A 55,744-nucleotide genomic window follows, 5' to 3' on the forward strand; every position below is an offset into this window, starting at 1 on the left:
CAGGTAATTTCAATAAAGCATGCATTGTGGAACCCCTGGAGGGGCATGGTGGTGAACTACTTTGCCCATGAGTCAATCTGCTCAGATCATCCAGACTGTCTTCAGTTTTTGTTTCAGGACAGGATTTCCTGTCTGACTCTCTGCAGGTCCCAGTCCTGAGGGCTGATCACTGGGACGAGGTCTGGACAGCTGTGTGTTTGAATTGGTTACTGTGGTTTCTGTTTCCGGCCTTCATTGTTTAAGGCCAGCAGGAAGGATGAGCCATCACACAACCATCCAGGCTTTTCTACCCTTTTGACACTTTATTGTCATGAAGCACTAAAAACACACTGTAAATATGAGAGCTTGTCTCAATACTCAAAGAGATGGGGGCTACATTTTCTGATTGTTTGTGTTATTTTGTACTTAATCAGGTTTAATTAATAAAAACATTTGAAATCCACTTGCTAAGAAAGTTTGAGAACTAGTTTTGGTGTAAATCTTCTAACCAGCAGTGACTTTTTATTACTCCTCCTGCTGACTCCTCTGCTGCCATGTGAGTGATGCTTCCTGGAAAGTAAAAATTCCTTGACATATTTTTTGCTCTCCATCTCTGGTTTGTTGCATAAAAAAAAAAAAACAGCGTCGTTCCACTCAACACTTGAAGGAACAGTTTTGCTGAACATATTTTACTTTCAACCATAAGACACAAACTATAGAAACTAAATAAATGTTTATTAAAAGAAAACCAAAATCACTGCAGAGGCAGAAATTTTAAAACTGGATCCAGAAGAGGAACAAGAAACAGGTAACAAAACTGATTTAGACTCCAACCAGCAAAAGACATCAAGGAAGACTTCCTCCCTAAAGGAAAACCCTTATCACTTAAAAACCTTAAAATATGAAGTTCAGACTCCACTGATCTATTGAATAATGGGATATAGAGAGCTGGCTGGCATGATGCAGAGAAGGAAGGTAAACGATTTATATGTCCAAAAGACAAAGTGGAAGGGCAGCAAGGTTTGCAGCATTGGAGCAGGGTTGTTAAAACTGTTTTACCATGGTGTGGATAGAAAGAGAAATGGGGCAGTGGTGGTCCTGAAGGAGGAGTTGGCAAAGAATGTAGTAAAGTGTCAGATAGATGTGTGTTAAGGTAGAAGTAGAAGATCTGATGCCAAATGTTGTCAGTGGTTATGCTCCACAGTTTGGTTGTGATGGGGAGGAGAAAGATACATTTTGGAAGTCAAAGTCAAATTTATGTAAAGACACAACAGGTTGTTATCAAAGTGCTGAACAATAAAAGATTAGAGCAGAGATTAAAAGAGAAAACAATGGACAAATTAGTTTAAAAGCATCAGAAGAAATTCAAAACATAGAACACAGAGGGACGTCGCAAAGTGATTTAAAAACAGGAAGTGAAGAGGCCTGTCTAATGTTGGGGGCAGATTTTTAAAAGTTTAGGCATCACGACTGAAAAAGCCCGATCTCCTCTGAGCTTCAGCCAAAAGTAGCCGATCAGATGATCTCAGCGCCTGAAAAGGAACATATGGTTGAAGTAGGTCGGAGAGATACGAGGGTGCAAGCAAGGCTATTTAGGCACGTCATAGATCAACAGGAGCATTAAAAAAATCTATTCTGTGACCCACAGGGAGCCAGTGAAGGGAGGATAAAACCAGTGAGATATGCTCCAACCTACGAGTTCCTGTTCAGAGGCGAGCTGCAGCATTCTGGACAAGCTGGAGACGTGAAAGGGAAGCTGTGACATAAAGTGCATTACAGTTGTCAAGTCAGGTTTTAATTAAGGCATGGACTACCTGTTGAACAGGTTGAACAGCTGGGAGATAAAGTTAGAGAGGTCAGACTGAGATGGTTTGGACATGTCCCGAGGAGGGACAGTGGGTATACTGGTAGAAGGATGTTAGAAATGCAGCTGCCAGGAAAAAGACAAAGAGGAGATGTATGGATGCAGTTAGAGAGGACATGGAGGTAGTTGGAGTGAGGACAGAGGATGCAGAGGACAGAGTGAGATGGAGGACTCCCTGCGGAGACCCCTGAAGAGGGAAAAGTAGAACCAAGAAGAAGATTGTGTCCAGAGTGGTGTAGATAATAAACCCTGCTGTGGTTTTCAGTTTTTGCTTTTATGGATTAAATTCAGAAATATAACAAATATTTGGATGAAAAGAGCCTTTTGAATTGTGGTCCAGTTTATTTTTGGAGTTACTGGAACAAAAGTATTCTGAAGACCCTTAAATGTGATTTCTTCTCTTGGTTGATGTTTGGATATTTTTGTTGTTTTGTGGGTCAGAACCTCAAAGGTCTGAGAACCACTGCTTCAGACATGAGTCGTCCCTCTAAGCTACGGTAAAATCCTCAAAACTTAAACTGCGACTGAGTAAAACGATGTTAGAAAGTTCAAAATGTAATTTCAGTCGTGTTAAAATGAGTAAATCTACAGTTCCTGTTGAGCCGTTCTGTCGTTTCTTACATCGCTGCTGAGCTCAGACCTAAAACAAGCTTCTGAGACTTATTTTAAATCAAATAAAACCAGACAGATACCGGATGAGTGTCAAAGAAAAGTCGAATGTCGTCTCCGCAGCTGAACTGGGAACCCGATAAACTGGACCAGAACAAACCTCAGTCTGTGAGGTTAACCAGTCAGAGTTATTCCTGACTCCCAGCAGTAAATCACGCTCGCCTCCTGTAACTCCTCTGCATCCAGACGACCAAAATTACAACTCCAGGACACAATAAGTTCTGCAAACAAAAGAACTCAGTGGAAGGTTCAGTGTAAACAGGTGGTGCTGCTGTTTTTGATCCAGCTGTGAAGGAGTCTTTACAGAACTTTTCAAAAAAGAAGGGAGTCATTTATAGAAACGTGTTTTCTGCATAGAACAGCAGTGTTTAGTCCAACAGCTTCAGACTGATCCAGGAAGACTGAACTGCAGTCCAGTTTCACTCTGGTCAAGATTCAGCAGTACGTTTCCCCACCTGCTTCCAGAGAGCTTCTCCAAGGCGCGTGGTGTCAAAGGAGAGCCAGAGGAAAGTCCTCCAGAGGTCACATGAAGGTCCTTTACTTCATGTGAGAATCCCTCACCTGTCAGGACTGAAGCACCACCTCCCTGATGCTAGTTTTAGCCACGCAGCTCCTCTTTGAGCAGCTGCACTGAACCAGGTTTATGTGTTTAAGGTACTCATTGCCTCGTCATGAAGACCCGTAAAAAAAAAAAAATACAAGCCCAATTTAGAAATCAATGGGATGTTGTGTAAATACAAACAGAATGCAACGAATTGCAAATCTCATAAGTTGTGTTTCCCCCCGCAAACATGTATTTACTTTTCTGCGTGTATATGGAGCCTTTCCAGATGTGTACGCTGCCCATGCCAGAGGCACTAATGCATCCCCATACCATCTGAGAGGCAGGCTTTTGAAATATTCATCTCCATCTTCTACTGTTTATCCATAGTCAGGTAGAAACCCAGACATCCCTCTCCCCAGCGACACTTTCCAGCTCGTCCTGGGGGACACCACAACATTCTCAGGCCAATCCTTCTAGCGACTTCTGGGTCTTCCCAGGGGGTTCCAACCATTGGGACGTGCCTGGAAAACCTCTATAATGAGGCATTTCGGAAGCATCCTAATCAAATGCCCGAACCACCTCAACTGACTACTTTCGATGCGAAGGAGCAGCGGCTCTACTCGGAGCTCCTCACCCCCCTAAGCCCGGGCACCCCTGTGAAGGAAGCCCATTTCGGCTGACGAGGGACAGCCCTGGTGGAGTCCAATCTGCATGGAGAATGAGCTCAGCTTTGTGTCAAGGATGCAGACACAGCTTCTGCTTTGGTCATACAGGGAATGGATACTCTTAAAAGCGACCAAGACACCTCATACTCCTGCAGTGCCCCCCACAGAATGTCTTGAGGAACACAGTCATAATCCTTCTTCAGATCCACAAAACACATGTAGACTGGAGAGGCAAATTCCCATGATCCCATTAGCAACTCTGCAAAAGATGAAGATATGGTCCACTATTCCATGACCAGGATGGGCCACACTGCTCCTCCTGAATCCAAGATTTGACAATCGGTTGGAGTCTTCCTTCCCTGGAGTAAACCTTCTCAGGGAGGGTGAGAAGTGTGATCTCACAATAGTTGGAACACACTCTCCGTTCCCCCTTTTTAAAAATGGGAAGCACTCCACAGGCGTCGTCCCAGTCCTTCCTTCGACATTGAAGAGATGTTTCAACAGTGACAACATTCAGAGCCTTCAGCATCTTGGGGTGAATCTTGACCACCCCTGGCACCCTGCCACCGAGGTACTTTTTCACTACCTGTATCTCGGTGACCTCTACCATGGTAATGGATTCTGCCTCCTCAAAGGTGGACATGGTGGGTAGATTATGGAGATCCTCAAAGTGCTCCTTCCACCGCTCAACAATATCCTCAGCATAGGTCACCACCCAAACCAAGCACAGACTGGGACAGGGTCCGCCTTCTTTTTCTTTCAACTATGACAGCTTTTGAAATGTGCTCTGATAACAGGCTGTTTTGTGTTTTCCCTCTTTAGGATGAAGGATGTGGCATCTATGGTTTTCAAAATAAAACTGAAACTAGGATGTGTCTGACCTCAGAACGGTTCTCCACTTCACCTCAGTCCATTTTCATGAGCTCTGGTCCTGAGAAGACGGCAGCGGTTCTGGATGTTCACACCTGGCTTCTTCTTTGCCTGATAGAGCTTTAAGCAGCATCTGTGGATGAACTGTGTTCACAGATGATGATCTGTGGAAGTGTTCCTGAGCCCAGAACAGAACCAGACCTGTTTATAATGAAGTGAGCCGGAGGATCACAAGCATCTAATACTTTCAGCTTCATCCTTTGAGCTCAGAGATTTCTACACATTCTTCAAATCTTCTCACATTATGAACTTTAGACGATGAGGTATTCAGTCTTCCAAACCTTTTAATGAGGAACATTTCTGAACATCTTCCATTTTTAAACACACATTTTCATCACTCGGGTGAACCTTTGCTCACCTTTACTTTTGATTATCTCCAAAACTGTCTGGTCCTTTTATTGTTACAAAGAGCTCCTTCAGCTGTTTCCTATGTGTAACACTTTTCCAGCCTTTTGTTATCCCATGGCTATTTTATGAGCTCCGTTGCAGCAATCAAATTCAAAATTACCTGATAAAAATTAAAAGGCCCAATTTTTTAGTTTCTAAATATGTTTCACTGGAATAAAATAAAGATTTGCAGTTAATTACATTTTATTTTTATTTACATATTACACAGCATCCCAACTTATAAGGAATTGGTGTTTAGGATAACCTTTTTAATTCTGATTTATTGCTTTGCAATTTGTACCTTTATCTGACCCTCATCTTTATTGCTCTGATAAATGCCTTGATGCCTTAAATTATTACATTCCTGTTTTTGAACACTACAAAGATCATTTGAAGCCTAAACACGGAGAAGTAATCAATCAGCAATGTTTAAAGGTAAATTCAAAGGTCTTAAAGGGGGATGGAAGTTTCACTTTCTAAACTCAGGGATGTAAATCAAGTCAGTGGGTTGTACCGCCATAAAGCAGCGTTTTAACTTGGGGCCTCGGGTGGGGGTGGGGGTGGATGGAGGCTGAACTGTGCCATGCTGGAGCCGGTGAAAAGTGCTGGGATCATGGAAACCACAGGACACACCCTGCAGCTCCACCCAGACCCTGCTGCTGTTCCTGCTCACAAACACACACAGTGACGGCTTTCAAAGACAAAATAACATTTATTTATTTCAAAAAAATACTGCACAATATAAATATTACAAAAGAAGAATACTTTGTGTGAACGTTAACACTGTTTACACAGAAACAGACTCCCAATATGTATAAGCTGCTCAGGAGCTAAAACCAGTTTTATTAACAGAGCAGCTTTCTTTCATTCCACCTGCTACACATTAGTGTCACGTCAACATGTGAGAGCCCAAGACTCATTTGTGCACTAGAATATATTCAAACTAACAACTTGATACAATTCTTATAAAGGAGTTTTTTTTGCCAATACAAGGTTGGAAAAGTTTAAATTTGTAGACTGATTGTTTTGGCAGCAGAAGGGTTTCATCTTGAGACCATTTGAGTAAATTTCAGCAGAAATAACCAATAAAAGACGTTTTATGCGCTTATATTGCTGTCGCGTTGTTGGAAATCATTTAGACTGCTTTCCAAGAGGTAAATTAAAGAAAACAACAAACGTCGGGGGAAATAAACGTCAGTCATTTCACTGAACTCCTGCAGAAACGACTGATGTAACCATTGGGATTCTGAAGACCAACAACGAGCTTCTGGAAGGTTTTTAAAACGATAAACGTCTTTTTGTGGTATTTCCTGTCAGCCGATGTCTGACGTGCTGCCGTGCGACGTCCCTCTGCAGGTTTAGAGACGTTACACAGAAAACAAACACAGTTCTACGAATTCAAAAGGATTTTTGCAATGTATCACAAACATTTTGAAATTGGTAATGTATTGGTGTTCCTAATGAAAATTATTTTTGGTGTCACTTTTTGAAAATTATACAATTAACAGAAACAGATTAAATAATGCCCCCTCCATACTCACTTGGCAAATATACATATTTTTACCTTTCTAATAAACTAAAGAACTGGATAAAGTAAAAAAAATAAAATAAAAACTTTGGTAAAATGTAGTGTCACATTTGAAGTAGACATAAGTTAACAGAAAGTGTCAAAATGCTTCCAGTTAAAGCCGGAGACGACAGATCCAGGAGCAGCTCAGTGATCCTCAGACAGATGAGATCAAATCCTTCAAATCAGCAGACGCCTGTTTTCTGCTCACGCTGTACAAGCAGTTTGCTTTTAGTCCAGAGGTGGAGACAGCAGAAAGGAGCTTTTAAAGATGATGTTCTCCGCCAGGCAGCCGGTGGTTGGTGTGAGATCACAGATCAGACGGTGCTTTAGTTGATCGTTTCGGTGCTTTCACACAAGAAACATTCAAGGAACAGGAAATGAACTGACAGAGTTAAAATGGAGGCAGAGGAAACAGGTTGGAGAGTCCATCCCGTTAAAAATGGACTGTTTTGTCACCAGAGCTCTGCCTTCAGCATTTAGTTGTAACTGAAGTCTTGCTGCTTGTTTCTGCGTCAATCTTTGCAACCAGCAGCCTGAGAGAGTCTCCTGATGATCGAATCAACTCTCTGCCGCTGGAAGGAGAAGATGAAACAAGATGTGAGATCCGAGACCGAGTCATAATAATTAATGAAGATAAAACGTTTCCTCTGACATGTCAATGTTAGAGAAAGCAGCACTTTTTTAAACACGTTGTTTGTAAATGCATCCAAGTCACCTCTGCTTTAATTCCTAAAACTCTGTGATGACTCAGGTCGGTCTCCTTTAAGGAACCACACATGGACCAACTGTCCCTGTTCGGTTGTCTCTTTCCTGTCCCTGTTCAGTTGTCTCTTTCCTGTCCTCTCAAACCCCAGCTGATCGAGGCAGCTGGCCGCTCGTACTGAGCCTGGTTCTGGTTCTGATGGAGGGTTCTTCCTGTTTAAAAGGAGTCATTCCTTTACGCTGTCACCTACGCGCTGCTCAGGATGGGGAATAAACGTAAAATTCAATCCAACCTGCTGAGTTCCTTATAGACAACTTTAAATACAGAATTTTTCTGCCTATAAGTCACGTTTTTTGCATAATTTACATGCCCTGCGACTTATACGCCGAAGCAACGTATATATGGATTTTTTCCCATATTTATAAACCAATTTTTGGCTGAGACACAACCGTTTTCATTCATTCTGACTGAAAATATTGAACACTACCATTTTCAGCCGCTAGATGGCACTTGAGTAATATGGCATGCCATTCCAAACAAGTTCAATCTGGTCCTCTGGACATTCAAAAAAAAAAAAAAAACAAAGCAAAAAAAATCTAGAAACGTTTCGTCTCTCATCCAAGAGACTTCCTCAGTCTGAGGTGCTGTTTTCAGCTCAGTCTCTTAAATAACTCCTTATCAGAGTGGATCAATTGAGCATGCATCAGGATATGGCATGCCATTGTGTCATGTAATAGGTAAAGGTGGCTATTAATGATACATTCAATTTTTTTTTTTTTACCCTTTTATTTATCCAGGTAGTCTCATTGAGCTATGAGAACTCATTTTCAAGAGAGACCTGTTTAGGGAGCAGATTATTGCTCAAGGGCCCAGAGTGGGGCAAATGAGGGTGGGGGCAGGTGTGGGTGCTTCACCTACCCCACCCACATTTTTTATGTTGTCGGTACCGGGGCTTGAACCGGCAATCTTCCCATCACAGGCCCACCTTCTCTAACCTCTGCGCCACCACTCCCCCCATTCGGCTTGCCATAGCCTGCCACCGTCGTCTGTCTGGAGCAAACGTCAAATCAGCTTTATTTTGCTGCACCGCCCCGGCAAAATGCAGCTAATTTGACCATTAAAGTGCATTTATTATGTAAAAGTTCAACTGAGACACACCTTTGCTATAATGTCGAGCAAACAAATAATTGTTTTAGGTGCTTATCTTGTTAAATTTCGAAGAATTGCACAGAGAGTTCTCCCTCTGCACGCTCCCGCTTCCACGTATCGGCTTTTGAAATGCAGCTGATTTGACGTCAAAGTGCATTTATTAAGCATAAGTTAAACTGAGACTCACCTTTACTATATTTTCGAGCAAACAAATTATTTTAGGTGTTAATCTTGTTAAATTTGTTAAAATCTTCCCATGCACGGTAATTGATATTTCATCTTGAACTGTATGTGAATGTATTTCATGATCTGGATCAGTATTTGGACTTGTTTTAATCACAGAGTACCCTGGGATGACTTTGGTTGTAAACGGGTTTAAATAAACTGAAGTGATTTATTGTGTTTTTCATTTCAGATATAAAGTTGTGAACTTACACGTTGTATTCCATCCCGACCAGGCTGACGCCGTTTACAGCCAGGATCCGGTCCCCCGTCTTCAGTTTCTGACACCGATCAGCTGGAGAGTCAGGAACAACCGACTTCACATAAATGCCACTCATCCTCAGAGGCGTTCTCTAAATGAAGATATAAACATGATAAAAACATTATGTAACAAGAATATACTGACTAACAGAATGCACTCAAGTCCAAAATCTTTTCCCATTAAATCTTAGCGGCTAAACCATGTTTTTGTTTTTATTTAGGTGCTTTGTTGCTTTTAATTTGCTAAAAACTTTTTTTTTTTTCCACAAGTGAATTGATACTGAAAGATTTCCAACACTGGTTGATTGCTTGAGTTGATGAAGACAATTCTTTTGACCTGATCAGGTACTGAACACAAAACAAGAAATAAAGAAAAGCTTCCAATAACCTTCAGAATCCCTTAAGAATTTAGCCTTTTGCTAAGAACCGCAGATCAAACCTTAGAGTCAGTTTGTTCAGCTCTGTTCTGACTCAGATTAGCTGTAAAACATTGAGCCAGAGCTGTGAGGTGAAAATACTTGAACGTTTTCACACCGTTCCATCTACGAGCGCCAGTCCCAAACCATGTGGCCCTCTGTGGATCTCCACTGTGAACACTTCCTCTTTGTCCTCCGCTGCTTCCCCGTTTCCTGTCGCAGAGTTTCCACCGACTGAACAAACAGAAAACACATCAGATCAAAACTCTGTTTGGATCTGCTCCTGCTGGGGTTGGCTTTAAAAACGTTCACTTTTATAAAACTGATGCCTTATGTTTTATTGACGGATGTTTTGTTATAAATATTTTAATTTTTCTGTTCTTAAGTCTGTGTTGCTGTATTTGCAGATTGCCCAGGACTTTCTTGTAAAAGAGATTAATAATCTCAGTGGATTTTTTCCTGGTCAAATAAAGTTTTTTTTTTTTTTTTTAAAAAGAACAGTCGCCGACAATGGTGAAGGTACAGCTATAATGGTTTTGCCCATGTTCATTATCTGTATTGTTAGTAAAATATCTCATGGACTACTGGATGAATTTTACAACTGTAATTATAACTTTGCCAAATTTAAAGATATTAAGCTAAAATGTGGTGTGGTAGTAGCTGATGGTCATTCCCAACACCTGCTCCACGCTCTAAACATTACATTTGCCTAAAACTTTCATTTTAACTCTTGGTGTCAGACCTGATTGTTAGCAAAACATCTCTTGAACCAATGAAACTCAGAAGTAATCAGTGGTTATACACCTGCAGCTGTAGCTGACACTGCATCTTTAGCACATACTTATAATGCATCTTACATGTGGCTGTGGCGGCCATCTTGAACTAAAGCTGTCGCAAAGGCAGCAGGCGATATGCATTCCTTCAATGAATGCCAGATGTTTATTCTAAAATTGTATTCCAACTTATTTTAAGGGAAAAAAAACTTTAAAACTCTGGGTTTTATTGATGAAATTCTTGATTCTATTGTAATTTTTTTTTTTTCCTGGTGTTTTGATGGTTAGATCTTAAAAACCATTTCTAAAGTTGCTACATTTGCCTAAATGAGGACCCTCATCAGTATGCATACCGCGAGAACCGATCAACAGAGGATGCCATCTCCTCTGTGGACCACACTGCTCTCACCCAACTGGAGCAGAAAGACTCTTACGTATGCTCTTTGTGGACTTCACATCCGCCTTCAACACCATGATCCCACAAACCCTGATGGACAAACTATCCACACTAGGACTAAGCTCCTCCATTTGCAACTGGGTACTAGACTTTTTAACAAACAGACCACAGTCAGTGAGGATCCACAACTTCTCCTCCTCCACCATAACCCTCAGCACTGGCTCTCCTCAGGGATGTGTGTTGAGCCCCCTCCTGTTTACTCTGCTCATGTATGATTGTGCAGCTACCCATCCAGGCTGTCACAGTGTAAAGTTTGCAGATGATACAGCGGTGGTGGGATGCATCACAAACAATGATAAGTCCAGCTACAGGCAAGAGGTGGAACACCTGGAGAGCTGGTGCAGAGAGAATAACCTTCACATCAATGTGAAGAAGACAAAGGAGATGATTGTGGACTTCAGAAGGAACAAACACACCTACACCCCCCTGAACCAAAGAGCCTCTGCAATGGAAGTGGTCTCCAGCTACAAGTACTTGGGTGTACACATGAACAACAACCTCAGCTGGAGCAACAACACCACCAGCCTGATCAAGAAAGCTCATCAGAGACTCTACTTCCTCAGACGGCTGAGACGAGCTGGTCTGGGAAGCTCAGTCCTCACCTCCTTCTACAGGTGTGCAGTGGAGATCATCCTGTGCTCCAACATCAACGTGTGGCATGGAGGCTGCACAGCTGCAGAAAGAAAAGCTTTGCAGACAGTGGTGAAGGCTGCACAGAAGATTGATGGAATCAGTCTCCCCACCATCACAGACATCCACACCTCCAGATGCAGGAAGAGAGCCACCTGCATCATGAAGGACCCCACTCACCCAGCACACACACTTTTTGCCCCGCTCCCCTCAGGCAGGAGGTTGAGGAGCATTAAGTGTAGAACCACTAGACTGAGGAACAGCTTCTACCATGAGGCTGTTAGACTCATGAATCTCTAACCAGAATAATCACATCATGTTGCTGCTGATCTGTTTCATGTTGCTGCTGATCTGTTTCAATGTTGATGTGTCCATGCAAGCTCACCTGCTCACACAGACTCATGTTCGTGCTGCTGTTCGACGTAATGTTTTTACGCTATTAGTGCTTAGTGTATTTTTAGTTGATGTTTTTCTTAGTTCATATCTTAGATCTTATCATTGTTTTTCATTTACATTTTTATTGTTGGATGTAACTGGGACCCTGTGTACATAATATCGTTCGCACCACATGTACCACATGTGGTGCGAACGACAATAAAGAATATGTGACTCTCTAAATCTTTACTCATATTTAAGGGCGTGCATGTTTAAAACAGCTTTAGTTATTATTATTACTTTAGTCACAACAGTTGGATGTCAACCCTGCAACTTTAAGTAAAACCTGTCGGTCAGAAAGTTTCTGTTCTGAATAAATAAATCTGAAATCAGAAGCGACAGCCGGGTGGTTCTGTGGTGATTAACAGGACTGGTTCTTCTACACCCCGCCACCCAAAACAAAAAAAAAACTGTTCCCACCCATGCGGTTCCTCTCCCCTCCTTTCCCCGTCCTGCCTTTTCCCAACATGCGGCCCGTCTGCCCCCCACGCAGGACCTGTCCTGAACAATGCTGCCGCCGATTAAGATTCCACGCACCAACCCAGCTGTAAATTCCCATGACAGATCGGCCACTACTCTTTTCTCTCCTGACATCACCACCTCTCTGTAGCTCCTCTGCTCAGATTAAAGGATTACCAAACTTTGAAAATAACATTTGTCCGTTCATCACAACCACAGAGGTAGATGTGGTGGAGGCTGAGGCACAGCTCTGTGTGCAGACGAGGATGAAGGGGATCGAAAGCTTTCTTACGTCAGCTGCAGAATTAATATTTACTTTAAATAAAACTTAGCCTGTTTTAAAACTACTGGTTTGTAGCGAGAAAACGAGTTGTGTGTAACTCGAGCCGTCTTCAGCTTGTTAATAAAACATGTTTATTTTGAAGGAAAAGCTTCTTAATCCTCCTATAAGTGGTTGAACAGTGGGAAAACTTCTACATTAGAAACAAAACAAATAAAAAGATAAAACTAGCATTCCTTAAGGAATGCATATTTCCCATTGCCTTGCAAAAAACTTTCACCCAATCGACATGACATCATCTGTCAATCAATCCAGCAGGCTCGTCAGCAACTGACCAATCAGCGATCGCAATTTGTCCGAAAGTGAAACGCCCCTTTCCTGCAGGAGCTGCACTCTTTTATCCCCCAACAACATTGTTGGGGTTTTGCATTACGTACGCTTTGCAGTCAGAGGGATTTAATGAAAAAAATTCTGAAATAAAATGGTTAAATGTCAGTGGGGAACTCTGAGTCCTCGTGACTCAATGAGACTAACCTATATCAATAAAGGTTGAATGAATGCAATTCAGATGTGTTACCCTGAATGTTAAGAAGGTGGACTATTCCATTTGCAAAACCTAAACGGAGTCTGAAAAAATGTAAACGATGATGAAGCTGGCATTCAACCTAATGATCAGCTGAATACAACAGTGATAAACAGGAAGTACCACGTTCATTTGTACGAAGGTAACTGCAGGTAAATCCTCCATTTTCTGTCATTACATTGCATGCTTAACGGTTAAATTAAAGATTAAAGCTTAAAGCTAGCGGTGCTTTGTTTTGTGTGTTGTGTATGTAGATATATGTTGTAACTTCTGGTTGAATCAGTTTAGTTTTTGTAACACTAAACTGATTTTGTACAAAGTGTTTAATAGGTTGCGTTATGTAAAGTTTACACTCTTACATTCTGAATTTCACTGTAAATTCTCGCCTTGTGTCACTCTGCGGCATAAAAACATTTACTGCAGTAACTATTTTAAGTTATTATCTTAAATAGTTTTTTTCTTTCCTGTCTTATTTGCCTTAACGTTGGTGGATAAGACAGAAATGCCTCAATAAATGCTTCAGGTAACACCATCAGCTTCACTACCTCCACCACTAGTTTGCTTGCTGGAGGTTAGCTCACCCTGGGTTACATTTCTGCTTGTGGAACGATCTGACCGTTCGCTTCATGTCACTCTGTCAGTGTTTAGAGGATGTGTAGGAATGACTCTCACCTACTACCACACCAAAACTGATTTAATGATTCCAGAGCAGTTTGTGGAAAACACTCAATAAAACCTTCTACAGAAAAAAGAGACTCTTTAGAACTTTAGTCTATCAAACAAAGAAAAAAGCAGGCGAGTGTTCCTTCATGCTAAAAGCATAATTAACAGATTATCTAAAGTTTTATTTTTTTTAAATCATTAGCTAATTAAGTTGAAACATTTGGGTGAATCAATTAGTTTAATTGAATAATTGTTCAGTTGATCAACAGTTGTTTCCTCCCAGCAGACAGGTTAAGGAATTACCTGTCGTTAAGGCCCTGCAGGCAGATGGTTTGGTTTCAGCGTAATCCTCAGTGTTTTTAACAAAAGCACTGAGGGAAAAAAAAAGCACAAGGCAACAAGAACCACAGAGAGTAAAGACACCTGATTAAGATCAACAAAATCCTGCAGCTTAAACCTGTACGGGGCACAGAAGCACACAGAGGGGGTCTGTCATGGAGCGCATTAACACGGGGTGAACCAGAACCACGAGTTTCTGAAAGTCTGCTTCAGATCCTGCAGCAGAGCACCCTTTCATCTGAATCCACCACAGATATGGTTAAAATAGAAACTATTTAACTTTTCATTTCAACATGGAGTCAAACTTCACTCTGTGACTTTTGACTTTGATGGAGTTTTTTTTTTTTTTTTTTATGTAATTGAACCAAATGAACACAAAAAACCAGAAGTGTTGTTCTTTCCTTTAAATGAGTCACTTTAATTCACTAATTAAAAACATTTAGGGTTTCTTCTTGACCAATAAAACGTGGCTCATCTAATTATACTACTTTATAAGATGCTCAAATATAACAGCTATAAAAAGACAAAGAGGAGGGAAAACAAGAAGTTAAATAGTTTAAATAAAAAAAGGAAAAGGCTGCAAATAATCGGCGTTACATCAGCACCAACTGAAGGAGACTGTTGTTGTGAGATGTTATCTTTGACATTTCAGAGGTAAAATATAATTCAAAGGTTATTTAAATACATAATTTTTCCAGTGTTCAGGACTGGGGAGGGGGGTGGTTGGAAGAATTAAAAACAGATTTTCTGTAAGTTTGTAATTTTCCTCATACAAACTGGAAATGTAATTTTTAAAGCATTTCTTGCACTTTTTAAGTAAAGTGCTATGTGTTGTCTTAACCCATCACACCTCCACACCCAGGTGGAGCAGTGGGCAGCTGGTGAGCGCCCGGGGAGCAGTTAGGAATTGGGTGTCTTGCTCAGAGACACTACGACATGTGGGAATGGCTGGGCGTCGATCCGCAACTTTCTAGTCCCAAGTCGGCTGCCCTACCTCTGCCCCCAAGACAGAGAAGCTTGTAGACATAAACCATTTCAAGTGTTGCTCCAAATGCTTTAGTTGGCTCAAGTCCCATCTGCTAACGTAAAAGAGGCGGAGTCAGGACCCACTGCAACCAGGAGGGAGATTGAGATCATTTGGCTTCACCTTAGAAAAAGCTGTCGTGTTTTTATATATAGTCTCTGGGTGGACCTCTGGCCATCAGGTCAGTCAAACACAACATGTTTCCAAAGACATGTCCAACGAACGCGTTCTTCGACAGGATGCGGTGTTTTCCTTTCAACTTCCTGACGCAGAGAGCACAGAACATTCAGCTTTCGTTTTAAACGGTCCCTGTTCTTCTGACTCATGATGACCTCATGACGGAGGCGTCCAGAAACAATAGGGGTGGGGGAGAGGAAGCAGTCTTTCCTTTGCGCAGTGAACCCACCCTGCACAGTCTTCCACTTGAAATTCTTGACCCCCACAGTCAGTAAAAGATGAAGGGAGGAGGCTCCTTGTCTTTTATGTCTGAGCACCTTCATGTGGACCTGGAACGGCCGGGGACAAAAATGCAGCCGGTCCACAAGGTCAAGCCGCTACATTTTTAATAGCCTTCATTAGTTGGAGCAGATCTGCAGCCACACATGCAGCCTGCAGCCAAATAACATCCACCTGAGTCATGCTTACATTTAACAGAGAAATATATTTTTACTAATCTCACGTCTGAATTTTTCCAATCTCTGCCTAGACTTTTTGCAGCAGAATGACATCATAAGAAAATTATTTTTGTCTGCCTGTGAACTAATTTTTAATATTGATTAGCAGGCACATCATGTAAGATTATAAATGCATTGCATACACAACCTCTCTTTATTTAAGCTACATATGGGTTAAAGTTTTGATAAAATGTGTTTGAATGCGTTTGAGCTGGTGCAAGAATAACCTTCACATCAATGTGAATAAGACGAAGGAGATGGTAGTGGACTTCAGAAGGAACAAACACCCCCCCCCCCCCCAAATATAGGAAGATCTGCGATGGAAGTGGTCTCCAGCTACAAGTACTTGGGTGTACACATGAATGACAACCTCAGCTGGAGCAACAACACCACCAGCCTGATCAAGAAAACTCATCAGAGACTCTACTTCCTCAGACGGCTGAGACGAGCTGGTCTGGGAAGCTCAGTCCTCACCTCCTTCTACAGGTGTGCAGTGGAGAGCATCCTGTGCTCCAGCATAAACGTGTGGCATGGAGGCTGCACAGCTGCAGAAAGAAAAGCTTTGCAGAGAGTGGTGAAGGCTGCACAGAATTCTGTCGGAGTCAGTCTCCCCACCATCACAGACATCTACACCTCTAGATGCAGGAAGAGGGCCACCTGCATCATGAAGGACCCCACTCACCCAGCACACACACTTTTTGCCCCGCTCCCCTCAGGAAGGAGGTTGAGGAGCATTAAGTGTAGAACCACTAGACTGAGGAACAGCTTCTACCCTGAGGCTGTTAGACTCATGAATCTCTAACCAGAATAATCACTGTGAAAAATCACATCATGTTGCTGCTGATCTGATTCATGTTGCTGCTGATCTGTTTCATGTTGATGTGTCCATTCATACTCATCTGCTCACACAGACTCATGTTTGTGCTGCTGTTCGGCATATTCTTTTGATGCTATTAGTGCTAGGCGTATTTTTATTTAATGTTTTTCTTAGTTCATATCTTAGATCTTATTGCTGTTTTTCATTTACATTTTATTCTTGGATGTAACTGGGACCCTGTGTACACAATTTCGTTCCACCACATGTACCGCATGTAGTGCAAATGACAAATAAATAAACTCTGACTCTTAAAATGTAGTAATCGGTTTCTTTGTTGAGCTACTAGTTAGTGTGTCCTCCGCTTCATTATTGTAAATTTCTGATAAAAGTGGAATTTTGCTCATATGTCTCATAAATTAAGTTTTTTCTTATATTTTAGACAAAGCAGAAAACAGTTCCAACAGGTATTGGAAATGATCAGATTTTAAGGCTTTGGAAAATGATGTAGGACTAACAAGCTGCAAAAAAAAACAACAACAAAAAAAAAAAAAAACTGCCTCCAATAAAAACCCGAGTACATTACCTTAAGAGCCTTCAAATATAAAGATTTTGTTTTTTGAGCATATTTATGTGATAAACAACAAACAACCTGATTTTTGTACGTTTGCTCTTCGTAAGATGCAACTAAATGTTTTGTCTGTCCCTCAGTGGAAAAAATTTGCATAACTCTAAACAAAATCGTCATTTCCTTGTTTAAATCCAAATAGTGTTTTTCCTGCTAAACACTTAAAAAACAAACTGTCACCAAGCATCATAAAGTGCACTATACAGTATATATGAATGTAAAAACATATTCTCCTTTTAGGGTTCAAGCTGATCATGTGGTTTTATCCAGATTATATTTAGTAGGAGAGACTGACTCTTTGCAGTTTTAAATGTTGCAGACTCCTGAGTTAAAGTTAAAAGCTTTAAGGAGGAATGACTCCAGTAGATTTTGTTCCAGGCGTTAGTAACGGGACAGTGTTTGATCTGAAGTAGCGCAGCTGTGAGTTGACTTGTCATCATGTGTGGAGCCGGAGCGGTTTCCTCTTTGTTTCATGGTTTCTGTGAACATTCTTTACCATCGACTGCTGTCAGGTTTCAGTTAATATCTTTCAGCTGCTCTGGATTTTAAAACCACTTTAAAGAACACGTGCTGTCAAAAACATATTCAGTTTATTCTGAGGTGGAAGCCTACGTTTTGGGGTTGTTCATTATAAATTAATAGTTTAGTTCAGTTCATCACAGAGTGTGTGCATGTGTGTGTGTGGTGTTCTGTAAAGTTACACAAGAAAATTATTTTTATTGTTTTGAGTGAAGTACTCAACTCGCCCTGAAAACATGCAGAACACAGTCACTTTCAAAATGGAGGGAAATGGTTCAAATAGTTTAGAACAAATTCTTTTTATGTGACTTTTGCCTCCAGTTACCTTTCTTTAGCTGGCGGGCGCCCTCCTGTAGATCAGCCTCCAGCTCAGACAGCTCCATCCCTTGTGGGGTGTTGGGTGGAGTGAGCAGGCACGACGGGTCCAGAGCCAGGCTCTTGTGGTAGCTCATGTCGTCCTGTCCGGGGAGGTGGTTCTGCAGCTCCAGGCTCTTCAGCTTCTGAGCAAGAACTGCTTCACAGCTGCTTAGGTCCCCGTGAGATCCTCGGGCCTGCGATGGTTCTCCAGGAGAGGTGCAGTTGGGGTCTACCTCAGGACAGGGGCAAGTAGAAGCCTCAGAGACCACCTGATGGGCCAGATCCTTAAAGACTCTTGTGCAGGGTGAGTTTTCTGTGGGACTGTCTGTGTTCGTCACATTAGCAGCCTGAGTTTGGAGCACATGAAGTTAATCAATAACATGTAAAACCATCAAAGTACCTCACTTCCTGACCGCCTCTGGCTTCTAGTTATGTTAGTTGGGTCAAAGAGCTTGTTACCTGTTGGTCTCCATCCCTTTTAGTTTGAGTTTCATTGGCAGGTAGCCGGTGAATGATCTCCTGCAGATGAGCGAGCTGTTCAAAAAGCGCTGACTCCACTATAGGTTTATCGAGCTCCAGGTGAAACGTGCTCGTGGGCAGGATGAGCGGCGGGTGGTTATCAAAGCTCTCCAGGATGTCTGCTGCAAAGAGAATGAGACATTATTACCCTCACAAACAGCTTCAGTAAAGCTCGCTAATGAAATTCAATCCTGTACTCTTACGCATGCTGGCTTAACAAGTAAATGAATAAAAAGTTACGACGGCTCCAGAACCAGATCAGAAGCTCTGGTCTGATCCTGCAGGAAGCAGAACATTTGACTGAAGCAGCAAATAAAAACTAAACAGAGAGTTTTGTGGCTGTTGTCCTGCTGGAAGAGGATGAAGCTGATTGGTGAAGACTGGCAGGCAGAAAAAGATTTAGAGGAACAATCAGTGTATCTTCATTAAGCTGTTTAATTCTGAAACGTTTTCATTCCTTTTTGTTTGGTTTAACACTAAAGTGGCCTCCAGGAGTTTTAAAATTTAAGGTGCTGGCTTGGTTCTTGAGGTTTAGGGCAGCAGAGAACGTGATGTTTCTAATAAAAACCAGAAACAAGCGGCACAAATTGTCAACTGAAGTTACAACTTCAAGGTGATGGAGTTCAGCTCTCTCGTTTTTACTCATTATCTTAATAAACTTCCTGTTATTTATCAGTAAGTCTTGTGGAATCACACATTTCAGCTTTCAAGTTTGAACATAGAAGCCACATAAAGAGTTGTTCTGGTTCGTGCAATAAGGAACATGGTTATTCCAGATTTTTGTAATAAAGGCTGTCCTGAAGAGAAACTGCTAAAAAAAAATGTCTCTCAGTAACAGAAAATTGATGGAAGTAAATTTATTTACTCAACATTTAAATACATTTTAACATAATTTTTATGCTATGAACAAAACTTGGATTTTATAATAGTCAAAATAAATTCCAATAAACTCAGAATCATCATAAAACAGTTCTGGATAATGTCATATAAACAAATAAATGACTGATGACGACATAAATATGGGTTATTTTATAATCTGTATGTTTTCCCTTAAAATTAAAAACAGGTGCTAAATTATCCAAATGGCTTTCGAAAGTTCATATAAAAATATGAGGAAAAGAGAAGATAAAAATTCTTTTTGAAATGCCCTCGTTTCAAAAAACGGATTCTTCAGATAAATTAAATAGTTGTGGTCCACGGGGTTTTGTAGCTCACCGGTCCTGACAGCGTCCTCTGAATCTTCTGGCGATGGGATCCATCCGCTGGGACAGATCTTACCGGCGCTGTATTCCCTCAACATGTGGTGGAGCTGCGCCGGTTTCAACGCAGCGAACTCAGCCCTGAGAGAAGCCCAGGACGCCTGAGTAAACACAGAAAAACAAAAAGAACCCTGAGAAACACGAAGCAGGCTTTTCTCTAAACCCCATCATAAACTTCACCCAGTTTATTTAAAGAAACTCTTTGTTTTCAACGTGAGAATGATAAAGTGGCAGAAAACTTTCCCATCATTCTTGTTTTCACATAAACAGTCAACGCTGCTCTCTCATGCCCATGCAGAGTATTTTAAATGATTATGTGACAAATACACAATTTGCCCCCTCTGTCACCCGAAGGCCAGATGTGGCAGCAAAGCCTCGTGGGAAAACATTTCCACAACTGAATGCATAGCCGGTGAAAGCGTTTAAAGCCTTTAAGTGTTTATCGGCTCTCTTGCAGATCTTCTTTTGAGCTGTTAAAAATGTTGAGTGTTATGTTTCATATCACTAATCAACACATCTTCTCTGCTCCGTGTGAAAGCCATCATGAGATATGATTATCGTCTTACAGCAGCTTGAACATGCATGAGAAAGAAATTATTTAGTCTTTTGATGACTAAGGAGTCGCTCAACAGCATTCATGTGATTACTGCGAAACAAACACTAGACATCATATAGTTCATTCAGAGCCTTCCAGCTGAATTGGAGGAAGTCAGACTTTAGGCAGACATGCCGGGGCCACAACTGAAACCACAGCCGAGTGTTGTTGTGTCTCTGAGGCCAACAAAAACTAACGTCTCAACTCTGCCTATAAACAACAGAAACCTATAAATGTTCTGTTTGTTATGTCTTACATTTAATGTTTGGTCATTATATTCTGCTGAAATATCTTCTTCACAAAACAAGAACGGGCACATGCCTTTGGTTTAGTTTACAGCAGTGCCAGCAAAGCCATCGCAGCTTTTTAAAGCTCAGAACTACAGATGGAAAGAAAAAAAAAAAAAACTGTTGAGGGTGTGTTCTGTTTTGTAGCGGCCACAAAGTGATCTCAGACTGGGCATATATAAAACTAGCTGCTTCATGTCGTGCTATAAGGAGACGAGACAGAGCTGTCAGCAGCTGTGCTGGTGGGTGTTTTAACTTTGAGTCATACGCTAACAACAGGTGTGAAACGCTGTCAAACCAACACTCACACTTACTAAAACATACGAGACGTTTGATTCAACGAGAGATCAAATTATTACTCTGCTCAACTTCTGTTCGTAACTTTTAGCCACTTCTTTTCTATATTTGACTTTTTAAATTTAAGTCAGCTATAACCCTGACAGGAACTGTAAGTGTGCGGTACCGAAAGCAGGTACAGTAACAACGAGAGGAATTGTTGAAATCAGCGGCGTCCAGTCCTCGAGAGCCACTATTCTGAACGTCTTCAATTCATTACATTCAAAAATACTTTATTAATCCCAAAGGGAAATTAAATGTTGTTGTAACTCATTATCCTCGTTTCATTAAGAGATGTTAGAGATGCTGATGGCTGTAGGCAGGAAGGATCTCTTGTAAAGGTCTGTCCCACAACAGATCCGAAGTAACTGGCCACAGATGCTGTCCGATCCGTCCACTCAGACTCGGCTGTCCTCTGGTTACCACAGGCTGCAGGACCGCTTGAACGCCGGGCAGAACTCCTCCCGGAGTGATGGTCACTCCTCCCAGCAGCCCGCTGAGCTCCTCGTCGCTGCGGACAGGTGCCGGGGCACAATCCCGGACCTTCTGCTGTCTCGAGTTGTTTCCTGCCAGTTCCAGGATCTCAGTGGTCAGACACTCGAGCACAGCTGGCCCGGAGACGGGAATGCATCCACGGAGCCTCATTTAGATTTGGGGCTGTAGTTGAGATACTATTTGAACTTTTCAGATGTTAATCAGCTGCTCCCGGTTGTTACGCATCATAACAAATGTTTAAAAGTAAAAAAAAAAGTTTCAGTAAAAATCCTTCCAGATACTAGAGGAAAAAAATCATCCAAAAAAAAAAAAAAAGTGATTTACATCCAGCAAAAGAGGAATTAAAGTTTTCAAAAGCAAAATCTCAGAATGAAAGTAACAGAGCTGCTCCAACATGCTGCCACCCCGAGCGGCACAACTCTAGAATCCAATGTCAATGACTCGTTTGTTTCTCAGCTCTTCAGCAGACCTTCAAGTTCCAAAGAATCCCATTATTTAAATCAAGTGTGTCTTAACTGAGAAACATCTACAATATGCAGGATGGTGGCCCTCGAGGACCAAGACTGGACACCACTGGTTTTAGAACAAGATGAAATAATGAATAAATGCCGTAAGATCCACTGAATAAATTAAAACCACCTGCTGCCTTTCAGGCCAGACATTTAGACTGAAAATGTTTTATGCTGAGGAATAACAGAGTTATCACCAAAATATTATTATGCACCAAGTCATCCAATACACCGCATGATCTGTTGGAGCTAAGGTTATGTATTGTGAGTGACTGTCAGCTACTACCACCCTATCTGTAATGTTCACTAAGGTACAGCCCTTTTGTGTCTAACATGGGAGATGAGCTGTGGAAAATACTCCCAAAACAAAACCGTTGTAGATGTACGGTACACCAAATGATTGTTTTCTGAGGGTTTCATTTAAATCCCTTGAGTGGCTCATGGGATATTTTACTAACAATCTGACAAATTCCATTACAGTTGTTAATGGCTTTTAAAATCAATTCCCGCCCAATCTCTTAGTGCTTAGTGTTGAGGATTAATCTCGCGTGCTGTCACACCAAATCTCAGCTCAGTATTTGTAGAACTGACAGAGATTTGACTAATTTTGTGTTTGTTCATGTTAGTTAGCTGTGGTGGCCATCTTAAGAGTGACTGACTGCAATAGTTAAACATTTGTAGACGTCAACCCAATGATTACTTTCTGAAAGTTTCAGTCAAATCAGTCAATTAGTTCCTGGAATATTTTGCAAACAAACTGACAAACGAACACAAACGGGGAAAAAAAAACGTATTGCTGCTTCATAGGGTTATAAAACCAACTGGAAAATATATTAAATAAAAGAGCCTATGAAGAAAAGGTTGAAAACCTACTAACGTCTAGCCCACCAACCCTCCACCTGAACCTAGTTAAACTGCTTTTCTATCCTCTGACTTTAACTAATCCGTCTGTGCAGTATGTCCCACAAGAACTAGCTAAAGACATAACTGTCTTCACACGCAAGATTTGATCTAAAAGCCTCGTTCCAACGAGAACGCACAAAAAAGCAGAATGCATCTGAAGATAGGAGGTCACTAAAAAACAAACAGCAGAGACTTCACCACAAAAACAATGAGCACGTTGTTCCATTTCGTCACGTTTCAGGAGCCATAAAACCTGGAACTCAGTAAAAAGCTTTGGTTTTATTGACTTGAATGACCCATTCAACAAGTTTTCTACTTCATACCTGAGTAATTTTACTTGTTTTTCTTTTAGTCTGAAAACTTATCAAGGAGTTGAGCTCTGCTTCTTGTAGTTATATAAACTGTAAGATCTAAATAAGTAACTCAGAGAACGGTGTGCTTAAGTAGGGATTAAGTTGGCAAGCTACTGAAGCACAGCAAAGGCTGATCACATCTGAATCACACACAAACCGTTTGTTCTTTTATATATTGTGTTGTTTCGGTGATGTAGCATGTATTTCCTGACATGCAGTAAAAAGCAAGATGTGAGAAGTTTCAAGATGCCTTTACAGCAAAGATTTCATTTATCTTTAAACCTTAAAATGCCATTCTTCCTCTTGAAGAAAAATAAATTGGATTTGAGATGGTGATGAGTTAAATATTAGTTTAGTTAACAGGATATACTGTCATCCATATAATCTGAGGTAATGGCCACGCCTTCGTTGACATCATGAGGTCATGATTTGAGCATTTTAGAGTGTTTGCTCACTCTGTTGTGGCTGTTTCCTGCAGGAACATCATGTTCTCAGGGACACTTTACCTATAAACCCATACTCTTTCCTCTGAAAACTTCTCTCAGCTTTTATTGTATTAATGATTATATAATTGCTTTGAAATGATAAAGAAAAAAAAAACTTTGCCGTGTTCGAAAGGCTTTAAAAAAAAAAAGTCAAGTTTATATAAAATGCAGTTTACACCTAATACATAAAGATAGTGACACCTTTAAGACAATGAAAACACGATGCCTGCCTGTGGTAAGACAAACAGGAAAAGAGGAACGGATGTCTGCTGACCTGCAGCAGGGTTTCTTTGGGTGTGGCCAGCAGATTGACAGCCGCAGAGAGCTTCTGGAAGAACTCAGTGGCCAGATCGCTCAGACCAATGCTCTGGATCCAATCCATCAGTAGGTCCAAGTTGGCCCGGATCTGCACACCGCGGGACCACTGGTAGAATCCAGCAACAGAACCTGAACAAGCAGGAAGTCTTACATTAGGGAAGTGTCTGACATGTTAGAAATACTATTTCAAGCTAAGTTTAAGAAGATGTAAATCTATTGTGTTTTTATCAAGTAAAAATACAATAACAAGAGAGGAACATGATGAAGGAGAATAAATACGTACTGCAGCCCATATAAATACATTATGAACGCTTCTATTTCATCAAAAAGAACATTGTTATCTTTGAAATCTGCATCAGCATGCTTGCTCTTTTGTCTTTATAATTTGCTTTCCTAATTTTAGCTTTTAGTTGCAGTTTTGCACATTTTAGCTTTAATGTACCGATTTGCTAATTTTAGATTGTTTTTTTTTTTTTTTTTTACTTTAACTCATTTTAACTTCTTCAAAGTCAGATCAGCACTCAGCATTCACTGCATTTTTGCAGAAATACAAATTTCTCAGTCTAAACTTGTCAACATGCTAAAAAAACAGAGCCATTTATTTACAAGTACCACAAACAACCAAATAACCGACATCTCTATTTATAGAGCACAAAAGGCCAAAGCAAACGTTTAATGACTTTCTCTGATTCTGGCTGCAGAGCTGAGTTGAGACTTTACCTCGTTCCATGAGGGAGTTGAACAGTGATGCATTGATGAAGAAGAACAGGTAGGCGCAGAGTTGCAGTGAGATGTCTGGGTGCACCTGGAAGGCCGTCAGGAGCTTCAGCGCCTCTTTGAGCACCTCCAGAATGTTACTGAGCCCATCAGGAACTCGCAGCTGACCGCTCTCTGAGAACGGGTTTCCATCCAGCAGACCAGACAGGGCCGAATACATACTCTGTAAGAGCAACATTTGACATCGCTGTAGAGATGTTGAACTGAATAATCACAACATTCCCTACAGGACTCAGTTCATATACTTCAATACATTTAGTGGCACATAAATATCTGTTATATCAGTTTGTGAAGAGTTCAGAACATGAAGAGAGGCAGGCAGTCACAAAAAGTACAAGAGACCTTGCAGGAAAAGTTTGTTTTGCAACAAAAAGACAACAGCAAATAAAAAAATACAACGATGTGTGGTTCATTTGAGCTACTAGCTATAAAGAAGTAATTTATGTTGGCTGATAAATGGCTATAATGGCTATAGTTGGCTATAATTCTGTTGATACTGTACTTTTTTTTTTACCCTTTTGACTTTTTACCATTCACCATCAGCTCTGCCACTGTGCCCAGAGCTAATGGCTCCTCAAATGTGTAATTAAAATAATTCAATTTCATGCATTTATTATCACTGAAATAACAAGCTTCTGTTTGTAAAAAATCCCTGCTGTCTCGATCTGAGTGATTATTAAGAGTGGGTCATTTTTACAACAGGAAACATGATTATACTCAATAAGGAGTTTGTCTAAACAAAATGCCTGGAAGCAAAGCAAACACTGAGCCAGCACAGCCCCCTCTGACTTTCAGGATAATGAAAGACTCCCTGCAGTGCTGCGCTCTGTTCAACGTGGCTGACGGAGAAGCCAGTGCTTTCGTGCACACAGTAAAGGTAAGGAGGGTAAACGGCGCAGAATGCAGAATGTTTTGTTAAAGCTCACCTTGGTGCCTGCTCTTATCATAACCTCATGTTCTGGCACAGAACTGCTATTGTTGTACAACTATGACATCAACCGCACACACACTACCTCACACACCATGACTAAGATAATCACCACAGGAAAACTGAATCAGCCAATAAAACCTTAAAACGCCTGCATGCCTGAGGCAGCAGGTCAGCTGGTAGTTTACAGTGAAGCTCTGCAGGTGTTATCATGGAGGCTGAGTGCTGACAGGCAACAAACGGGCCAACATTTTTATCATGAGACTGAATACTTTTTACAAACCCCCCATGTTTTTACTCTTCTTGCTGAAGCTGTATTAGCCCAGCTTCGCTTTTGTTTTGTTAATAAATAAGCTAAAAAATAAAACGTAGTTAGGAAATCACGTCTGCACATCATGAACATTCTCTCACACAGGAAATTAACAGAAAGTGCCTTTTTCTCCTCCTCCCTTCCTTTTCTCTTTGGAGCATTTTTCTGATGACAGCTTGTTTTCCTCGGCAGGAAACAGAATGCTGCTTACGGAGAATCCTCCCTTTTGTTTTACAAGAACAGTAACATAAAAATATAGAGAGAATACTTTTTACGTTGAAAAAAACTTCCATATGTTACTCTGGTAAATAAAGCTTGAGCTGAATAATAAATAAATCCTAAAAGTAACAGAGAAACTATTGAAAATCTGCTTTTGAAAATAACTTTTTTAACCAAATGACACACAATACAGGAGCATTTATTTCCAGTATGATAAAACATTTTTTGCAGTAAAATTGTTAGAAAAGTCTCAGAGATTTCTAAACAACAGAACAGACGGTTCCTGTTTCCTTCCCCACCTTCCTTGGACAGTCAGCATGCAGGGTGGCGTTTCTGCTGCTACAAATATCTGTTTCCCACAAATGTTTAAAACAAATTACTCTGCTGTCGGCTTTGGGTTGTTCACAATAAGAAGTGATTTTAGGCTTCAAAAACTAATTACAGCAACTGGTTCATTTCTGCATTACTATTAGTTAAGTTGCTTCTGCATTGATTGCTAATGTGTTTGAGTCAGAATTGAAACAAACCAAAAGAAACTTTATAAAATTACAGACATTTTTTTAAAATTAAAGTGTAAAAATCTAAGTAAAGGATTAGGGATGCACGATATTATCAGCATGATATCGGTATCGGCCGATATTAGTGTTAAAATTCAATATCGGACAATGGCCATTCCATTAAAATAACTCGTCGATATAAAAGGCGCTGTTTTTGCCTGCAGCGGCAGCGCAACGTGATGATGTCACATGCGCCTACCTGAGCTCACGGCGGAGAGTAAAATTCAAAATGTCGGCGGTGTGGAAGTTTTATTTTTCGTTGGTGAGGATGTCGGATTCTCAAGATTTATGGAGTACGATGAAACTCGCTGCATCGTCCGCAGTCTGAAATATTTTTCATTTTTTACATCTTCTGACAAAGGAACGTATATACAATATCGGCATCGGTTATCGGCCAAATAAGTTTTAACATATCGGCCAAAAAATCCAATAGCGTGCATTCCTATAAAGGATAAAAGGTGAAGGCTATGTTTCAATAGGTGTCCATTTATCTATTTTCTTTTACCCACAAATTCCTTTCTGGGTCACTGGTTCCCATATCCAGCCATCACTGTGTCATGTGAGAGGCAGGGGACACCCTGGACAGGTCTCCAGTCCATCACAGGGACACATAGAGACAAACAACCATTCACTCTCTCACTCACACCTAGGGACAATTTAGAGTTACCAATCAGCCTGACATTTTTATTATTTTTTTATTTGATAGGGACAGATACAAGAAACATAGATCAAGACAAGCTAATGCCTGCATCACATTGTAGATAGCCAAAGTTAATTCTCAACACCTGTCCCTAGACGGACCTTTAACAGTTGGTTAAATGAAAAGTTAAGATCAACAGTAAATACAATAAAATGAAGAAAAAGAAATATAAAACAATGTATTTAAAACTACCGAGTCAACACAATTACAATATTTAAAAATTAGTACAATTCGGCTTTATCTTTAGCCAATTCTTAAGCCTTCAAGTGAATATTTTCATGTCAGTTATGGTCTTAAAATCAGACGGTAACGTAGGTTTTTGGTGTGAAGGAGGAAACCGGAGTACCGGGAGGAAACCCACGCAGCACGGAGAAAACATGCAAACTCCACCCAGAAAGGTCCCCGGCAGGGATTTGATCCGGCAACCTGCTTGCTGAGAGGCGGCAGCTCTAGCAACTGCGCTGCCTTCAATAGACGTAAACAAATGAAATATCTGAGCTGTCATACTGACTAACCAGACCATCTTTGTGCCTGGTGATGTCCTGCTGGGCTGTCAAACATTTATGTCTGTCAAAATAATTCAGATTTCTTCTCTAGACTTTGACTTTTTTTTTTTTTATCAGCGTAAATGTCAAAATCCAAGTGGTAGATGTTTTTAGGGTTTTAGTTTTCTTAAGCAAACTGTAGATTAAGGTTAATCTCTCATCCTCTTGCTTTTTTAATCTGTGGTGTTCTTCCTTTTTAATGACATTAGACAAAATGCAACACCCCAATCTACAGTCTGACTTTATCCCTTCAAGCCTTGGGTACTGGAACTCAGTCTTTCCTGCAGCTGATTTATTATGACATCATTAAATGATAAGAGTCTTAGAGGTGTTGGTTCAACCGTACATCATTACACTCGCTCCTGTTTCTGTCAAGAATGGGGTGACAACCTAAAACCTTTCGAATAACTGACATAAATTTACTCTTTTACGGTGAATCCTATATTTTATACGATTTGTCCATATTTTGTTGAAATAAAGATGCACCAGTTTTTATGTTTGTGTGTAAAACACTGACAGTAATTTACTGTTCACTGTAAAGACAAACCTTTACAGAACTTTATGCTTCACACAGTTGCAGAGATCTTTGGTAGAAAGCTTCATCTCCAGCTGTTTAAGACCAAAGGTTCTGAATTACAAGACTGCACATGTTCTTTTGATGATCACGTGGAGGTTCTTATCAAATCAAGCATTTAGGTTCTGCTTTTGAAATCATTGTAAGCTTGAGCTATCACAGTGTGGGGGTATTAGAGCGAGTGGAAAAGACACCCCACTTACTACCTCACAGCCTTTTCCTGACCGAGTTTGTGTTTCCATTCTGTTATTGTGCTTTCTGTCTGGAACACGCTCAACGAAAACAGAATATCGTGTTTACACAGTCGCATTTCCTGCTTCACGTGTGAGAGAGTCTCAGGTTAAAAACTTTGTGAAACGCGTTAAAGTCGTTGTAGAGCTGAAGTTTTGCGTTGTGTGTGTTCATGCGAGCGAGAGCTGACCTTTGTTAGATAATAAACGGACTGCTGGAACGTAAACATGATGACTTCCTCCAGGACTGTCATGGCTTCCTCACAGGCTGTTCGAGTGGAGGACATCTCAGAGTCCAGCAGATCTGTGAAAAACATCAAAGTATGTCTCGGTAATTCAAACGCAGGTCTGACAGCTGTTAGTGCGTCTAACCACCTGCATCCTGGTGGCCCTGCCTCCAGGGCAGCAGCTGAGGGACTTTGTGTTGAATAAAGTGCAGCAGTTCAATGGAGTTGGCCATCCACAACGCCAGTGGCTGCAGACCTGGGATCAGCTCCTTCATGCTGAGCAGCTGAAGCTCTTCAGGCTGGCCCTCACTGGAGCTCCTGACAGGAAAGGACAACCATTGAGATTAACTCAACTCGCAAATAAAACGTACAAATTGATCATTTGATTTTTTTTTTTACAGAAATTACTTATTTTAACTGGATCAAAAGTTTCACAAGCTAGAAGAGAACATCTGATCATATCCCAGCAGTCTAAAATCATCTGTTTTATCACACAATTCTCTCCAGTGGAATTGTTCTGTTTGAAATTATTCTACATGTCCAACGTTGGAGCTTCTTACCAAACCAGCCTGAGGAGACATTTTAACATGTTATTATTTGATGACCGGTCACTAAACATCTCTTCTTGTTTGTACTGTACACAAGCTCTCCTGATTCATGTTTTTATATCAGCAGATATGTGTGTTGACAGTGTGTTACAGCTGCTGCCTGTTCTCATGCTTCAACCCTCCATCTCTGGGTGATTCATAGTTTAGGTTAAACCCAGAAATCTTGCAATAAAGCCACGTTTTAAAATCCATAAAATGAATTAGTTTGTGAACAGACTAGTTAATTCACAAACAATTTATTACAACAATGCCAAAACTGTAAAAATGTTTGAAAATGTTATGGACAGGGGACAAGTCCAGGTGTCCCCCACCTCTCACACAGTGACTGACATGGGCACCAGTGACACTCACAACCCAGAAAGGAAGAAGCGGGTAAAGATGATGGATGAGCATGAGTTGGTTTGCTCCTTTACTCACTTTTTCTTGAAATTGGTAACTTTTGTGTATAGAGTTATTGTTTTCTCACATTTTTTGACAAAAAAAAAAGACATTATTAGCGAAAGTTGTTGCTTTTGTCCTTGATATATATTTAATAATATTTCAGGAATCAGGTGTTGTGTTATCACAGGCAGCAGATTATTGCGTTTAATTTCTGAAACGTGAAAACTTTCTGGACTCACATTTCTGGCTGGATTGCAGCAAGTTTCTTTGTCTTCTCCTGAAAAGTTACAACATATGGACAAGATATTAATTTCAAATATATAGTTTTCAGTTCAGTGACTCTTTTCTTGCAGGAATCCTTGACTATCTGATTAAAGAGTAGAGTTTCATCTTTACCCATGCGACCAGCTGGATCTGACTGGCTATTCTGAGCAGCAGCTGTCTGAAGTGGGTTAACTCGAATGTGGAGGCTGAGTGCCGGATGCAAAGAATCAGCAGGAAAGCAGGCGTCAGTTTTGGCACATTTCCACTGGGATCCACCATGTCCAGGATCTCCTTAAGAACTCTTTCTTCTTGCTCCAACTCGTAGCTTAGCGATGCCTCTGTGCCTTCCAGATCTCTCCAACAGGGAGGTGACGGCTTTCTCTGCAACTGTTTAATGGTGATGGAGGAGCCACATGATAAACAAGCGTCAGTGTTAGGGCAGAGTCTGGTCATCCAAGATGGAGAGTTAAGGGATCCTGACGTACTGGCAGGATCTTTAAACATGAACAAGTAGTGTTTTCCTAAGCCAACCAAATCCCCTGGGCTCAGTTCCACTTCCTCTTTTAGAAGGAAACCATTTCTGGTCACAGGAGCACCATGAAGAGGCTTCAGCATTGTTAGTGTCTTTTTGTGCTTTCCTGTGGATGTTTGGTTGTTGGAGTCCAGGCGTTTGACGCAGCAGTGCTGTGGTAACACATCAGGAGCGAAAAGAAGGATGTCCACTTTTAACCTCTCTTCATCATCTCCGTTACAGTGCTCCCTGCAGCAGCCAAAGATGGTGGTGGTTCCACTCATCAGATAGATGACAAAATCCTGAAAAACAGATGTATAATCAACAAAACCTTCCATTTAGTTAAAACATTTGAGCTGAAGGAGCAACAAATGTTACCATTTTCTAGTTGCCACTGGTTAAATTTTAGGTTAATGCCAACAGAGGTTTGAACTAATAACTAAACAAATGATTATTTGGTGGCTTAGAGGTTAAAAACATGCTATAAACTTGTCCTCAAAATATTTATTTTAATAACTAAACATACAACAGCAGAAACAAACCTTTTTCACGGAAGGAAGTGGAAGCTATCAACAATACTTTTCTTTTAATCTACTTTACTTAAAGCATCCCGTCAATGTGCTTGGGTCAGAGGTCATATCTGATCTTCAATTGCTTGTTAACGCCATGATAGTGGTCAAAATATGCAATTTTTCAATGTTTTTGATTTGGATTTTTAAGCTTCCAACACACTTTTTCCATCAATAAATAAATATCTTGGAGTTAATGTAATTCAAACTAAAGATTTTTGTAAAAATTGCACTAGAAAACAGCAAATATTGTTTACAACCAAATTTTGTGATCATTTACAACCAGTTACCAAAATTATCCCGTTAAGAGTTCAGAATATCTCAGTCCAACTTGTTTACGTATGATCTTTACTCCAAGTTTTGCTTTAGCACAATCCACCACTTACTTTCCCCAAAACATGTTATTTTCTGCAGATTTTCATCCTTACAGCTTTTAGTCACTGTTTCTTTTCAGAAGAAGAGAAAAGAACTTTATATTTGTCATTTTGGACCTGGTGTCTCTGATTCCACTGTTCCACTTCCTCTCAAGACTTAATATCCTTCACATTCACTGGCAACAAAATATGATGATTTTGATCATTTTTTATGAATAACAGTAGATGTTTGGTAGTAAATGATACATATTTAGTGGTTATTTATCATTTATGATGCATATACAAAATAAATAAATAATAAACATTGAACATTTGCATATTTTGACAACTATTATGGCTTTAAAAGTTATTTTCATTAAAAAAACAACAACTTTTCACTCATACTGTTTGCTAATACAACTATTTCAGTGTAAATAATATCAGTCGTTTTTTGTGGTATATTGTACAACAAATGAAAAATAGTTTTGGTCTGGGGAACTTCCAGAGGCGCTCTGTCAACTCAACCTATAATTAAAATAATAGTTAGCAGAAGTCCTAATTGAGTTTTTCCCCCTCCATCTACGACAACAGTGTCAATAACATGACTTTCACTTCCTGTTTTATGAGCACGGGCAGAATGCAGACCCGTGTCGTTTCTTTCTTTGGCTTTGGGTTGACATAAGCCACAGAGCAGCCCAGTTTACCCTCTCAGTTAGCTGCAGAGCTACCAGCATCTTGCCCAGTGAGCAGGAATAAAAAAAAAAAAACATTACTAGAATAAGGTTCCTGTTCCTGGGAGTGAGCCGAGCCAAAACCTCAGCCTGCCGTTCTGGTTTGCTATGAAAGATCTGGTGTAAGCCAGTGTGACGTCTCGAGGTGCAGTTTAAACTCGTGTTCAAAGTATGTTGATTTACAAACTGAGAAACGCCAAGGTTCTCTCCATGTTCTGTCAAATGCTCTGACGAAGTTTCCATTACAGTCTGTGGAGAACTCATCCCGTTTGTTGGCCCATGATCACAGACAGCTTATCCTGTGGGGAAGGCAGCTAAAATAGATCTCCTGGGTCTATTTACTCCTCAGAAAGCTATTCTGAGAAATGCATGTTGAAGTTCAACATGCTCCTTCTCTCTCAATCCTCTTATCACGCAGGTAAAAAAAAAAAGCCTGTGATGTTCTTAACATAAGACATTCAATTCAAGGTTCTCATGCACTTGTTTCCACCGTGCTGTGCTGAGCTGTCTGTAAACACGTTGTCAGGAGAGACCCTTTAAGGTCTGAGCCACGCCTCGTCTCTTCTTCACGGCAGTGCACAGATTTGGACGTGAGGTAAACTAAGAGACAGACTCTTCAGTTAAACCATCTAAAAATGTACGTAACTTTTTCTGTTATTTATTGATTCATTTTAATGTTAGACAACAGGAAACTATTCTACATTAAACTTGTATGTTTTATTTTTAAAGGAGTGCTGCATGAATCACAAGTCACAAGAACTCTGACACTAAAATACCCAGGGTGTATTAATAAATATGCTTAATGCTTCATGCAGCGTATACATCATGTTTGGGATATTTTGGATAAAATCGAGCACACGTCCCACTCTGTGTCTGAAAAAGCCTGATCAACAACGATGCTTTAATTAAACACAACAAACAAATTGCATTTTATGGCAGCTCCCACGCAGCTGAGCGAAGTCGACTGAAATCCTGGCTCGGTGGCAGCCTCGGCTCAATAAGTACTCTTCAGAGAAACTATAAAGAAGTATTTGTACTCCCCCACCACACCCACCTCTACAAACTTTTAAGGCTGCAATTAAAAGTTATTTTAAAAAGTACATTTTTAACAACTGCTTCGAGAAGTTTGACAACAGCAACTACAAATTTTCACCAACAGGCATTAAAGTAGTTCATTAATGTAATTCAGCATCAGCCTTTCATTTCACTACACAAGCTCATTTCAGCGCACTCTGGGAGTCAGCCTCCCCACCATCACAGACATCTACACCTCCAGATGCAGGAAGAGGACCACCTGCATCATGAAGGACTCCACTCATCCAGCACACACACTTTTTACCCCGCTCCCCTCAGGCAGGAGGTTGAGGAGCATTAAGTGTAGAACCACCAGACTGAGGAACAGCTTCTACCCTGAGGCTGTTAGACTCATGAAAATCTATCCATGCTGCTCATGTCTTAACCATAAGCTGCTATATTCATACCCATCTGCTCACAACAGACTCATGTTCAGGCTGCTGTTTAATACAACCTATTATATTACATTATTATTGTTTAGCTTATATCTTAGATCCTTGTATACTGTTTCTTCTTTATATAGTTTATATTGTTGCTATTTTTGGGTGTAACTGGGACCTTGTGTACACAATTTTGTTCCACCTCATGTGCCACATGTGATGTGAATTACAATAAAGAACCTTGAATTATTTTACGTCATATAAACAAACATTCACTTAAATTCATTAGGAGTAAGATTAAGATCATCTCATCTTGATTTTGGACATTGTATTGTCACCTGGAAGCCTTTTAAACATGATAAATAAGTTTTCTGTCTTACCTGTCTGTGGTTGTATCCCTGCAGCAGGAGGAAGTAGGGGAAGTCAAAGGGGGGGTGGATGGAGTACTGGGTGGTGTTGTCGTCGCTGCTCTCCGTCTCCTCCTTCTCCATGCCGAGTCGTAGCACCTCCTTGTCAGCCTCGACTTCCAGATCCTCTCTGAGCGTGCTCTGTTGGGCCCGGTTGGCCTCCTTCCCCATCGCAGAAAGATCCATCTCACTCAAGCTTCTCCAGAACCCGGGTCCGTCTGGATCCTCCCCGCTGCTGTCCACAAACAGGGAGGCCACCCTGGAGCGGTTCCTCTGAAGTTTACGAGCCTGAGCATTGATACCTGCATTCACAAAGGGAACAGTGTTCAACATTGTTTGCACCGACTGCTTAAACGTCAAAAATAAAACGATCTTAAAATTTGTTGAAGAACATGGTGTGTGAACTGATTTGGAAAAGTTGTAATGCACCTGATTGTTATTAAACAAGAAGTAATCTCTAACATGGCCGATTTTACAGAAGCAGTTTGACGTCACTCTGTCCTTTCTTACAGCATGGCTGCTTTTAAATGCAACTTTTCTACTGAAGGAAATTAGTGGAAGGAAATGAGTAAATAACAAAATTACGTTTCAGAATTGCCAAAACAGCAACAAACCATTTAATCTCTAAGCTATCAAGCTTCATCAAAACAGAGAAAAACACAAACAGAAGAGATATGTTGTTTATAAAATCGTGTTTACAGTCACCAGAATTCCCCTGAAATTGCTCTGGTAAACTAATCTGCCTTCAGCGTAATGATTTGCTGCGCTGGCTCCAACTCAAACACAACAGAACCGGAGGAAAAGCAGGGTGAATGTGCAGGGAAAGTGAGATGTAGCCACCTCTATCTGATATCAACAGCTCTCTATCAATCTGACATAACACAAACACTATTCAGCTTTTTTGGAGCCATTAAGCCCAGCAGAATGTCCAGAGAGCCCAACTCACACCAGGCACTCCGCTGCTCTTATCAGCTGTGGAAATGGGTGTTTTCCACATTGTTCAGCACAACTCTGACAGAATGGGCTCTGTGCCTAAAACCCTGAGGAGGTAAAGGGCAGCTTCCCTAGTCAATGAGAGGAGGATAATGATGATGATGAGGAGAATGAATCATGTGCAACAGCAGAACTACAGCAGAATCTGACTGAAGGGGTCTTGATATAAAGTTACAGCTTGCAGGATTTTAGAGGTTTAAAACATAAACTGTCCATGTTTGCATTAGAACATTTTTCTGCTGATGGTAAGAAACTCTTTGGCACAACATTAACTCCATATGGAAAACTAAAAATTATAAACTATTAAACAAAAAAATCAAGCGATAGACTTTTTTCTTCTAAAGATGTTATTTTCTTTGATTAGGAGGAGGGAACCCTAAAACGGGAAGCTGGATCAATTTTGCATAGTTTTAATGAAACAGGAGCCGATTCTACTCAGGGTTGTGGTAACAGAAACAAAACTAGTAACAATTAATGACTTTACTTAGCCAAGAAATAAGTTCCTTTGGCTGCATTTCACTGCATTACAGGGGATCTGTCAAAGTTTTAACCATAAAATGAACAAATTTGAATACCAGAAAAATTTCAATGTGTAAATGTGTTGGAAAAAACATCTACTATTAGTGTAAAACAATTGAAAAGTCACAAAACAATTCCCATTAAAGATACAAAACTGGAGACTGGAACACAACACGGAAGTTGAAGCATGCTCTAGTAGTAAGTTTTACATCATGTAAACATGTAAACAAAGCTGTTGATTATGTTTATTTGATGAATATGTGTGGGTGTGTAGGTGGGACCTTCAGCCTCACATCCCGTGTGAGCAGACTGGTTGGAAAGTACACCACAGTAGCACTCACACAGATATTACGGCTTTGCCTTAGTACAACAGAAGTTGATCAAAACACGTCAACCATCTTTATATATAACTTTTGGTGTAAACAAAGTATTGCTGTAATATTTTAATCCCAACAGAGTTTAAGAGAGGTTGTAGTAATGGAGCGTTCCGCTTTGAGCTTGTGGTGGTGAATATTTAGTACTACTCCAGTTTAGTCATCTTTTTGTCTCATCAGCTCATTGTAGGTCTCAGGTATAACGTCTAAATTATATTTAGCTTTAAATTCAATTCAGTTTATTTATTTATTCATATAGCGCCACGTCTCAACAGAAGTCGTCTCAGGAGCTAGTTCAGTTCATGCCACTCCTGCAGTACAGTAATTTGGTGAATTAAACCTTTAAGCAGGGATGGGCACAGTTCTGCTAATTCGCTAACAGCTAATAGCGGAACTCGTTTTTTGTTTAGCGGATAAGTGTTTTCACAAACTTTGGAAAGGGTTAGCGAAATTCACTTCTGCTAAATCAGGTTTTGCCATCTTTTGGTCTGCTAACAAAATTCACAAGCTTGTTCCTGTCTGTTGTGGGCATGTCTCGGAGTGCGTTAGGCACGAAATTGGCTGACTGCGTGTGCACGTGACAAGGCGTGACTGGTCGATGCAGCTTCAACTAGAAGGAGACGAAGACGTGTGACACAGACTGAGTGACAGTCGTCTTAGAGGTTTAACGTTAACTAATTTTTTTCCCTGTTTAACGATTAAGCGTTAGCAAAGCTAATTTTGTAGTTGGTTGAATATGGGTTAGCGAAGCTAACTTTCTGGTTAGCTGTGCCCACCACTGTTTAAGCATAAAGAAAGAACCACTGATATAATTTACTTTTGTCTATAAAAGTATAACATAAAAATAAGAGAAATATTTCCTGTTTTGTTTTTAAATCATGCCATCTGAAGCCTAACTATAGCAGCAGTACCAGGTATTAAAAAGCCAGTGTCAACAAACCTGTGTGCTGGTCCAACATACACAAGAACCACAACAAGCCTGAGCCAAAGTCAATGAGCTGCACAGTCCCAACTGAGCAGGAAGTGAGCTCTGATAAAAGAATAATAGCACCGCAGTGAGAAAACTTTCTGGCAGCTCCAGGACCAATTGGAAGAGTTGCTTAGTGCCTTGATGCTTCACAGGGACCTGATGGGCCCTTGAAATAAAACAAAGATAAGAAGAGGGCCGCTCTGACCTCTTAACCCTTCACAGTAGCTTTGTTTCCTCCTGACCTCTTTCACATGCCTGCCGTCTCCACAGCTCTAACTGGTGATAAGCAGGACAATGAAGGCTGTTAGCTGGCAATAAGAGACGGGGATAAAGGCTCTTGGTGCAGAGACTTGAGTGATTGATAGCCCAGGAGTCTAGATGTTAGTCACTGAGTATCTGCACACTGGAAATGGCACAGTCTAAGATTTTTGACTAAAAGTTCAAGGAGGGGAGGTGTGATCTGACAAGAATACCTGCTGTGATTGTGTCCGTGTCCTTCAGACTCTGCTCTTCAACAGCCACTCGCCTTTGGATCTCAAATCTTCTGGAGAAGCCTTCCTTGGGCTTCCACAGTGACTGCAGCATGAGGGGCCTCTCATTGTCACTCACAACTCTGAAGCACTCCCTCTTCCACTGGCTATCAGCTCCTGTCTGACCAATCACGTCACACAGCACATAATCGTTGGCGTCTTCTTTTTCCAGACAGTACCTGAACAACAAAAGCAGAAATTCAGGGAGGATTATTGGAAAGAGGGGACGAAGGAAACAGGAGGAGCGCTCTGGTTCTTTTGGCCTGAAACTCCTGCTGTCTTTCCAAGTTGACAGTTGTAAACATGTTTTTGATTATGTTGATCATGTGTCCCAAATCAAATGTTTATGGTGAAAACAGATGGCCGCTTGTCCTGAGCCTGGTTCTGCTGGAGGTTTCTTCCTTTTAAAAGGGAGTTTTTTCTTTCCACTGTTGCCACTGTGCTTGCTCAGGATGGGAGACTGCGACAAAATGAATATTCAACTTGTCTGCTGGATTCCTTAGATAGAGAACTTTACTAATCGGCTTTTATGTATGTGAATGTTCCTGTAAAGTGCCCTGAGACAACTTTGTTGTGATTTGGCGCTATATAAATAAACTGAATTGAATTGAATCCACAATCTATAAATAATTTTCCTTCCAATAAAATTTACGAGTTATATATTTATTTTAATCAATAAACTTACAACGCCATATGGAATGCAGCGGAGGTGGTAAAATGGACCATGAAGTTGTATAAACATGCATTTTGTATATAAAAAGTTCAAGTTGTTGCAAATATAATGTAAATAGAGACATCTGAGAGGTGACGGTGGTGATCTGCTGACTGCTCGCACACTGACTGTTCCAATTCAGCTGATCTTCATCTTTTCCAGATTTAAACCTCCTTGTGGAAAGTTTTCTTGACATGTTTCAACTCAGATCAAAACATCTCACCTCGCTAACGCCTCCCTGACCAGCTCCTTTGCACTGGACTGAGTGGTGGCCAGCACACTCTTGTAGTGGGCCCCTTGGCAGATGTCACTACCAAAGACCTTCAGGATGCCCGGCACAGACATCTGGCTGGACAGTTCGGCTGGGTCATCTGTGAGCTGAGGGTCACCCGACAGGCTCCCGCTGCCCCTCGTCTGGTCACGGCGGCCATTGTCCCGCAGGTTGGGGCTGTAGTTGAAAACAGTCGAAAGCTTGTTGTTGTGACGCCGGATTTTACTCTTGGCTGGCTGCCGGACGCTGACACTCTCAGCTGATTGGACAGTGTTGTCCGATTTGCTGGACCTGAGAAGACACAAAGGGACAAAAATCAGCACCACACGTGGCTTCTCTGTTTCCAGACCCCTGGATGCTTCTAATAGCTCACTGGATATTCCATTACTATTTTAATTTTGATTCATCAACTGTTTACTTTAATCACATAATAAAAAAAGGAGTGAAATTCAAGCAACAAAACAATTTTACATTACACAGAAGGATACAGATAGTTTACCCCTTTGAGAGCTCGACAGATTAAAACATTGCTTATAGTCAAAAGAAGAGCTAATACAGAGCAACTGTAGCTATGAGCACTAATTAGATCAACAACCTGCACACACTGTTATTTAGAAGAAATTAGAAAGTAAAAATGGGTTTGAAATTAAGAACATTCATAATTGGGTAAAAAAAAAATTCTACTAGAGATAGACTGATTATTCAGACAACCAATTTTAATCAGCAAATATTACCACTTAAAAAAAATTGCAATGTGCACTTTATTATTCACCAAGTAGAAAAATTAAGATATGCATACTGTATTCATCTTACTTGGGTGTGCAATTGTATGACAACCTCAGCTGGAGCAACAACACTACCAGCCTGATCAAGAAAGCACATCAGAGACTTTAGTCAGCCTCCCCACCATCACATACATCTACACCTCCAGATGCAGGAAGAGGGCCACCTGCATCATGAAGGACCCCACTCACCCAGCACGCACATGTTTTGTCCCGCTCCCCTCAGGAAGGAGGTTAAGGAGCGTTAAGTGTGGAACCACTAGACTGAGGAACAGCTTCTACCCTGAGGCTGTTAGACTCATGAATCTCTAACCAGAATAATCACTGTGAAAAATCACGTCATGTTGCTGCTGATCTGTTTCATGTTGCTGTGTTCATTCGTGCTCATCTGCTCACACAGACTCATGTTCGTGCTGCTGTTCGGCGTATTGTTTTTATACTACATCTTATTACAGATTTTCTTTTAGATTTTATACATTTGTTGGATGTAACTGGGACCATGTGTACACAATTTCATTCCACCCCATGTGGTGTGTATGACAAATAAAGAACCTTGAATCCTTGAATCTTAGCTCACTAATTATTTATTTTATATAAATTATCTTCTAAATATTATTTTTCAGGTGTGCGATTTCTTCTAAGTGTTGTTAAATATGTTTATTTGAGTTAGGCAACTACAGTATTTTATTTTGTTAAATAAAATATACACACAAGCCAAAAATCTAAACAAATTAGTCTTTTACATCCACTGTCAGATTTCTAAACCTTGGCATCAGCTATACTGATGATCAGCCTCTATGTTCTATAATTACTTTTTCACTTTTTGGTACTTTATTTTTGTACCTTTATTGCATGCTTTTAGTATTTCTTGTTTGTTCTTTGATTTTTTTGTAGCGAGTTAAATCGGTTGTTCTCATCCTGAGCATTCCATTGTACTGTTAACCTTGTGTTAACCTTGCATATGACAAATAAACACAATTTGAACTTGATATAATAAACACAATAGAAGACAAAAATGAAATTTAAATACTGCAATGGGGAAACAGTTCTTACATGAATGTTGCAGTGATGGAGCAAAGCAAAACAGTTACTTGCCCTTACAAAAGAGCAAATATTATTATTTTATCTGTTACTTTTAGGGATTGGGATGCACATTAAATTAATCAAACATTTTTATTGTAAAAGTAAAATGTTTATTAACACACCACATAGTGTAAATGCTGCTGTTTCAGTGCAAATATGAGAGAATACTTGTTTAAATTATATCATGAGGTGAACAGGTGTAGCTTAACGTTCGAAAGCATTGTGTGTCACACTTTTATCAGGTTTAAAAACAGTAAAAACAAAGAACAGTAAAGAGAGTTCCGGGGCTGACTTACTGCAGGGACCCATTGCTGGGTTTCCTCCCCAGTTTGGCCAGGCGCCTCTTGGGAGAGCGGATGAGCAAACCCACGGGAAAGTTCAGGGCTTGTTTATTTACGTGGCTGCTTCTCTCCTCCGAAATCATTGTTTTTGTTTGTTGTTCGGCCTTTTTACAAAACCATAACGAAAGGACGGAGGCTCAGGCTGCAGGGACCAGATGATAGCATTCTCCGCGGTTTGCTAGCTGAAGTTAAGACGAGAAGTCCGAGCGTTTCCACGAACATATTCCACTTTCACCTTGTTTCGAGACAAAACTTCAAAAGACCACGTCCAGCGGTCCTCCTGCGACCATCACGCCGGTGGTTTTAGCGGCTCGCGCGGTGAGTAACGTTCCGACCAAAGAGCCGCGAGTGAGATTCAAGACACCCCAAAAATCTGAAGAATCCAAACTGAAGTTAAAGTTTTGCACAAGCGGAAGACAGAGGGGCGCTCTTAACCCCCGTTAGTCCGTTTTCGAGTGAAGGTTTCTGGGAAAGCAGTGAAGCTCCAGCCCGGTTCATGATGAGATCCGTTAGACGAGCGCGGAGCGGACTGAACCGAATGAAACAACCTGTTGCTGCTGAGCGCGAGCTCTCCACGTGACGTCACACGCGCTGCTGTAAAGGAGGCGGAGCAAACCACACACTCAGACACACCACTTACAGCTATACTTATGAGGACCAGTGTTAGTGCAGTCCTCAGCGGTTTACAGCAGTTCTAAAGACCAGGACCTGAAACTGGGTCTGAATTCTGATCTGTGGACCAGGTCAGCACAACAAACTAATAATCATGAATCCCCTCAAGCTCAACGTAAAATTTCTGCAATACAGTAACAGATTTTCAGGCACACAGTGTCCATCCATCCATCCATCCATTCATCCTTCCTTTCAATTCAACTATTATTTATACAGGTTAGTGTCATTGAGTCACGAGGACTCATTTACAAGAGCGTCCTGCTTTAAACACAGATGACAACAGGAGACAATCATTAAAAAGCATATAAAACGAAAAGTAAAATGATACTAAAAAACAAAACAAAACCAGCTACATTGTAAAACGATGTAAATTACTAAAAACAGGAACGTCTGCGTTGGTCTTTGCAGATGTTTGAAGCCACTTAGAGAGGTCAAGGTCGAGAGCTTCAGATCTTTTTGCAAGATGTTCCAGGAAACAGGAGCGGAGTAGGAGAAGGCCCTTTTGCCTAGTTCGGTCCACACTGAGGGAACACTGCATGTAATAATGTCCTGAGAGCGCACGCTGTAGCTGCACTCACGCAAGTGACATGTAGGAGATGTATGAAGGCAACAGACCAAGAAGAGATTTAAAGATGAAAATGTACCAGTGAGAGAGTCTGCGTGAAGTTAATGATGACCAGTTAACCAGTGAATACAGGGTGCAGTGGTGGGTACGGTAGTTACAGCCAGTTATGAATCTTAGTGCACCATGATAGACATCATCCAACATCTGCAGGGTGTTTGCAGGAGCATTCGTGTAAATAATGTCACCATAGTCAATGGAGGGAAGGAAAGTCACAGTTAAGGTGGTTCTTAGCATTCAGAGATAGACAGGATCTATTTCTGAAAAAGAAACTCAGTTTAACTTTCAGTTTCTTTACCAAGTTTTCAACATGCAGCTTAAAAGAGAGATGCATATTTACAAGAATCAACAAACTGAACAGAAACACCATTCGAAGAGAAGGATCCATGCATCCATCCATTATTTTTACCCACTTCCTCCTTTGGATTGTGGGGGTCACTGTCCATGTCCAGCAGTCACTGTACAAGAGTTGGGGGACACCTTGACAGGTCGCAAGTCCATCACAGACCACTGCTCCAATTCCCTAAATGTTGTTAGACTCAACCTTTTTTGTGTCATCCGAAACCTTTTTTTTGTTTTGACTTCTGGACACTTTGTGAGGGCCCCCACTTGATGTTTGATGATCCACAGAGGAGCCTCACCCCAACACTGATCTGGCCTAAAACATCTTCACCATTTGTTGTTGCACTGTGATAAAATAGTTTAAAATTAGACTGAATATTTCTCCTTGGCATCACAGCAAAACTAAAATATCTTAAAACAATTAGTATGTATAAAGCAGTTATTTAAATATTTTATTTTAAACAAAAACACACATACACTGTGTTTAAATCGACTCACACTTATGAGCCTGGAATTCAGTTTGCCCCTCATTTAAATTACACACAGTTTTAAATAATTTATTTAAACTATTCTTCACACAGGCTGAGTTTGGAAACCCAAAATTGCTTCAAATTAACCAAATATTTTAAGTATCCGTTATAAACTGTGTCCAATCCCAATAAAAAAACTAAATTATAAAAATAAGAAACACTAATCTTTCTGTTCTGAGCCTCCAGTTGAAGTTTGTGCATTGGGAGCGCCATCTAGTGGCAGAAAACTGAATTACAGCTGCAAGGAGCTGGAGTTTTGTGGCATGGTGGCTCAGTGGTTGGAACTGTTGCCTCTCAGCGAGGAAGTTGCAGATTTGTCTCTCAGACCAGGGCCTTTCTGTGGAGTTTACATGTTCTCCATGTGCACCTGTGGGTTTTATCCAGGTTCTCCTCCACAGACCAGAAGCATTCATGTAACTGAATTGTGTGAGTGTGACTGGTTGTTTGTCTTGTTTATGTGTCCCCGTGATGGACTGGAGACTTGTCCTAAGTGTCCCCCCCACTCACACAGTGACTGCTGGGTTGGGGTGGATTAATGGATGGATGTAAGGAGTTCTAAATCAGCTGTAAAAGATTATCAAGTTGAAACTGGTTCTGATCAGACGGTGGAGGAGAAGAATGCCTTTAAGACTATTCAGAACAAAGAAGACTGAACATTTGAACGTCCGTCATTTTTACCTTTACTGGCTTCAGACTCTATCTGAGCAGCTTTTCACGCAGACCAAGAGAAACAAGTTTAGCCATCTAAGGCCATATTCAAATATTTATATGCTGCTGTCAAGATTCACAGGTTGTTAAAAAGATTTGTGGAGATCATTAAAAGCACCGTTAGGACACAAATGCAGATCCTGTGGTCAGACTTTATTGGCCCGTAGTTTGCTTAAAACACATTGCAGTGGCCATTACACTTCCTTAATTGCATTTTAGGAGATTCACTTTCTGCAGTGAGCTTCAAATCCATTTTTATCCACATAAAGTGAACAAATGAGCTTTCTTTGAATGTTTTTAGACATCCCTCCTAGTTTTTATCAGTTATGTCAAACTGCCAAATCAGAGTCTTACATTCCTTCTTAAATCCTCCTAAACCTCTTCGTGCCTTTATGAACTACCGGAGTTCTCCGTGGCCTTAAACAATCTGTAGTTAGTGTAAATTACTGCAGCACGTCTTGTAAAAAAAACACGCCTGCTCACACCAGTTTTAACAGATTTACACTCAGGGTGCTGTGGTCTTTTCTTGTTTAAGCTCAGTTTAGCCTATTTGATTTGATTTTATTCATTAGCGTTAATGTTTCATTTTATTGTAATTATTTTATTGAAATTGTTCAGCTTGTAAAGCGCTTTGGTAAGCCATCCATCCATCCATTATCTTTTACCTGCTTCATCCTTTTTGGGTCGCTGGTGCCCATATCCAGCAGTCACTGGGTGAGAGGCGGGGGACACCTGGACTGGTCTCCAGTCCATCACAGGGACAAATAGAGACAAACGAGACAAACAACCTTTTTCTCTCTCTCATCTAGAGTCAATCTAGAGTTACAATCAGCCTAACATGCATGTTTTTGGTCTGTGGGAGGAAACCAGAGGAGAAAACCCACGTAGCACAGACAGAACATGCAAACTCCACCCAGAAAGTCTGGGATTCGATCCAGCAACCTTCTCGCTGAAAGGCGGTAGCTCTACAAACTGAGCCACCGTGCCGCCCTACTTTGGTCATTCTTGTTTTTTTGTTTTTTTTTAAATGTACTAATTTGCTATCAACAACGAGCAGAAGTGAAATTAAAAACGTAGTTCTGATAAGGACGAGACGAAAACGCGTTTTCCTCCTGTGAGGGCGACTGCGATAAAACGAGTTCGACTGCGTTTAGGATCTTATCTGTGAGAAAAGGTGTGCGAAAACAGAAAACGGTTTTACGGATTATAGTTTTTACTCGCGTGTGAATCTGTCGTTGTGACGGCTTCTTTCAACACTTTATATGTTGTCAAACTCGGAGTTCACGAGTTCTGTGACTTTGCTTCGTAACAGCTTACTAATGAACAACAAGGAGAATGCTTCTTTATCTGCACTGCAAATATCTCTTTATATTATTTATTTGAGGACGGTTTGAATGTTGATTTGATGTTCTCAGACAGATTAGACATAAAAGCTTGCTGGAAAAATGCTCACATTAAAGCTAAAAGCGTCACGGCCCTTAAGTGACAGCAGCACCAGCTTTTACTTCTCCTCATGAATCTGATTCAAGAGGAACACGGGAACTATTTTTGTGTGTAAGTTCTCACAGTGGTCGTATGTGCTGCATAATCCAATAAAAGTGCAGCTGATCCTGTTAGGTAATAAATGAACAGCTGGCCGTCTCTCACACCTGCAGCTCTTCCCTGCAGGCCCAGGTTTGCACGCACACACACACATATAACTGTATTTATCTTGTGGTATTGAGAAGAAGGCGAGAGGCGGATGTGAGCGTTTACCTGCAGCTGCTGTGCACAGCGAGCGGTTTGGAGATTCAGGTCACATTTTCACACTTTCCTGCAAACCGGCGGTGCCGACATGCAGCCTGCCGCTCAGGATGATTGAATATGTTCTGTCAGAGCAGTTGAAGTCCTTCAGAGATGAGCTGACGTCGCTCTAAACAACCTGCTGTTTATGATGTTTGGGTTATTTACAGCCTCGTGGAGGCAGGGCTGATGCCTTCTATATTGTAAGGTGTAGATTAATAAAAACTCTTTTTTTTTTGTAACCAAATGTAAAAATGCTGTGCTATAAAATCTTTGTAGAAGCTGTAGTGGAGACTGGCCATGATTTATGGTTGTTATAAATTTGCTGAGAGTTCCTGTGAGTGCCAGTCTTCATGTTTGTCTCACACTGATCGGGTCATTGTGGCACCTCAGAAGAATTATTAAAGCAAAACACAGACGAAAGCAGTTCGGTTTTGGATTTGTTACATTTACTCTCCTCAAAAAAGTTTAGTGTTTTGTCATTGTTTGTTCACAGATTTACTTTATGGAAGAAAAAAAAAAAAAAAAGAGGATTTTCTAGATTTAAGTCAAAATGACTGGACCTTTAAACCTAAAACTGTCAGTCAAGATCTTAATAATTTGTTATCATTTTATTGTTGCAACGAACTAATGTTTGTTGACAGGTGCGGCGTTTACCTGTATCTCTCTCAAGCACGTTATCAAATCAGCAACTCAGTTCCATCTGATGAATCATTTACAGAATCAGTTTTGAAGCAGGAAGTTGCACCGAGGACAGTTTATGCAATCTGACATGTTGGAGTTTCTAATTTTACCAGCTGCTGAACTATTTTCCTGTTGAACAGAATCGGACTGCAATCACACACGAGACTCGTGGGAGCTGTATTTGTGGTGTGAGTATAGGCACATTTATCTTACACTGTTCCTTTTGCTTAACTCTAAGCTCAAAGCTTGAAAGCCAGACGCTTACTGAGGCTTTTGGGAATTCAGCATCTGGCTCGTGGAGTCGTAAGCGTCACTCTTCGTTCTGTATTTTCATTTACGGACTCGTTTTGAACATTTCCTTTAACTGTTGTCATGTAGTATAACTTCACTGTCACAGTGCTGCTAATTTAGCCCTGAACAATTCTCACAATGTTTCATTAAATTAGATTTTCTGTAAAACCTGCAGCTTTACACGTCTAATTATAACCATGGAGGTATTGATTTAATTGTTTAAATTTGAACAGTTTATTTTAGGGCTGTTTTTACTGATTTACTGTAGTTTTTATAATGTCTGAAAGTTAAATCTGATGAGTTGTTGAGCAGGCTGTGTGTGTTTGAGCTGTAGATGGTGCTGCATGTGCTGAGCTGTCATTCTGCAGCTTCGGGGGATAAATAAATTCTGTCATTGCAGACGGAAGTTGCTCTGCTTTAAGAGGCGGTTCTCTTCTTGTTTCGTGCAGCATCAGACACTCAGACTTCACTCCTCTCGTCCCTTCATCTGGTGACAGTTTCAGGACTTTGCTCCTCTGTGTGAACCTGGTTGGACTCTCAGCTCTTTGGATTATGCTGCTGCTCTCACAGAGAGGAGGGAGAAGCTGCCGGGCGTAGAATCAAACTACAGACCAGCTGAGCTTCTGCAGGAGGAAAGGTGAGCTCAGAAATGTCCAGAATCTGAACGAAATTTAAAATAATTTTCTCCTCAGAGTCCCCGTGAGTCAGTTTTGTAAGTCAGTTGACTTCTCTTCCTCTTTCTGCACGTCTCTCACTTCTCTTCATCTGAAACGTGTTCTCAACTCATCCACTGGTTCACTTTAAAATAGCTTTTAAATGTAATTCAACCTTTCAACAGAGCTTGTCGAATGAAATCACACCGGCTGCACCCCAGTCTGGAGATACTTAGTCATTTTTATTGAAAACAGCAGGTCAAACACAAATATTTTAACAAGTTTTCATTAGTTTTTATTTATTAAGTTCAAAATATTACCAGCTTGTTCTGTTTGAATCGCCTCGTTGGTTTCACAGCTGCACGTTTCTTTTCTCTTCTGGGAAGCTCTTCTAAAAGCCTGGCTGGCAAGAAAGAGAGAGGGTGGTGTGCGTTTGTGCACGTGCATGCGTGTGTGCATGTGTGCTGTCAAAATGAAGCATTAAAGCTTTATTTATTTGCCAGGTTGTTTCTGAAGCAGCTGTGTGTCTGTAACGAGACACGGTTGGTTTATAGAGTCAAGTGCATGTCTGTGCACAACACGCACGCACGCACACATGCACGCACGTTCTGCACCATGTGGTGGAGGAAGTGTGACAACAGGGCTGAACTGACAGCTACGAGTTAATTAGGAATGTTTCCCCGTTCATCACGAGCGCTTATCATTCCTAACTGGTGTTTATCGGATTATTTGGATCAATCCAAACAAAAACAATAATCTAAAGATAATAGTTAGTTGATAAAACGTTTAACTGGAACATGCTGACTGTAAAAGATCTCATTGCTCCGTGCTGTTTAATTGAAATGTTGCATGAAAATGGTTTTCATCACTTCAGTGATGTGATTTTTAAAGATTATTTTATCTCCACCCTGTCAACGTTTTACAATAATCCAGATGAATTAAAACAAGGTTATAGTTAAATATCTTCAGCTTTGACGACAGCAAATATCAAATTAATCAAAGATTTTCTAATCAATTAACCAAACAGCTCCTTCTGTCTTCTAACTGGAGGTTCTAAAGATTTTTCACTAAAAAATGTTAAAATAAATAATTTGTGCGTCAACAATCTGCATTTTTCTTCAGCGAATCGTTGAAAACATCCATCACAGTAAAAGTCTGTAAACTTTGCTGGATGAAGATTATTAATCCAGTAAAACAACCGGAGGATGTCCTGCATTAAATGAAAGTTTAATTTGAATTGTCGATGATTTTTACTCTTGTTTTGGAGTTTCTGGTTCACTCAGGCCAAACGTTTTATTCATGCTCGTTGTTTGTGGTGCCTTAACCTTTGTTGCTTTTATTATTATTATTTTTATTCCAGTACAAAACACCCTAATCTCACTTCATTATAATTTCATTTTATAGTTTCACAAACTCAGAGCTACTTTTATATACTGGATGTAAAGCAGATACATCTTAAACTAAAATGATGCTTATGCAGAAAAAAAATCCAGATTGATTAACAACCTGGTTTGTAGTTTCAAGTAAATTCTTAATTATTACTTTAAATGAAAATATATATGAATATTTATTTAAAAGCCTTTATTTCTACTGTGAACATCTAAAAACAGCAAACTTCAACGTGACTGAAAAAAAAAGACGTGCAGCTGAAACAGGAAATCTTAGTAAAAATAAAATATAATCCTAAAGATTGGCTTGGATTTTTACAGAGAAAGGCCAGTTTGTTTGGGATTAAATGTTTGCCTTTAAGTGCCCCACAAACAAAACAAACAAACAACTAAGATTCTGGACTGGTGAAATTAAAACCATTTAAATTTACATCCCAGCTTCCTGAATACACAGATCTAATAAATAAATAAATAAATAAATAAAAATAACCAAACTAAAAATCTTCCTGCTTTATCAACTTTTTTTCTTGCTGCAATAATCAATCAATCTTTATTCATAACGCACGCTTCACACACAAAATGCTTTTTAACCAGTTTGAAACAGAACAAAACGCAAGATAAATGCAACAAATAATAAAAACAAACAACAGAAACCTCCTCCAAAATCATTTAGAACATAAATAATTTGTAGAAAGTTTAAAAATGTCACTTTAATATGAAAGGACTGAAGGAATCAATAAAACACAAGAATATTAAAGTGGAAACATCAGAGGAATTTAAAATAGTCAAAAGCACAAAGCCTTCTAAACCCGGACAACGAGTAAAATCAAGGATGAATAAAGAAGAGAGGGGAAGAAACAAGTGAATGTAAGTTCAAGTTAAATAAAAGTTGAGTAATAAATGTTATAAACTAGTTGCCACATTGTGGCCATTTTAACATTTTATTCGACAGTACGGTGCGTTCGACTTCGCTCTCATCTACCACCAAAACAAATTTCATCTCAATATGGCAACAAATCAATGAGTTTTAGTCCTTTTTTTATTATTATTTTAAGCTATGGTAGCCATTTTTGATTTTGATTTGCATCAGTCTGTTAGGGATTGTTCTCATCTACCAATACACCAAATTTCAGCTAAACAGCTGTAAAAACATCTGTATTATATGCATTTCAATTAGCTTTGGCAGCCATCATGAATTTTTAAATTTGAACCAGAATGTGTTGTGCATCATTGTCTGCTACCACCACACCAACCGTCAGCTCATTATCTTTTAAAATAGCTGCGTTATCATATTTTTTCCCTTTTTAGCTAATCCGCCAACATGAATGTTTAATTTTCATTAGGAATGTATAAAAACTCGCTCTCAGCCACGACCGTACCAAATTTGAGCTCAATATCTAAATGAATGACTGAGTCAATTTTGAGTTTTCGGAGAGGCACCTTGAACCAAAATGGCTCCAAAAGTTAATCAGTGACCTTTCCACTCTGGGTCATGTGACCTCACTGTTCAGAGCTCTGTCAGAGTTTTTCGATGACAAAAACGGCGACTTTGTTTGCAAATTACGTCACCGTGGTAACTCATAATGCCAATAAAAGTAACATCGTGGTGCCAAGCCGGTTGTTTTGATGTAATATTTGTGGAGGGACACGTTGCCATTCAGGCCACATTAAAGTTGAAAGAAGAGCAAGATTCTTTTGCTTTCAATGAGCATATTTGATTAAAATGAGCAGAAATACATGCACATACACAAAAAGACATTTTTATATAAATCCTTTGAGTCGAGCTGTAAAAAGTGCACTGAAACTAATCTTAAAACTAAGAGACAACTTGTTACAGGCGGTGAATGAATGAATCATCTAAAAGTCTGAGTGGACGGGTGAGTCTAGCTGAAGAACATGAGCAGGCTCTGCTGAGCTCAGCTCCACAGACGAAGAACCACACCTGGGTTCAGTTCTAACTTCTCCCAGAGGAATCCACTGTCAAACAGCAGGAAGTTGATGGAGCGAGTTGTGAGATGGTTCTTCATGACCACACACGTCAAACTGGTTCATTGACTGAAAATTGCTGGATTGTATATCTGGATTATTGAGGATGGACTTTGTTGGTTTTGAACCAGTTTGACATGACTGTCGACGAGGGAGAGGGCCGGCACCGGAGGAGGGGGCGTGCCAAAGAGACCGTCTTAGCACCAACATAACTGGTTTGTTCCACTTTGGAGTAAGCTGTTGGGGGAAGAATCAGTTTTGTGTTGTGCTTTTCCTTGACTGATGAAGCCTTCTGGATGGAAGGTGAAACATTTCAGCACAAAAAAAAAAAAAAAAACTGTCCAGATGACCTGACTGGAAATTGTTGGGTTGTATACCTGGATTATTGAGCATGGACTTTGTTGGTTCACGTTTACGTTGTTTTAAAACTTGAGTTCAGTCTGAGTCCATCAGGTTTGTTCTGCCGTTTACTTCTTTTTAGTCTGTTTAACTTGGTTTGTTTAGTTTGATGTTTACTTACAAGCTTCTCCTCCTCCTTGTTGTTTAACTCATGATCCGGGATCAGTAATGTTGCATCACGGAGAGAGAAATGGAAAATACAGCAAAGCGGTGCTAAATAATCTGGCGTGGAGTATGATGAAGTCTCTGCATGGGACTGGGATGACTCTCAGCTACTACAGCTCCAGTTGTTTGCGCAATTCCCGTAAAAGAAAATAAAAAAGACAGAGATTTTGCCATTTTTACGTTTGCTAAGGTTGTCTAGCCGTGACAGCCATCTTGAATCGGTTTGATTCCAACAGTTAATCGGTTGAAGATGTCTATTTAGCGAAAATTTTGTAAGAATTTCAGTTAAATCCATCCAGTGGTTCATGAGATATTTTGTTAACAGACAGACAAACAAGCAAACATGATCATCTGGTTTTGATGGTGACAGGCTGTAAAGACTTTGATGTAGAAGCTCCTGCAGAGACTCAGAGACAGAGCAGGTTTAATTTAAGAGTTTTCTTTCTGCAAACATTTGATCTCATATTTATCTAAAACTAACTCCTCTCTGTTTCTGTCTGATCTGTGACAACAGAAGGTCAGAGCCCGGACTAACACACGGGACATTTTTAGTGTGTGAGCGTGAAGAAGAGAGTTGTGAGCTCGCACTGAGCTGTACAGCTGCAGGAGGGAATCAGACGCCATCAGACATGTTTTCTGATCGCCTCACCACATCCTTCACGTCGTCACCACAGAAGCTTCTCTTCACATCTGTGGGAAAATGTAACACTGAGAAACGACCTGCTGTCTCTGCTGGATTCAAGTCTGTTCATCCATCCATCGTCCATCCATCATTCATTATCCATCCATCCATCCATCAATTCATCCATCATCCATCCATCATCCATTCATCATCCATCCATCCATTCATCCAGCATCATCTATTCATCCATCCATCCATCCAGCATCATCTATTCATCCATCCATCCATCCATTCATCCATCATCAAACAATCATCCATCCATCCATCCATCCATCCATCCATCCATCATCTTGAATGACAGAATGACCAAACTGAAAACTGACAGTAAAACTGGTTTTCTTTTTCAGAAACAGATCCTGTCTAACTCTGAACGCTAGGAAAAACCTTGTAACTGTGACCTTCCTTCCCTCCAATGATTATGGTGACATTATTTACATGAATGCTCCTACAAGAACCCTGCAGATGTTGGATGCTGTCTATCATGGTGCACTAAGATTCATAACTGGCTGTAACTACTGTACCCATCACTGCACCCTGTATTCACTGGTTAACTGGTCATCATTAACTTCACGCAGACTCTCTCACTGGTACATTTTCGTCTTTAAATCACTTCTTGGTCTGCTGCTTTCATACATCTCCTACATTTCACTGCGTGAGTGTAGCTACAGCGTGCGCTCTCAGGACATTATTACCTGCAGTGTTCCTCAGTGAGGACTGAACTTGGCAAAAGGTCCTTCTCCTACTCCGCTCCTGTTTTCTGGAACATCTTGCAAAAAGATCTGAAGCTCTCGACCTTGACCTCTCTTAAGTGGCTTCAAACATCTGCTAAGTTCCTGGAAAAAAACAACGCAGACATGCTCCTGTTTTGAGTTTCCTACATCACCTTACAACCTAGCTGTTTTTTGTTACAGTTTTTAACATGATTTTATTTCAATTGTTATTCTCAATTTGTACACATCCTTTGATTATCTGTTGTTATTCACTGTTGCCATAACTCTTTATTAAAATCAGGTTTCTCCTGTAAATGAGTCTCCGAGGCTCAGTGGGATTAACCTGTATAAATAAAGGTCGAATGAATCTTCCACTTGTTCTCGAGTTAAGTCTCGGGGTCAGCAGGGAGGCCCACAGCCCCCGCTTCCAGCTCTTTTGGGGGGACTCCAAGGCTTTCAAAGTGTCTGGGTCTTCCCGGTGGTCTCCTCCAGGTCGGACATGCTGGAGCACCTCCATAGGGAGGCGTCCAGGCTCCATCCTTACCAGATGTCTGAACTATCTCAGCTGGCTCCTCTGGATGTGGAGGAGCAGTGGTTCTGCTCCGAGCCTTTCCTGGAGAACTGAACTTCTCTGAGAGTCCAGCTCTCCTGTAGAGAAAAATCATTTTGACTGCCTGCATCTGTGGCAAACAAACAAGCAAACCAACTTTTGGTTGTGAAAAACATGTTGCGCAGAACAACAAGCATTAAAGACACCATGTTTCAAACCAAAACAGTATCATCTTTGTCTGACATTCATTTTAACTTTACCCCATTTATTCACGTCCTCCACTTTAAAATCTAAAACACAACGAAACAGATAAATTACACATGGAAGACCAATCATTTGTGTGCACTAGCTACTTTTCTGCAATGAATTATTCTCAATACTTTGATTAGTTTGTTGGAATCTTCTTCATTAATAATAAATAAAAAAATCAGCTAAAATTATGTATTTTCGAACTTCTGAGAAATAAGATATATTGTTTTCTACAACTTGTTTTGTCCATCTCACTTCCGAATTAAATTCATTATGCTTGTTTTATGTTCTAATTAACACAATTTATAAAAACGACGTCGTGCAACTTAATTCGTTTTGTAGTTTTCATTGAGATCTTCTCAGGGTTTTATTCTGTTGTGCAACAAAAAGGGCCTGATAGGTATCAGGCGTCAGGAAAAACATTTTTATGAACATTTTGCTCAGTTGAGTCACTTCGTACAGATTAACAGCAACGATAACGTTTCAGTCTAAAAGGAGTTTTCTCATCAGATTGAAAAGGCAGCGTATTTCTTTCTCATGACAGAATGAAATAAGCAGTTTGAACCTTTGTCTCCTACCTCCCTGCAGAACACCTGCTGTGATCTTCATCTTCACCCTCCTCTTCCTCTAAACCGACACTTGAGCTGCTCCTGATGGAGGCCAAGGGAAAATATGAATTTACTGCCAGCGCTGAGGACGAGCTCAGCTTTAAGAAAGGCGACATTCTGAAGGTGAGTTTGTTTTGATCACAGAACGTTCCTCTGTTTTAATTTAAGCAGAGTGTAACACTTGATCACTTCCTGGTTCTGTTTCTGGTCAGATTTTAGTCTTCGAGGGTGAGTGGTGCAAGGCTGAGATCAACGGACAGGAAGGATATGTGCCAAGAAACTACATCGAGATGCAGGTTACAGAGTAAGAGACGCATCAGTGAACCGCAGCAGAAGATATTCACATCGCCCTGTTTTAGCTGTCATGCCAGAGTTTAGATCATCTCATGAAGAGAAATGATGTCAGAACTTGAAAATAACATCCAGCTCACATGACCCATTAGTGCTTGGAACATTTGTCGAGGATGACGCTCAGCTACTGCCACGCCAAAGTTTAGCTCATTATCAGTACAACTGGTTTTGCTGCTTCCATAAGGACAGTTGGCTGTGGCGGCCATTTGAAATTGGGTTGACTCCAAATGTTCATCAGTATTAGACACATGTCTGTTGATTAATTCCTGAAAGTTTCATTAAAAACAATCTGGTGGGTCATGAGATATTTTGCTAACACAGATCAAAATGACAATAGTTATTGGCAACATTTTCAGAAGAAACCTTTTTTCATCATCACTCAGACAGTGTATGGGGACAGCGTCAGTTTCAACCACACCAGATTTTAGCTCTTTGTCCATAAAACTGGTTGAATTTTGACTCGTTTAATGTTTTTTTTAAGACTGATTGAATTCAGCTGACTCCAAAAATGACTTAGTCAATGCTGGGATTTTATTTCTGATAGTTTGATCCAAATCAGTTCAGTGATCCATGAGATGTTTTTGCTGAGAGTTTGAACAAACACACACATAGACATGGGCGAAAACATTATCGCTCCAGCTCCTGCGACAGCTGAAGCAACATGACAGCTAGCAAGACACTACAAAGGTCGTACGCTTTGACTTGTTGATAACGAGGCCCTCTCTGCTCAGGTGGTTCCGGGAGAACACGAGTCGAATGCAGGCAGAGGAGCTCCTGAAGAACAAGCCCCTGGGAGACTTTGTGATCCGAGGGTGTCAGAGCTCCCCTGGAGACTACTCCATCTCTGTCAAGTAGGTGAAGCAGCTGGAGGTCAGAAAAATGCTAACTGCAGCATGGTAGCATGTCAGCTAAATGCTAACTGTAGCATGGTAACATGTCAGCTAAATCCTAACTGTAGCATGGTAACATGCCAGCTTAATGCTAATTGTAGTGTGGCAACATGCCAGCTACTGTAAATGCTAAATATAGCATGATAACATGTCAGCTAAATGCTTACTGTAGCATGGAAACATGTCAGCTAAATCCTAACTGTAGCATGGCAACATGTCAGCTAAATGCTAATTGTAGCACGATAACATGTCAGCTAAATGCTTACTGTAGCATGGAAACATGTCAGCTAAATGCAAACTGTAGCATGGCAACATGTCAGCTAAATGCTAACTGTAGCATGGTAACATGTCAGCTAAATGCTAACTGTAGCATGGTAACATGTCAGCTAAATCCTAACTGTAGCATGGTAACATGCCAGTTTAATGCTAACTGTAGTGTGGCAACATGCCAGCTACTGTAAGTGCTAAATATAGCATGATAACATGTCAGCTAAATGCTTACTGTAGCA

At 40.5% G+C, this 55,744-nt stretch overlaps 2 protein-coding genes across 2 annotated transcripts in view; one reads left to right on the top strand and one right to left on the bottom strand.

Annotated features, from left to right (window-relative positions):
- Positions 1-6,904: 6,904 nt before the first annotated feature.
- On the bottom strand, positions 6,905-41,160 carry si:ch73-281f12.4 (Ras-associating and dilute domain-containing protein-like). Its single transcript, XM_037688685.1, has 16 exons — positions 40,929-41,160; positions 38,720-39,058; positions 37,728-37,963; positions 34,372-34,700; positions 30,506-31,186; positions 30,349-30,386; positions 29,269-29,438; positions 29,085-29,197; positions 24,774-24,993; positions 24,010-24,182; positions 19,729-19,873; positions 18,454-18,635; positions 17,963-18,341; positions 9,478-9,593; positions 8,896-9,035; positions 6,905-7,180 (listed from the first exon to the last, which is right to left on the bottom strand). Exons 1-16 carry the CDS (start codon positions 41,054-41,056, stop codon positions 7,078-7,080), a joined length of 3,492 nt encoding a protein of 1,163 aa, XP_037544613.1. The 5' UTR covers positions 41,057-41,160; the 3' UTR covers positions 6,905-7,077.
- A 12,879-nt stretch (positions 41,161-54,039) lies between these two features.
- grap2a (GRB2 related adaptor protein 2a) overlaps positions 54,040-55,744 on the top strand; it is a 12,714-nt gene continuing 11,009 nt past the window's right edge. The window contains exons 1-3 of the mRNA XM_037688686.1: positions 54,040-54,117; positions 54,207-54,298; positions 55,077-55,196. Coding sequence (XP_037544614.1) covers positions 54,040-54,117; positions 54,207-54,298; positions 55,077-55,196 — 290 coding nt within the window. The remainder of the gene's footprint in view (positions 54,118-54,206; positions 54,299-55,076; positions 55,197-55,744) is intronic.

The sequence above is a fragment of the Nematolebias whitei genome, chromosome 15 (assembly GCF_014905685.2).
Source record: "Nematolebias whitei isolate Nwh7 chromosome 15, NemWhi1, whole genome shotgun sequence".
Classification (NCBI taxonomy): Eukaryota; Metazoa; Chordata; class Actinopteri; order Cyprinodontiformes; family Rivulidae; genus Nematolebias; species Nematolebias whitei.

What these genes read in the sequence shown, in the direction of transcription:
- si:ch73-281f12.4 (XM_037688685.1), bottom strand. Translation starts at nt 41,056, where the DNA reads ATGATTTCGGAGGAGAGAAGCAGCCACGTAAATAAACAAGCCCTGAAC. An exon ending in CACGGACACAATCACAGCAG is followed by an intron (nt 34,701 to 37,727) that starts GTATTCTTGTCA and finishes TTGTGAATGCAG; the next exon opens with GTATCAATGCTCAGGCTCGT. An exon ending in TGGCGCTCGTAGATGGAACG is followed by an intron (nt 9,036 to 9,477) that starts GTGTGAAAACGT and finishes ATCTTCATTTAG; the next exon opens with AGAACGCCTCTGAGGATGAG.